Source organism: Varroa jacobsoni, unplaced genomic scaffold (assembly GCF_002532875.2).
Source record: "Varroa jacobsoni isolate VJ856 unplaced genomic scaffold, vjacob_1.0 scaffold_1101, whole genome shotgun sequence".
Taxonomy (NCBI): Eukaryota; Metazoa; Arthropoda; class Arachnida; order Mesostigmata; family Varroidae; genus Varroa; species Varroa jacobsoni.
In genome coordinates this window covers 93,818-156,924 of record NW_019214003.1, presented here as the reverse complement: position 1 = coordinate 156,924, position 63,107 = coordinate 93,818, and the positions used below count along the sequence as shown (strand labels likewise).

The 63,107-nt window shown below is 40.8% G+C and overlaps 3 protein-coding genes across 5 annotated transcripts in view; all 3 read right to left on the bottom strand.

Moving 5' to 3' along the window:
- Window positions 1-2,933: 2,933 nt before the first annotated feature.
- LOC111266586 (insulin-degrading enzyme) lies at window positions 2,934-30,248 on the bottom strand. 2 transcript variants are annotated; one of them, XM_022844180.2, is made up of 6 exons: window positions 26,247-30,248; window positions 23,921-24,193; window positions 20,057-20,243; window positions 14,010-14,413; window positions 4,235-5,467; window positions 2,934-3,658 (listed from the first exon to the last, which is right to left on the bottom strand). In XM_022844180.2, the coding sequence occupies exons 1-4, from the start codon at window positions 28,555-28,557 to the stop codon at window positions 14,137-14,139; spliced, it is 3,048 nt and encodes a 1,015-aa protein (XP_022699915.1). In that variant the 5' UTR covers window positions 28,558-30,248; the 3' UTR covers window positions 2,934-3,658; window positions 4,235-5,467; window positions 14,010-14,136. The 2 variants fall into 2 exon arrangements, with proteins under 2 accessions (XP_022699915.1, XP_022699914.1); XM_022844179.2 differs by having other exon boundaries at window positions 2,934-5,467.
- Window positions 30,249-52,217: 21,969 nt separating this feature from the next.
- LOC111266603 (anaphase promoting complex subunit 1) overlaps window positions 52,218-63,107 on the bottom strand; it is a 12,933-nt gene continuing 2,043 nt past the window's right edge. Inside the window, exons 2-3 of one of the 2 annotated variants that reach the window (XM_022844219.2) lie at window positions 61,393-61,667; window positions 52,218-52,374 (exon numbers count right to left, since the gene is read on the bottom strand). In XM_022844219.2, the coding sequence (XP_022699954.2) occupies window positions 52,286-52,374; window positions 61,393-61,667 (364 nt within the window). In that variant the 3' untranslated portion in view covers window positions 52,218-52,285. Of the gene's footprint in view, window positions 52,375-54,208; window positions 54,356-61,392; window positions 61,668-63,107 lie in introns of those variants that run through there. The other variant, XM_086970956.1, reaches the window with a different exon arrangement.
- Window positions 56,135-61,387, bottom strand: shtd (anaphase promoting complex subunit 1; the record flags this gene model as incomplete). The annotated part of the gene is made up of 1 exon (XM_086970960.1): window positions 56,135-61,387. A coding segment is annotated over one exon (4,875 nt), but the record flags the coding sequence as incomplete, so codon positions are not given.

Genomic DNA, 63,107 nt, shown 5'->3' with positions numbered 1-63,107 from the left:
CCTATTTTTTTTTTGCATTATGCAATGTTGTTACGTATTGCAAGTATACAGGGGCTGTCTTTTAATAGCAGGGTTCTATGTGTTTAGAAGAAGTGGGTCCAAAAAATAGCAGATGCGACTGTAATTACCGGTGACAGAAAATAAAGAGAACCTCGTTCCTCTTAGGTAATCGCATTCATATTGTTAGATCTTTTCTACCTAGGCCTAAGCCCCTATAAAAATTAACCTCAGGAGCATAATAGTTGTTTATTTTTTAATAAAGCATTTGCCACGAGATTCTTGAGACCCAGTTGTTCAGTGCTTTGCGTCTGTAAATCGTCCCCGTTTTTCATGAATGACTTTGTCGGTTTTAGTGTATTTCGGTTTACCGATGCTTGAGAAGAAAGGATGTTTAATAAGATATTTGTGAAGAATTGCTATTTAACATGTAATTAATGTCGGACGTAATGATTAACTCTAAACATTTTTAACTGCGTGGCGTTAACATCAAGACAACCCTGTAAGTTGCTGCAGTAACGCCGAATCTATGACAAATGTGAAATACTGTGAACTTTCCTAAATTGCCTCAGCGGTTTATACAGTAATGTTATCGAAAAATTACTCAATGCTTCAAGGGCATTAAGTTATCCATTACCGCTATATTATTTAGGACCAAATAATATAAAATTAGGTCATACTACATGATAGCTTGTGGAAGTTGAGCTAAGACATTATTAACATAAATTAGAATCAACTTTATAAGATATATAATACAGTTAATAAGAACAATGTGCCTATTATGTAGTTAACCTGTTTATAACGTTAGTCGCAAACATCTACTTGGATGCTTATTGCTGACTTTTGGACAACGTCGGCATGTCTATAAGACCCGCTTTACATCTATTCCCCATTTGCATTAGTTAAATCGCCATCCAAAACAGCTACTTCGATGACTGACCGTGTCTAACGAAGCTCTAAGATGGAACTGACGTTAAAATCACTTTTCGGAACAATTTAATTGTCCAGAACAACAGCGTTCTACATGTATTCTGCGCCCTGATACTCTACTTCTCATGGTCTTGGGGTGGATCAAAGGCGCACTTCGCAGTATTCGCTGAAATACGCGACAGATAATGACGATCCTATACTGCATATACTTACGTATGTACGTACTTATAGGTATACATATTATTTTTGCGAGTATTTTATGTGAGCTCCGGAAAAGTATGACAGACCGACACCAAAAGTGTTATTACTACGATCGTTGCTTGAGGCATCTACTACGTTAATCATTAGTGATATTGCCATTGCTATCATTATTGAAAGATGGCTGACGTCACGGATTCGATGATTTGGACATATAATAGTGGTGCTGGCACATGGAAAACACTCATCATAAGGCGCCCGCCAAACTCTGATGACTCCTTTGCGCCATCTATGGCAGCAGTGATATGAGGGCGCAAAACAATGGCAGCCAAAATTGTAGCCTGAGGTTGACCGTGTGTTTCCTGATGGCCAACTTGATCGCTTAAACCAACGGTATTATAGCTTTGAGTCGGCCGCTGGATTGCTTCTGTCGCGTCAGCTCAATGTTGTAATAATTGCTATCATCATCACCATTGTAAAAAATTTAACTAGATAATAATAAGAGGTAAATAAATGTATTCGTTCTGTCTCTGTTTCCAATTTAACCTTGTTTATTTCGTGTGCTTGATCAAGTTGGCCATAAGCGAACGTTGTCGTTCCAGTGACATCCATACGGCCTATATTTTACGTGAATGGTTATCAGACGACAATACCGAAGTTTATGCATGACATTCAGTATGGTAATCGTTTGGTGTTTGTGCCCGTACGCAAGCTTTTCTTCTAAATCAGTTGACAGTAATTACAAAAGGTTAATAAATCGTAACAGTGTCTTGTCTATGTTGCAAGTAGATTGGGTAAATCTTTAATTTTGGAAAAAGGCTATATATATATGTATTTCTTATCTTTGCTCAGCCGATAAATGAGATTTACCAGTTTTTGATGAAATATACCTTCTAGCCAATTGCTTTTTCTAGGACGTGCGTGAACATGATAAGAATAAGTGCTTCTAATTTATCGTTCTCTTCCGTACATAAAGTGACCTGTTATAGTTTGCCAAGGACGTTACGCAGAAAAGAAGCTACGTATTTTTGTTGCAGATCGAGGATTAGTGACATATTTTCGCATCTAATCTGATAACGTATAGCGAACGGCGACGTCGAGGCGGCCATACAACGCCGCTTCAACACTTTTATCCAAAGGGACACTCTGCGTCGCCAACTTTACTTTGTTTACGGCCATAAACAAAAAGCTTTTCTTTCGCTACTCTAAAAATGGCTCCATGTTTTTCAATAATTTTTACGGATATACCTATGAATTACAGTAATTTATAGCCATGACCACCGATAGGCTTCGTACTAGTGCCATCGAAGTAGTGAAGCTATAATGGGAAAAGCACTCCACTGGTTTAACTCGATTCGTTTGTGAGCGGTTCGATTTTAATCAGAGATCAACACGAGGCGCTTGAAAGGGAACTGAACGAGTTCAGTTTCTACCTGGCGAGCACGCGTAGCTAAGCGAATTATTATCACTCAGTGTTTGCATTTGTATATGATCGAAAGTATCGAGGTTCAACATTTAACGACAAAAAGTTGTGTTTTAAATAGGACTAAGACACTAAACACTAACACGCATTAGAAAGTGCTCACGAAAAGTCCTTTACCTGGCAGTTTACGAATTTCGAATTACGATGCTGAGATTTTGAACAATAATTCTTCGGATATGAAGTGACGTATTTTTCAAGCACGCCTTATGACCATCCAAAAAATTGTTGAAATCAGTTGTTTATGTACGCTTTTGATACTCTTGTGTTTTCAATAGGATATGTCTGCTACTAGGCATAGAAACCTTGAAATAACAACAAACGTAAGTCACCATTCTCAAATCATTTATTTATTTCCATCCTAACTTCGCACCTATTGCACCCACAGTTTTAACCCTGTTCTTTTTAATATGCATAATTACACAACATTACCGCTTCAATTCATATTTAACAATGTATTCAGTGGTCCACATTTTGACAGCAGGGTTAAAAGAAGGCAGATGTTATACGTTTTTGTTGCATGGTTGGATACTTAGAATCATACGACTAATTACATATTGTCATACAAATCTAGTGTGCCAAAAAATATGTTCTACATGAATATGCGCTTTTCTTCGGTGTGTAGTTTGTGTAGACGATTTTGTATATATATATATATAATGATGCAAAGAAACCTACGTATGTGGAGACAAGTGTAGCTGTCGTTGTCGTTTTACAGAAAAGGTCCGTGTACTAGCGATGTGGTACTACCTCATATTCGTTAGGCCTAGAGCGTCTGTTCAAGTGAAAATATTTTCAGCACACTGAGAAAAAGCTAACTGAAAAATCATAAAACTGCCATTCTTATAGCAATGTGGCTTTCTTGACCAGCTTCCGCCTCGTTTGTAGGTAGCTTCTTGTTCCTATTGCGTGCGTTGCTGCTTCAATCAAAAGCGACGTTTGAGCTCTAGTACACCAAGCTACGTTCAATACGTTGGTCACAAATCCAGTTGTAGCATTTCGTTTCCCGTTCGTTCATTCAGCCGTTTTCATTCTACGAAGAGGTTTCCTTACCTAATAAACATTTATAAATTTTCGCTTTCTGCCTTTGTGATATGTCACAGTGAATTGTCTCAATACCACCAGTGTTCCTTTATCTTCCTCTGAATGGCAAAATACCTAAACTGATCGTACACCCCCATCACTATCCAAAGCTACTGATAACATGGCGATTCCTGGACCAGTGGCCATTGCACGTAGATGTGCGGTGTATCTTATCTGATTATTTCATCGATCTATAACGTATTGGTTAACCTATTATAAATTTATGATTGGTACACAGACCATGCGGCTGTAACAGTATGGTCCACAACAACAGACAGATAGAGTCCACGTACAAAATACTGCAGCTTGTTATTATATGCTATGTTACTTGATCAAATACAGAACCTGCAATTAATTCTCATATCTACATTAATAATATTATAACATATAGTATAACGACAACAGTCGCGATATAGATTATCTTGATGAGGATTAAACAATAATTTTTCAAGTCGGTTGCGTATATATAAGTAGTAAAAATCATTGTAGGCATCAAAACTCAGATGTCAAATGTAGGTGAAATAATGATATAGATGTAATTCTTACCCGTATGCAAAATGGCCGATCTCCTCTCTTTCTCTCTCTCTTTTTCTCTTCAGTCGATCTATTTTTCACAAACGTTCGTCATTCGAGGTTGTTCGTGGTTATCGAATCCATGCGTTCCTTTTACCTACGACCACCTCTATAGGAAACACTTACCATCGATGGTTACTTTGACGACATGCTGATATCGATCAAACTTCTAGAATAGAGTTGCAATTTGCCTGGCAACGCGTGTTGTCATGGCGAGTTGAACGAGAATAACAAACAAGCAATCTATAGATTTTTTTTGTATAATTCACTTCAATGTATTATTAATACGAAAATTAAAAAAAATGTAATCGAACAAGTTCTAGCTTCTCTGCCTAATCTTCAACGTAATTATAATCATAATCACCGTTACGATAAAGGCCGGTCCTGTGTAGCGTTGCTATATAGCCAATGTTGTCTGTTATCACGAATGTTCTTTTATCTGTTTGCGTCAACAGCCGCCCACCTAGACCGGATAATATATTGCAGGCGGGTAAAAGCTGTATACTTGACAACATATAAAGAGAAATAGGTGCTTATTCGCTTCCGAGATGTGGCGTCTGACTGACTTGCCTCTTCCATCCAAGCAAACTTGCCATCGACCGGCTAGAAAAAAGAATACTAGAAGCGTCACGAGCTGTAAACGAGAAAAAACTCACCCAAACATTACAGGCTAAACGTTTGTCGAATACTAGAACTGGTAGCTAAGCCACAACAGCCTTTTCCGATACGTTTCAGAATTTTAGCCGAAGTATATTTGTGTTCATTGACGCAGTTACCACATATAATGAATAATCTCCAGAAGTGGAAAGTTAATCTAATCCAACCTGAACAGGTCAACTACAATAATTTATTCGACAAATTCACGATCCACTTCCAGCTGATTAGTTGATCCGTAGTTGTACTGAAAAACTTTTTGCCAGTATGTCTTTCTTGTCAACTTTTATTACAACAAAATCAATTTAAATATGATGTTGCTGTTAAGGTTATGAGAAGATAGCAGGTTTTGTCGATCAACAATACCTAACAATTGGTGAGGCTTTTATCTGAGACTTTATAGATGAAGTTTGTGTGACCCAATCGTATGACTAACATTGGATTAATGTGATTCATGTATACATGCAGGTAAGCCTGGGCGCCCTCTCTTGCCGAGTACTTCATTCTTGCTAGTTCCATTAAAACCATCACAGCTATATTCGATGAGCTGACCTGAAAAACGGAAAGTGAATGATACAGGTGCTTATAGGTTACGTATCTCTCATTTAGGCTTGCCTTTTTTTCGATCAGCTAAGGTCTTGCAGAGGATGTCTGACCTACTTCTTTGTTCCGTACCGGCAGCGTTGATACCAAAGAAATAACAACACATTTTAAAAATGTCCTCTTTTCTCCCAAAGATTTTTATTCTATTTTTCATCGACAATTGCCCGACATGACCTATCAAAAGAATAGCAAAGTCCAGTATGTTTACTGCTCGCTTTCAAGAATCAAGCCTTAACATTTTAGTTGGAGAGCGCTTATGTTGTATGAAATATCAAGGCTGCCGTCTCTTTATATTATCTCTTGCGAGAATTGCATGTAAGCTTTTAGATTTTAAAGGTATACAGTCATATAATAAAACTATTACCAGTTAGTTCTGAACATTTTTTTTTTACTATTTATAGACTGCAGATTTGTTTGAAGCTTGAAGAAGTCTAAATAGGCAGATAGCGTTTCCTCGATGCTATAATAAAAACAAATAAATGCGCGACCCTTACGTTTATTTGCATATATGTATAATGTATTAACATTTCACTTTTGTCTTCATTATAGCCTTTGAAGTATCCAAAGCGGGGAACGGATTGAAAAGAAAAACCTAAATCTTTCAGTACGATCGGTCCCGTTTCACTGCTAATTTCATTTCGTTGTACCTTACCTGTCCGCTTCAGCAGCGATAGTATCGAAACGGTCACCAAGGGTCTTAATGACAAGCAGTGACGTTTCACAGACCAAAGTGCAAGATTTTTCAACATTCGAACCCTGTTTCTTCTACCTATTCCAGTTTATGGCTTGCTCTCTCTTTTCGTTGCAGGGATACTGATAGCCGCACAGCAATCATCGCATTAGCAGCCGAAGCGCCTGTGTGTGCTTGCCATTATTTATCTATGTGGCCGTGTCCGTTTGGACAGCTGGCCATGCGTGTTCACATATGTGTCCAGTTGGCATTTGGTTTCATGCAATAGCTACATTCGTAAAGCTCGTTTGCCAGTTACGCACGGCGTGCGCGCATCGAATCGCTCACAAGTTCACCTTTGGTTAGTCTGCTGCGTCACAGCCGAGCGCCAACTCTGTGACAAACACCAGGTGGCAGCAGCAGCAGCAGCAGTAGCGACAACAACCACAACAATAACAACACAGTGTCATCGTCTGTCTGTATCCATTTGCAGTTTTTGTTGCTGCTGCCGCTGTTGTTTTGGCCGCTGCAGGTGGCCAACAACGATAACTATCGTTGTTGACTCGTCACATCATTGTCTCACATGGCATTGTCATTCATTTTGAAGACCGTTACACGCCGTTCTTTTACTTCTTTGCGATCCGAAACATCATGTTCATCACGACCATTAGCATCCCAATTATGATTACTATCCTCAGCTCAAAAACGATACCTGGGTCTGTTAATGCTGCCGCCACCGCCGCCGCGACCGCTACTTTCGCAGTACAAAAATGTACTACGTAATATCTGTAGCTTAAATGGGTTTGTATATGTGCGTGAAGTTGCGCGTGCCTGTCGACGAATGCCTTATGTAGAGCTTACTTTCCTCTTGAACCTATCAGCATGTTTGTGGCAACGACATCTGAGTAGCAATTGAATCGTACAATTGAAATGACAATACTGCCGATTCTCTCACACATTAGTACACAGGCAATACCCACTCAGATCGATAATACGTAGACGTTAGCACGTTAGTACCTGCCTACGTAGTGACTGTTTTCTTTTTAAAAGGATTTGAGTAATACCGTTTACAACCAGAGCAGAGCCCATTTTACGGTAGCCGAACGTGAAATTTTGCCCAAACGGCTGGGCTCCATCGAGACCACTACGAACCAATTCTCAGCTTCCCCTTTATGTTTCACTCCGGTACCTCGGGTCTTCTTCTAACAGAACTACGGGTTGGTGGGTGAGAAAGGCAAGTGCTTATCAGATTGAATGTCTAGGGGTCAACCATCAGGTTTTCTACCGCAATAAATGCGCTGTGTCCCACACGGAGTGTATCTCCATGTTTCTTGTGAATCAGATATTAATTTCTTCCTGTAGATATTTGGTCCTCCTTAGTCGACCGGAGTGCCCCGGTAGCCGTCATTGCCCCAAACTGCCACCTACTTGTCGTAGCAACAGTAACTATTGTTCAATAGCATGCGCTACGAAGTGCCAGTATATTTTCCCCTCTACCCTCGCACTTACAACTATTGTTGTTAGCGCTTCCGTCGCTGGCAGCGGCGTTGCGTTTGTCGTCGTCATCATTGTTGTGGTCGCTGATCTTACCACTGGCGTTATCACCATTATAGAAAGGAGAAAATGTTCAAAAGTTAGTGATAGGTGTTGAGTCGTCGTTATCGTTGTGGGTTTGGATGGGTAAAATGGCAGGAAGTGGCAGCGCAACAGGGTCGATAGCTGACGGTGACGCCCGCGCGGGCGGCGAACAGGCGGGTGGGCCTACCGTTGTTTGCTGATTTCGCATAGGAGAAGAAATGCGAGAAAGAAGAACAGGGGGCTGTGGACGGGGAGGCGGGGGAACTAATACAAATCGCCATGACGACGACGACATTTACGTCGTCGCTGCCGCGGACGCCGCCGCTGCCGAAAAGAGACTGGGGCGCCAGCAACCTATCGACATAACAGTTGTTCAAACAGTCGACGAGCCAACGAAAAAACCACAAACGAATACATCTATTATACAACCGCCGAAAGTTGGTTCCCCAACAAACGCTGCCCGATGAAAGTCGCTATTACGACTATGCAATTGACATCACAAATGTCCGTAAACTTTTATTTAAAGAGATGAGTGAAAAGGAGGTAGTTCGGCAGAGCCGTCCATTAGAGGTGAAATCGTGCCGTCGCGTCGAAGATGCCTGAAACGGATACGCGATTACAGCAGCAGCAGCAGCAGCAACAGCACATGACGCGAAGACACGCTTCTAGGACTTTTTCCTTTAGACAGTATAAACATCAAGCACAATACCGACGGCGGTACATGGTATGAACAGCTTAATCTCGAACAGTTAGAAGCGCATATCTATCTGCGGTAAATAACTAGTCTACACGTAGTGGGTTCAACTCCATTGCTACCTAAATACTACTTCGTCTTTCCTTGTGACCACCACAACCGTTACCGTATTCCTCGCCGAAAGGATCATCGTTATAAAACGTCCTGTCCATGCAAGGCCCGACACCTCTTCAAAACAAAATAAGACTGGCATTTCCAAATATTATTTTCATCAATTTATATTTGTTGACCTTCATTATTTGCTTGTTTCGAGATCGTGGCTTCAGTCAGGTTCACTTTTTCTTAGTTGCCAAACCAGTGATGCGATAAAACGTGCGATCTTTGTGTTTCATTTTTAATCACTACCTAAGTGCTTGTTATCATCACTAGGCACAGCAGCCCGTTAGGGATCATGACCGCCTGTTATTTTTCACCAAACTAGTTGTAAAGATAACAGTTAACTATTAATATCTCTAATGGCACTGGTGTATGATTAGTCGCTTTCTTTTACAGTGTTGCTACATAGGACAGACCTGTCAAACCGCCTCAGGTATCGCATATCGCGAAGCGGCACTTATATACACATACGGCGTATACATTTATGTATATGAAGCCGCGGGAGGAAGATGTATGGTTCGTTCGTTGCCCCTCGTATTCCCATTCGATTGTTGCAGCGGCGGCGGCGGCGGCTATAGCTGCACTGAGGCAAACTGTTATACTACAGTATGAGGGTAACGACGACCCTCGACCCTTCGGTAACGTACTGTTACCCATGAAATGCCATGACTTTTAGCAAATCCATACAGCATTCAGATCAAGCGTTTATTGGCCATCGCTTCACTGCGTAAGTGCTGTTGCGGACGTTAGCTAGCGTCAAACGAATCAGCGATTGGCCGTACTATATATACACAAATATATAGTTTTCCAGGTGGTGATATATATAGCAGTGCTTGTATGTACTACGTAGCTAGAATTCCCGACAGTAGCAATTAAAATCAAATCAAATACTGTCGTATTTGATACAACAACGCATTACTGACAACCACCGTTACTAGGTGCATCTTATGATCGTAGTGATGAACCACTGATGCCTCTATCAAGGGCTTATATGTATAGATGCGAGAATGTTTAAGCTAAATTTTTCATGTCCAAATCCGCTGCATAACTAAAAATGCTGTCGGACGATATTTGCCCAAAGCGGCTTTTCGCTACAAACGCACGCCGCGATAGATAAATAATCAACCAATTCAATTTTCGTAATTTATATTAACTAACTTGTCTAAATGCATTCTGCGGCGCCGAATCACTGAAATACGATTGTGTTATTGACTCTTAATAAAACTTGCATCTTATAAGCTAAACATATATGAGGTAAACAAGAAAGGTAGTTAGCGATTTTTAATCACTATATCTGATCGTTGTAGCAGATTTTTATTGATGTCGATAGGCAGTACTTGCCATAAACTCAGGATTTTTGGCTTCTCAACCCCGAGCAGCGCTCAAAGTAAAACCAACGAAGCTATCTTCGTTAACATCGTCAGCTATCTTACAACGGCTGCACGTTAGCTAGTATTGTAATTTTAGGGCTCGATGTTTCTCCAGTGTGAACCAGAAAGATTGCGTTAATTTTGACCAAAGCGTCTTCTGAAATGGGGCATGCATTTTATCTCAGTTATCGTACTGCAAAGTTGCACGTCAACACGCGATCAAAAAAAATGTACAAGTATTTTTAATGCCAAAATGTATTTCTTGGTCAAGTGGATCGTAATTGGTTCCTTGTTGACACGCCTCATGGTATAAGATAGCAGCGAATATCTTTTAGCCCAATCGAATCCATTACAGAGGTGGGGCTACGTATCTAGAGAAAGACTCTGCACTAAAAATTTGCCATTTCGGGGCTTACCCAGGGCTAGAGTTAAAAGACCTTTTGAAATGCCTGTAGTGAAGTGAATTGCGGGTCAGTTAAAATGTCTATGTATGGAAATGTTTGCCCATTGAGACCTACCTGCAATAAGGCCTGTATATAATGATTTCTTCTGTTTCATTCGTCTTTTTGTTTCTGTCAGATAACCTAATTACGATTTATATCACAAAACGGTATTCGGCAGACAAAATTATCACACGGTCTGATTTATTTGAAAAAAACAGACACCATTTCCACTAGGTCAACGCAAGACCAATAAATGTCAAGTTAAGTGTCACGTTTATCCATGACTTAATATTTCAAGACATAGGATTGTACCATTGTGTTGTTCGCTGCTGCCACTGTAAGAGGAAAGCCATACAATGCTATATTGTTTACGTATGCCGTTCACGCTTCGTGTGCTAGATAACCCGTGATGAATAAGCAAACAGCCTACCATAATCAAGTCATAACGTCTAGCGAGGTTACATTCTGTCATCAAATAAACTGTGCCTACCCAAAAAAGCAAAACCTTACTTCTGTTAATGCTATCCCCTCAAGGTCTAACGGAGATGGAGCTATTGCTTGTTACCCAATCGTTTGTATTCGATATCTTGATATGAATAACATCCAGCTCTCGTACAGTAATCCTCTGATTCCTATTCACTCTTTGCTGTAGGCGGCGTTCGTCCGCCAGGGTTACCTGATCACATTAATCTACGCGGTCCCGGATGGCGTGGAGTGGCTTGACAGGATACTGACCTGCATCATGTCAGCGAGTCTGTGTAGATCATTTCTACATTAGAGTAAGCTCCTAAGTGGAATAAAAGTGTTCAATAGTCTCGATAGTTTTATAGTGCTACAGTTAGATAAGTGCAGCCTCTACTTTCGACATAGCAAACTTGCAATTTTATGGTTTATAATCATTGCACTGCCTAAGTGATTCATCTGATGGTAAACGGTTGCGATGGACCGCAGTAAATTGTGCGACGATGCGACGCAGTTTTATTAATATATATATATATATATATATATATATGAGAATTTGTTAACTTTGAACTATGGCAGACTCTTTTTCACAGGGAAGAGTGTACATAATAGGAAGGACAAGCGCACAAGCAGGTGGCAACTAGCCTCCTATCAATTATAATTATAAAGTTTACTCTACAAACGTTTTCTTGTGCAGTGCATAATAAGTTTACCGCACCTCAGTTATGATGCTGTTAACAACTACTTATCAAGTGCTTTCCCTTGTTTTGGAAAATACGACATGTATTAATGCTCTATTTTTTGAAAACGTATCTGGTTCACGAAGATAGCTCGTCAGGAGAGGTCAAAAAAGTCTGCCTTTCTAGAAATGTCCGACATTTTGCGCTAATTCGTAATACTCACAGTAACTGCACTGTTAACTAGGCTGTTCAAAATTCATAGTTGCGCCAATATTTGTGGCTCAACGTGCAGTAGAACCATGCGAACTATGAACTACCGAATGACGTTAATTAGAAGCGGTGTTACGATATCGCGGCCCTTGTTGTTTATCAGCGTAACAACAAAATTGTAACATAATCACTAGAAATCAAGTATTAAAACAGAATTCGCGCGTGCTTTTCCAGCCCAGTTTTTACTTTTCTTTCTGATGGTTGTTCTCGGTGGCTGTACCTAATCTATATAGTTTTTAGCGCTATTTTCATTAAAAAACTGAATCGCTTAACTTCTTTATTTGTTAACAATAACAAAGTGCATAGCAACAATTTAGCTGACGCTGGGGTCGCTGTTTTGAAAAGAAACCAGTCACCGACCAGCACTAAACCCCTAGAATACAGTGTTGAGCAGTCAGCGTTAGTTGGTAGCCGCTTGATAGTCAGCAGTTAGCGACAGTTGCCGGTCGACATTTGTTGGTTTGTCGTTGATAAAAAGTCAAGTAGCAACAAACATCGCCACTGCCGGGGCCTCTGAAGTTGTCAGTCAGCCACGGAAACGCACACAGAGACAGGCACGCATTAGCAGGCAACCAAAAGGCCGTACAGAAAATACAATGAAGAACTTCGCGCCTGAGGCTTTTACCAGGACGACAACAACACACGTCTTGAGCGCCACCAATACGACGAGCAGTAGCAAAAAGATAACGATAGCGGACGTTATCAGCTTGACAAGCAGTGAATAAACAACAGTTGCTTACAGCTGTTTTTTGGTTAGCAAAATAGGTGGGGGGACAGCGTAAACCAGTTCTACAATGAGGCCACAGGCTTCAGCATTGGTAGCGGGCCAGTCAGCAGTTGCTGTTGGGGCAAAGGAGGCTCCTGCGGTTTCTTTAGGAGGATGGAGTGGGGGTAGGGTAACCATGATAGCCTCGATGATGGTAAAAGTTGACAACATGCAGCAATCGCTGTCACCAGTCATCACAACGAAAGGCTGTACAGGCAATAACAGCGTCCACAGATATTTACAGCGGTTCTATAACATTTTAACAACATTACGTTAACTGCAATAACACGATATTCGATCATGGCCGTAGGGATTATCAGGTATATAATATAGGGATAATGTTTTGCGCTAGGTTGATGATCGCGCATCAGCCAAATATGGATGATATGTACTAGACAATCTGTCTGAATGGAGAAGATTACTTTCTAATAAGTAGCACGCAGCATATAGCCCCAGCATTTAAACAAATCTAATTCATCTCTGTGTTCTGGTTTGTTTGCAACTGCTGAAGAAAATTTGTTTTGAAGGCATTAATGATAGAAGCCCCACACAGGGTGGCAGTAGAAATAGCGACCAGCGGTTGCGTCTCGCAATTACACATAGGGCACATATGAGTGACGACATTTTGAAATAGCATTTTCTCGTTCAGTAGTTCATCATATAAAATTTCTTATTGGGGCTGTCAAAAACACAGACGACCGATGCAAATAGATTATTTTTGTGCCGAATATGTAAAAGCTTGGAGTACTACTTTGGTTGAATTGGTGACATGAGAAAGTACGTTTAAATTTATGGATACGTTGATTTGCATGACGGGCCAATACGACGAATAGATTGGTAATCCTTCTGGATAACTATGTTTTGCAATGATGAAGGTTCGTGCACGTGAGGGAGAAGACGTGTCGTTATCAGAAGTGGTCAGTTTTAGATAATGTTCTTCTTAGAAAGAAAATAGAATTCTTCTTCGAAAATAATAAAAAAATTCTTAGAAATAGGCGATTGGTAAAAAACCTGTACAAAGGCTCCATACGTCAATTGTCAGACGCATTCGGCTGCCTGTTATGCCTAACGAAGCAAATTAAATACAAGTTTGACATAACGCACGTATATTTCCACAGCGATGGAACTCATAAATTATAAGTATTACCCTATACGGTTCTCAACATTAGCTGTGCCTATCATACGTACACATACAGGTGTCTGATCATTAATTCGAGTAGCGATCTGAACGAAGGTCGTTTTCTTACACATTTTTTACACTCGCAATGATTATTCTGATCCTGCACTACTCTGTTGTAGCTCTTGAATGGCGTTTCAACGTTATCTACATAATTAGTTCAAAACTGTTTCACCAAATAATTCGGGCTTTCAAACTATAGTTCAGCTTAGTGCATGTCCATACCTGTATCACACTATACGCAAACGCGGCGCGCACGGCGGCCATTGCGCGTCTGCCAGGGTTGCAACCGCAGAGATTTTTACATTTGCTCCATTCCATCCGTGCCCCACCGACTCTTTCGTTCTTGTCCTTAAAACTCGATGAGCGATAACCTCTTTTTGTATTCATCAATGCTCGCGTACGTTATTCGCTCGCCGCTGCTACTGTGCACTGCCTCAACAGTTCCGTCTGATTCATGTTCCGGTCCACTGCCTACGAGCGTGATTAGCATCTTTGCTCTATTTGGGCTTGCGATATATCGCCGGTGCATGGTTATCAGGTCTGTTTTAGTTAGAACACTCGCGGCAATGGCTTCCATCTCCGTTCGATTGAATAGCAAGCTGCCCTCAAAGATCTCGTTGGTATACCTGTAAAGATAAGAATCGAAATAGCTTATCAGAATTACTTTGTCCTCCTATCGCAATTTAAAATTCATTGTGATATTGGTTAGATGTCATGGATTTCAGTCAACCCAAGATATAAAGGTTACTCGTATATAACTTAGCGCCCCTGTAAACTATTTCTATTAGCTTGCAGCAATGTAACCCAACTGAACGATCTGCACACCTGTAGATCTGCGTGGGCCTGTAGTAACATTTATGCATCATCCTATTGCTAGCTAGCAGCGTTTGGATTTTCCGTGGGGCTGTTTAACTTGAAACAATGAGTTACTTCAACATAACTTAGCTTCGTAAAGGTCTTCGCCTCGTAAGACGTATACTGTACTTTAACAATGGGATATTTATTGTGCAATATACGAACTAAAGTTTTATTGCACAAGCAGAATGAACTCAATCGTTTGGAATTGTACCGAAGAGAGTATCTTTCAATGCAGAGAACAGCTACCGATTGTACGCTCAGGTACAATAATACAGCCCCACGTTTAGACTGTAGACCTGCATGGGCAGACTAATGATCACTTATAGGCATAGTTAGGGTATTGAGTTAACATCAGTTGAATCGATAAAAAAGTACGGACGGGAATGAAAGTCATACAAATTACATAAAAACTACACTGATTTTCGAATAAAACAGTATTAATCCTGTTGCATTGATGTTTAACAGCGCTCGCATTGTGCGGTATCAACTGCTAAGTAATAAATACGAGTATTCACCTTGATAAAGCAATGCAGCCTAAGTTAGGTTCAATACGAGTTACGAAAACGACGAGATAAGACTTTCATTAAGTATTTAATGAAGATAACACGGTTATCATTTAATGATTTCAATGAAACAGGCATGCTGTTTTAAAAATTCAGCTGATATGCAGAGAGGCCGCAGTCTAAGAAAGTGTAACCATAACGACTGTGAGATAACTGCAACTTGTATCGCACATAAGAAGTTTCTATGTGTTGCAAGAAAAGTCCAGCCTACTCAAATAGCTAAGTCCGAGGCCAACTTTGAGCTGATGCGCCCATCCCAAATTTAGTTAACTTTCTACTTTTGCTATCGACATTTCACCGACGACTTTATTCGAATAGAGATATATGTCTTATTCGATCGTCATGTCTGTAACGCTATATCTTCAATGTATATCTGGAGCAACGAAATGTTACAGGCCACATGCTCTACAGCATACCTTGTATGTCCTAGTAAACGTAAGTCCTCGTCAACAAAAGCGGAAAGTAATAAAAACATTTTATGAAAGCGAATGTTTATGCAGAAACGACGATCTACATACATATATATATGGCATACAGGCGTGTTGCTAAGCATCTTTGATATAATTCATTAGGTAGAACTTCCGAAAGAATTAGCCAAATACTTTGTATCGCAAGTGAATAAGTTTGTTGATATTATGTTTTCATTTTAAATGTCAGACGCTTAAGCGTGAATTTCAGTGGCCTGTTGAAGCCGGCGCTCTCGGCGTTTGCGGCTTCACTCGTATCAAATGCCAGAAAGGATCAATGACGAGCGCACGTAATTTTCATATTGACGCATATTAAACTAGTTTAACTAAACCTTAAAATCTATTCTGCCTGTCTGTAAACACTGTTTTCTGCTCTACAAGCAGCATTTATTTCGGAGTTCTCTCATCAGCTGCCGAATCATTATCTACCGCAATGTAACTTCAATATCTGCAATATGCGTCACGATGAAGATAATTCAAACACAATATTCATAAGATTATTTTACAGCACTACCGTTCAACGCCGCGACGTCACCCATTTGTTGGAATATTTAGATATGCAATATTTAGTTTAAATAGGTAGGCGCTTGCCGAGAGCATATGAAATTCTGGCTAATTATGAGAACATCATGAAGCAAACGTGTCAAACGAATTTGGTTCAATAGATGCCTAAACAGATAGTTTCAGGCCTATAGAAGCAGGCAGTAATATGTTGAATTGAAGATTGTGTTTTAATGGCACATCTTCCAATTGGAATAGGCAGAAATTTATCCTACATGCGTTTAGGAGAGCGTTGAGAAGATTGCGTTCAATGCGGGATCGAAATCGGCTACGAGCCGCAAAACGATAGCTGCCAATTAGTTTTACATGAGTGTAAGAAATGAAGTAGGAAATCTTCATCAGGGCAGGTTAGTAGATAAAGTTAATTGCTTTACTTTTAACAGTTAAAGGAAAAAAAACATCACCTTGTGCATAATTCATCACAGTTCATCCATGAGTATACAGCAGACAGATGTCTTGTCTCTCCTAAATTTCTCTTAAAGAAACCAATATAAAACTAACAAACATATGAAAGATATGCAGAAGAGCGAGCGATATGTAATTTGTAATTCTCGAAGGCGTCAAGAACTGTAATATGTACGAAGAATAAACATTGACTTGTGCTAAAGGTCGTCATTCACGTGCTATGTAGGACGTCGCAAATGTCTCCTCTGAGAAACTGCGAACGTTACGACGTTGGCCCGATTTCAAGTTCGCCGACACTTCGACCTTGGCATTTCGATTGTCATTTGCTTCGAAGTATACACACAATAGTCTCTTCGTGGATTTCTTGTTTTTACTGCTCACATCCCCTGTTATTCGCTAAAACAGCAGCTTCGAATATGTACGAAAGTGAGCATAGCAGAAAAAATTGCCCATCTTTAAAAATGGCCATGTAGGAATACGACAAGTCATTAAACACATACAGATCCGAGTTCTTCGAAGCGAGTTACATTTGCCGTAATTGTATTGTACGATGCTTTTGAGACTGAAAAGGTACCAGACCACCGGAGTAGACAAGCGTCAATACGACAGTAGCGTTAGCTGACACCCCCTGTATTCACCTAATCCGCTAGAACTGTTTGGTTTTTATCAAATCGTCTATGTTCGTGTATTGCATAATGCAAATAGGTGAGTGAGATTATTTTCCTTCGATGCAAGCGTACACGTTTGCAATACCAGGCGTTTCTTCCCTTTTGTTTCAAAACAATGTCTTTCAAGTTTCTTAATTCTATCGATCAATAACGTTTAAGTAACACGCTAATCTATCAACACAAAATTTGATGTAACATCATAAAGAATCAATCAGTTATTGTTTAGCGATTCGTACATAGATGCTATGAAGATCTCCCACCAGAGGTAACGACCATGGCAACGAAAAACTCGTTTGTCCAGTGCAAGCCTAGAATTCGTCGAAGAAATACATCACCAGTACAGACACTTATATTTTATACTAGATTATAATTCACTCTATCGAACCGAAATGTTAAATGAAATAATATAGACATTTTGGCCTAATGTTTAAAACTACTTCAAGCAGATAATAAAATGGCGTAAGCAGGTACAACTTGAGTTTATCCGAAGCTAAAAAACCTTCCCTGTAAAACTTCAAGTCTATTAAAAGCAATTTAATTACTCAAACGGATAATAGTAATTTACCTTTAAGGGTTTCATAGGATTTGCTTTCAAACCCAGATCGAATGAATAAGAAAGAGATTTTGTTACGAATGTAAACACATGGATGAACATATTGTGACTGCGCAATGCAGATGTAGATTGATTCATGAAAATGGCGGGCTGTTCGTAAGTGGTAGTGTCTCATTGTTTGAGTTAATATGCATTTTTATAAACGTTCGTTAGATCTGAAGTTTCTGTTTAAGTAATAACTTGAAGACCCTTCTTGGGGCCTTTCTTTGTTGTGTCCTGTTCAAATCTACAAGCGCGAGATTGCAGCGTTTACTTTTATCACTGTTGCTCAATTTTTTGCTTTCATCATTTAGTTAAGTACCGCCATTTTTGTTGTTGGCCATCTTACTGGTTTTCTGTTGCTTAGATTGTCTAGCGCAAGATTAATGGAGGCTACAGCCTTCAAATATTTTTTTCAGTTGCGAGTTTGCCCTTTTTCTTATGATTTCTCTGGAAAATGGCGAAGAAAAACAAGCTACAGAGTCGTTAAAACACGGTCACTACTTATTGATTTCGCTTTTTGTTCAATGCCAGCGAGAACTTTTTCCACCAATAATATCCATAATAGCATACACAAGTTTCCTGTCTCTGCTAATTGCACGTTACGAGTACTTGCTTCGTGTATTCCGACAATGGCCATTACATCGACGCGATTGTTGATATCGCTGACGCCGCCATCTTAGAATGTCGGACGTGTTTAAGTAACTGTTTCGATCGGCTACTTCGGCATTTCCTGCTCGTTGTCTACACACTGACGCGCACTTACTGTACATAAGTACACGGTACTGTATTGGCATAAAAAGGAATTTTCCATTCGTTTCCTATATATATATACACACATATATATATACATCTTCGTACGCGTTCGCCCGCTGTCCCCATGCAATGCTTGCCCGCTCGTTGCAGCACCTTGTTGCTAGCATCATAATCATCACAATCACGCTAATCGAACCACTATCTCGAGTCAATCCTCTGAAGCTTTTTTATATGCTTTGTGCCTGTTTGTTATATTCGTATTGTTTCGTCGATATGTGAATGTGTCTACCTGCGCTCGAGCGTATGTACCTGAGTGCCGCTATTTATGTAATATCTACGAAATGACTGCGGTTGTTCGGTTCGGTCCAGTCGTCGCAAAGCTCACTATAAATTTGCGTATGCTCGCGCGTGCATGTGTATGTCGGCTCAACGGTGTTTTCGGTTTACATTGTCGTACTATACCAACCAATAGACAGTCGCGTCATTGTTTATACACCGTATGAAATTCATCACTACAATAACTGGGAGGTGTCACACAAAAAATGTATTGTAACATAACCACATACAGGCAGGCGGCTAGAGGCGTGAAAAACAGACAGACACTGAGACATACGCACGCCGTTTATAGCTGACAATGAACGCTATTTAATGCCTAAATAACTTCTTTGTCCTAGCGTCCTAACTACTCAAAGCTCTACAACCATAGGAAGAAAGGAGGTCCCGCTAATTTCATCTCTGTCAATTTGTAAGTGTTGAGGTTTGTTACGGCATTTTTTGCATTGGAATATGGCCGAAATGATTCAATGTGACTGTATAGACAGCGAACTGGCAAAACTTCATTACCCTATTGCCCATATATGCAGGTTAGCGTAGGGAAACTTCGTTCTTCGAGTGTATAGTTAGCTAGAGCTCAATGTATACTATATATATATATATATATATATATATATTACATCCATCGACAGTAAAATCAAGACGTCATTTTGCGATGCGCAACTGACCAATACGCGTTAATGGAATATTATTAGTCGTCATTTTTGGCGGCAAGCCATCGTTAATGAGCGTTCAACTTGACTATCTGCTAGTGAGTAAACCTTACCTCTCGCTTCTTTTTATTATAGCGGATAGATTTTGTTATCGTCTCTAATGTTCCTGATCGCGTATGTCTTGATATTGCACGAATGTTTGAAATACAAACATCTACATAACAACTAATGAAAATAATAGCATTGGCATGCAAATACTTTGTAATGTATATGTCGAACTTGTAGCTTTATCTGATCTAGCCTGAATTCACCTACTTTATCAGCCTATATTGGCTGAGTTGACACGCAATGGTGAGGAAATTATTTTCATTTAGGGTTCCTGCACGAGGAAAACGAGTAAACCTGCAACTTACCTATCTCCTGACTCGTAGACGCTCTTCGGCTTTGTCCGCTTTTTGGTGATTAACGCAGTGAGATGTTGTCTGAATGTCTCCTCTGTCATGTTCTTTAGGAACGTACTGACATGGGTTGTCATGAAATCTCGAATGCGAGTTTCAATCAGAGAGGTATTGTACGCCGATTCGACGAACACCGTAACACCTGAACGATATGAAAACAAACGAATTAGTGATAGCGACGATGAACCATTAGCAAATGACGAAAACGAGATTTGGAAAAATGTTTTTCGAGAAAAAGACGAGGCCACATTGGTAGCGCATGCAGTTGTTATCATCGACATTAGCAACAACTGTAGCTGCCGTTTGATAAGCGCCTTTAAATCGTACATCTTTTAGAACTGCGGTCGATGTACAGAGGATCGAGGGGCATCGGGGGTACTTGTTGTTGCTGTTGTGCCAAAAACCATCACCATCATCGTCCTCTCTTGGTTCATTACGGGGGACATCTGGTCGACATCGGTTATAGTTCTGTGCCTGTAGAAGGGGACGCGTGGCTTGACCAATTTCGTGGCAGCTGCAGCGGCGCTGGCGACAGGACCAGCAGCCGTCAGCCGACATCATCAAGGAAAACGACGGCCGCGTGACAACATACCCATCTGTATCATCATTATCATCAGTGACAACAACATTTTTATCAGCCTCGTCGCCGTCGGCATTAAGATCAACACGATCGTAGTCGCTGCTGCCGCATGTGCAGAGCTTCTACGTATCACCGTTTGTTCTCGTACATCGGCGCCGGCGTGACGAGTAGTTATGATACTACTACTGATGCTGCTACTGCAGCTGATAACGTATTACTTCGTCGCCTCAACGTTGTAAGTCTATGTATTTATGTGCTGTTTCCGCACTGGTGACTTATACAACGGTAGTTAGCATTGCAGAAGGTGGCTGCTTGTTCTATACCTTCGACATTAGCGCATCTAAATAGCCACCCGACTGCTGTTACTACTGTGTAGCAAAGTTCTCCACTATACGTCGTCTCATGGGATTTGTATCGAGCATCTTACCAACGTTCCCTTTGAGGACCATCCTCCCGCTCAGAATAGATGCAAACAAACACAAACTCGCCTAGACACTTTTACCAACTTATAAATCTATATCATCACAATAGTCGTTTTGATATATTAGCTGAAGTATTAAACAGTTAGTTATAGGATTTTTTCTAATTGTTCCTAAAAATTACTTTTGCTCAAAACCCCTTCTCGTCCATCTACCATGAGTCAGTCAGTCATCTTGCCCATTATGATTCTATAGCTTTTTAATAGATATTACTATGACAATGACCAGTATTAGAAGACGTTACTGTATTTGCAATTGCAATAATGATATCGTTGTCTTTACGCGCATATAGCATCGTTCTTTATAATTAGTAGACGCCAGGATCTGGTAATTAGTATGGGATGAATAGGCAGAAAACACGGGGGTGGATATGTAAACTTAGAATAGTATTAGGGGTCACGTATATTCATCTTCATTCAGTCACTCACAACCGCCTATGCAATACCCACATTGGCGGCCGTGTAGCTCGGCCAATTCGTCGTGTCCATGACACGTCCTAACGGACAAATGCAGATAGGTCGCCATTCATAAATTGTCCCACCAAGAAACACAACAAGAAAGTAGTACGGCTATTACTTTCGCTTTTAGCGGCCGCCAATCACGCAAAAACACGCGCATATTTAGCGATCGATTTTACTTCGTTTGCTTGTCGTTCTAAGACGCTATAATAAAACAAATGTGTATTTACCAAGAGAATACGAGGCATCTTGATAGTGAGAGCAATATATTTATTCAGACGAGCGGCTCACACTAATGTAACTATCTATCATGGTCTCCTCCCAGTTTGATAAAAATATATACTTTCATAAATCGTTCTGCATCAAGGCACTTGTTCTTCTGTGTGAGACGCTCGTTAATTGAGTGTCAGAAAAAAAAAAACAAGACGCAACACCATAGGGTAGCGGTCCGGTTCATATTTGCAGAAAAGCTGATAAAAAGCAAAACTTCTTTTAGCCTTATAGGCCTCGATCAGCCAGGCCTAGCACTAACACTGATATAGGGACGAGAAAAGTATCATCTTTTCCTGGCTATCGATAGCATTACAAGGACGGGGCCTGAAAATTTAGCCGCTGTGGTTGTATATCAGCGGTGTAACACTGGCACTCGATACAATGTAACTGTATAACGGAGTGAAGTGAGGCGGATAACATCGATGAGGACTACAACCCAGCTACCAGAACGATCCGTTCGAAGGCGATGCGGCAAAGAAATAATTTAGTCATACAAGACTACGATTGTCCTTATATTGCACTTGTTGCCACAGAGCCAGCATATACCTCTCATTCCGCCTATTTTCCTCATAGGCGTATTCGAAAACCGCTACAATTATTGCACGGGCAAGGTACTGGCTCAAAGAGATTTTAGCTTTTGCAACAAAGTTAGCTCCATAGCAAATCAATAAATGTTACGTTTGGTACATATTATATAACTTGTTTCATGGCGAAGTAGGATGCGGGTCCCTTTCTTCGCAATACGAACAATGTACAGTACCTATAGTGTTGCTATACTCTAGCCTCAACTGACTGACTGAATTATTGATGCCCCTGGCCAATGTGAACAATGCGTTCTCATTTGGCTTGTCTTGACAGGACTTCGTTCACATCTGCAATCTACTATCAAAGTTATTGGGTCTGTCATTTGCCCGCCGCATGTTTGACTCCAAAATATATGAGATTGCCAAAACTTTTCCTTAGCCCGTAAGATAATACGTTTATTAAAGTGAACGGCCCCTAGAAGTATGAATAAATGCCACACAAGAAAATGCCTAGGTCAAATGTGTGTCCATTGTTCAAAGGACGCGCGCCCAATAAAGGCTCAAACAATGCGACTCGAATACTCCGGTACCTCGAATACTATCAGTAGATTTTATATCTCCTGAATATCGATAGCGTATGATAATCTATGTCGCTTGCTAATTTGAAAAGTTCCTCCTAATGGTGCAAGGCTGTCTTGTGGCACGAAGCGTTTTATACAGGAAGATTCGTTCAGGCGACATTTGGCATCATAGGTTGAAACATATTTGTCTAAGCAATCGAAATCGAATTAGTTATTTCCACAATGCTTGGCTTTCTTTTTACGTTGTTGTACATAAAAGATGGCGGCCTACTATAAACCTAAACCCAGTCTACGGTCTCCAAGTGGACTATAGTTATGCCAATAGTTATAGTCAGCGTTGAGGCGCAGAACAGATCCTCCGTATGCTTAAGAATAATTGAGCAACTTAAGTTGCAGCGAATACAGATAGCGCTTGCTTAGAATAAAATGACTTTTTCAATAATACCTTTTTTAATATAATAAAATAATAACACATTTTAATGTCATGCTGCTCGTTTGTCATGCGAACGCCTAATTAGAGATCATCATTACGTAAAAAGCGTCTCATAGAGACTCGGACATGAGAATTCGGCCCCCTGACCGGCCTGTGCTGACTGTAGAAAAATAATTCACTGTACAGTTTACCTTGAACTTATATCTAACTTGCACACGCGTTTAGCTTGATCTAATTCCATTTAGCTGCTTTGCGTGCAATGCGAGCCTCTTCATCATTCCTCAAAGGGGAATTGGATTCAGTATACGCACTACCCTACGCACACAAATGCGTATACCTAGCGATACCACGTGTCAAAATGGACTTCCCAACATTAAATCTGCTCACATAAAGCACACCGTTACACCAATCCTTCAAATGGATGTCCTTTCATTTCTAATCACAATAAGTAACAGAAACAGTTAGCATTGACTGTTATCTTGCCTTCTTACCATGCGTTTTGCTCCTACGTTCGTGTTGTACGCCAACGGAGTAACCCAGCTGCTGTGCGGTCCGAAGTACATTCGAGGTCTCTGCTGCAATCGCGTGCACGAAAAGCTCCGTGAGCACGAGATCGCGAGTCCTTTCCCGGCGGCCCATCTCGTAGTAAATGTATACAGAATTGAGCGTTTGCTCCTCGAAGTGTTCTTGGAAACGGTACAGCACTCCTCGTTCGAGCGAGTGTTCGCCGAGGGTCTTAATATCATCAAGTCGGGTTTGACTTTCTGATGGTAGAAAATAGATCATCACGTGGATACATTAGATAGATAATTTTATATTCGACAAACAAAACAGAATGTGTATACATCATCAACAGACACGTTAATTATCTCCAATTAATGCTAATTAACGGATTCATTATTGTTGTCTTAGCCGCGTTATAATAACGATATCATCGAGAGAACATTTTTTTTTGCCCCAGCCCCTATTGCCTCGTGTGATCGTCAAATAGCGACAATAATATATATAGAGTTGGTTGATACGTGCACGCATCCACTGTGTCATTATTTTAACCGTATCGGCGACCTGATTATAGTTAGGTCAGCAGCTTTTGTTTTCGGCTTTATTTACTGATTATGAAAGATACGCAAGAACAAGAGGCAGTCGCTATTAGTGGATTAAAACAACTCCTTAGCGAATTTTGATGCTAGGAATATTGTATACATCTGTCCCCCTTGAAGAACAGTTACTGACTGACAAGCAATCAGAACGGATAGAATTTATCAGGTCTTCACAGGATTGTTCCTCGATTAATCCATATAGTTGTGCTGCTCGGATAAGACGAAGCAGGTGGCCGGGCATGGTAATGTGCATCTTCAAATGTATAGTTTTTATAGCATGTGAAATCATCGCTGATGCGTGAATGACGAGAAACCGATGCAAAATCAGCATCAATCAAAGTTCTACATACATCGTTATGCACGGTCATGCCCGAACTGATTACTCTGTTCAGTACAGAAGCGTGTAGCGTATAAGTAAAAATTTCGCTTACAGCTGAGTTCCACATTTGAGTAATGAAGTTATTCTATAAACTCAACAAAGTATGAAACAAAATATCTTTTGCTGTTACTCCTAAAACCTTACCTAAACGACAGTCTGCCTAAACGACCTTCTTATCCTTACTCGTATAGGGTGTGTGTGTGCTTTGAAATCTGAATTGCTTATGGCTTAACTGGGGAGGGCATTGCAAGTTATAGATAGCATTGCAGTAATTCTCCTCATATAACTTCAAAATGGATTCAAAATACTGTGTACTAGATTACACAGGCCGCAAGATGAGCTCACATTTGTTGTGAATAGTAACGAAGAATTAGCCAACAGTCCGCCTCGTATAGGGGCATTAATAACATAAATGAGATACGATTTGACATATATTTTCTCGTGAAGCGTATTGGTAAAAAAATGCATAAAAATTATTCAATATACGTGCCCTGCTGAAGATACTTTTCCACCGACTGAGCTAAATTTAACTAGTTAAATTTTAAACAGTCTATTAATATACCAAGTTTCCGGGATCGTATACGTAAAAAGGTGCTTTGTGTTATAATGAAATGCGAATTGACGTTAACTTGAAGAAACCAAGAGGAAGTTCTATAACATATTGTTACGACCACCATCGTGGGTTAGTTATTGGCGAATAAGCATTCTATATTAAAGATATTCTGCACAAACCAGTAGATAGATATCACGAGGTGCTGCGATTCATCCAATCTGAGGTCTTATGAAGAAGTTGTTTAAGTAGTTACTTAAATGCACTGCGAAGCTCATGTTGATGCTTTGCGTTGGGCAGAATTTTTTTTGTTTAATATTATACGCCCTGCTTCGATTTGCTGCGTTATTTCTGCTGAGCACAAAACATACCCTGGCACAATGATTTATTTGTTAAATGAAAAATCTATCGGGAATATAATGATAGTGATAATATTAACTGAGAATCGCGATTTGTGGCCTGTTGTCGCTTGCCCTTCCCTCACTGCTCTTGGTGCGTGTTGCACTGGAATGTAAAGTTTTCATACAGAATTAGGGCTGCTTAAGGATCTGAGATATTTTCTTTTAATTTTCTAGGAGATGCTACCTTTGAGAAAATCGTTGTTCTTACTATTGTTTTCATCAAGTTCGCGAACCGCATTCTAGACTTGAAACATGGCTATGGTAGGCCTAAGCTCTGGCGTCACGATATCAGTATATCCATCAAGAGCATTGGTTTTTACTGACACCAGCAATTTGTTGCTGAGACAACACATGAACTTTTAATGCGGCGGGTAGGTCGGCACTCACCTATAACTAGTTCCTTTGTCGAGTTGAGGACCCTATAAGCGTCTGCGCTCACAATATTCCCGTAGACATAAACTTCGGCAGCAAGATTCTGCTGAATCTTCTTCAGAAGGTTTTTAGCGTCCTCTAAGGTACAGTGAATCATAGCAGTTTCCCTTTCGCGCCATCTTCTGCTTAGACCTTGATAGATGAGACGCCCTCGAATAAAGCTATGTACACTGGAACTTGTGCGCTCTGATACCTTGAGGTTTTTCAGCCAAGACTTTTTCGACAGCGCAAAGCACTCTTCGGTGAGGTTAAATGACATGAAATTGTTTAGTACGAGATGAGCCAACTCTGGCAGACGTTCATTATATCCTTGCACGGTAACCCGGAAGCCGCCTATGTCACTCTGGAAGTACGCCGCGAGACCACCAACGGCGGGTCCATACGCGGCCTCCTCAATACTTCGCTTGAAACAGTCTTCGATCAGAGCGACCCCGGTCCGAATTTTGTCCTCACGTATGGCGTTGGTGCGTAAATAGACTTCAGCCTTGGAACGCGGCGAATTAAATGTTGTGTCTTGGTAATACCAAAGTCGGAAATGATCTTCATCGACCAATAAGGTGGGTGTGGAGTGCCAGTTGACGTCTTGATTGTGGATACTGAAGTTGCTTGGAATCCAGCGATTTTGTTCTGGATAGTGGAAGTCAGCATGGCCGTCCTTCGCTCTCTTCCAGTAGCTAATATTCTCAGATGGGATAGCGGAGATCGAAAATGCAGTGTTATAGAGTGGTTCCACCCTGTCGGTTGTACCGTTGAAGCGTGACGACGTCAGAAGAATTCGTAAATTATCTGGGGTTAACTTTTTGAGTATGACGCCCATCCACTCAGGCTCATAGTCGATTAGCAGGTAAGGCGCCGAAGCGATATCGGACAGGTTGTACTTTTCGATTAATTGTACCTGTGTAATCAGAGAAAACGAGGAGGTGAAACGATAATCAATTCTGAGAATCTGCTCCAACTCAGGTAAATAGTAATCCGGCAGAGGATTTGAACTAATAAAATCAATATACGAAAAGAAATGGCTAACAACGTCCTCCCAATGGTTGAAGCCTTTATCAGTCAGATCGAACCATGTGTAGAAAACACAGAAGCCTCGAATGCACTTCGTCCATGAGCCACTGCTTCGCATCCAGCCTTCCTTAATAAGTAGACGATGCAGTCCGCCTTTATCCTTGTGCTCGAGCAACGATTTCAGTGGGTAGAGCTGTTTGCTGACGTCGTGCAGGGCGAAGGATAAACTGAGACTGTGAGCCTCCGGCGTATCGGACACTCGTTTGATAATCATTCGATTGCTGTGCTTGAAGGGATGTTGGTGCCACGCTGCAGGTGGAACGCCCTTATCTGGAATATCGATGAACTTTGAGACGGCCATCTTCTTGAGCTGCGACAATGACTCCTTACCCTGAATGCCTATGTGCATGATACCGGCAGAGTAATATTTGTCAAAGAATTTTCTCGCCTCATGAGCTAAGGTCGAGTTCATTCTCGTGGCTCCTTTGTGAAGGGTCTGCTGGTTGCCTACGCTGAATTTGTGGTAATCGTGCGATTGATCCGAAGTCACTTTGTCTAACTGAAGATTACGCCAGTGATCGCTCTTCAGTTCTCGTCTGTATTCCGTGTCGACAGCGTGCACTTCGCGGTTTGAGGATGACTGATGTATAAGTGGACTTTTGAACATATTACTGAGAATATCCATTGCGCCCTCTAGATAATCAGCCTCAACAGTGAAGTAATAGCATGTCGTGTCATCCTTTGTAAAGCCGTTATATGAACCTCCATGAGCGTACACGAACGTCTTAAGGGCGCCCTCCATAGGGTATTTCTTGCTGCCCATGAACAACATGTGTTCAGTGAAGTGTGCTAATCCTTGAATTTCCTCGGGATCGCTCATTGAGCCTACAAGGACGCAAACCATAGCCACTCCAGTTGGGGAATCAGGCTTTGATGCCAAAAGTACTCGCATTCCGTTTCGTAGATGCAATCCCATATAGTCACTTCGGTCAGCGATTGATTTTCGGGTGATGGGAATAGTCAGGACAACGTCGTTGCTTTGAAGCACAGTCAGTGCAGCGTAGACAATGATAGGTAATAGAGCGCATGCTGCAGCTAGCGCCAGCCAGTGAAAGGGGCGAAGGGTTCGGCCTCCGGTGGCAGTCATCGCTTTGTGCGCGAGCCTACTGGCGGCCTCGCACTCCGGCAGTTGGCCCGCGACCGTAGATCGTCCACTGGTACCAGTTCTTTTATTGTTGTTCGTGTTGTTCTCGTCCATCTTGGCTGTCTCTTGTGGTCAAATCAATGACGGTGACAGTGATCACCGCAGTCGACTAGTGCGCCAGCACGGCAGGAACGGTTTGTTCAGTTTACTGCGCGGACTAACTAGTCTGCCGCCAGATACAGATTAGTATTCTGTTGTTGTTCGTATCACTCTAGCAGAGCCGCTGCGGCTGCAAGAACCACGGATGCGGGCCACGAGCGGATGCCTGCCACACCAAAACCCCGGGTCGGCCACTTAGTTGCTTGGTGCTGCGCAACTACTGCTCGAACCAAAGTCGCGAAAGCACTTGTGGTAAAAAAGAAGTCACGACAACAACGCTATGTTGTTTTTGTAGAGCAGCTAGTCTCGCTCCAATGGTAGCAGCAGCAGCAGCAGTAATAATGCTTGAAATAGTTCGTTTTTTGCTACGTTCGCTATTCAACTTGTCAACTCTTCGACCCACAGTAGGTTCAGTATAATATATCACGGCACAGACAGTCCGGCGCAGTTCCACTCTCTGTTACGTTACGGTGTCGTTAATGTTGAAATGACACCATGCATTTGAGCATCCCACCGGCTGCGCAATCTACGTACGAAGTATTTTATTGAGGCTATTATACGGGGGGTTTTCGTCTTACGTTTATCGATCTCGAAGTCCACAGACGTTGTTGAAAACGGCTCAGCTAAAGGCAATATGAGCATCACTCGGAAATAGTCGATGCGCTATTTGACGCGGGATGAACTTTTCCGGAGAGTGCTTAGTGGTGGTGTGTCGGAGTGAGGAGCAACGCTGACACACGCCCCTTTAGGGGAGGAGAGCGCACTGCTTCGCCGCAGACGCAAGTCGATGTAGTCGTCGACGCCGTCTACCAGTCACTGTACGAGTCAGAGAGCAGAGACAGCACTGAGTGACAGTACTGTCGATTGTCGCAATGCACGGATTAGCAAATGCGTTTGACTTACCACTTCTTGCCGTAACCTTTATCCGTAACGTTCACACCTTCGCATGTTCCACAGACGACCTGACAGCGAGCAGACCGCATTTAATCGTGTACTATGCGATAATAATTGAAGTCGCCACACGCTCAAGTTCTTTCGTGAATGCGGGGTTCGTGTATGCATGCGTCACTCTGCACCTCGCCTCCGAATACACAGACCTCTGGGCGATAACGATAGCAAATTGTGAGCTAAACACACAAAGCACTTTTTGATGCCTAGGTGCAATAATAATCGTTGCAGATTTGGTGTTGTTCTTTCACCCTTATTCCCCTCTCTCAGCGCCACCCCCGTGGACTCTTTGTTTTGATCCGTGGTTTCTTTTCCGTTCGTATATTGGTCGAGCTGCGCGTGCCTGTAGACCCCGTTTGACTCTGACGTGAGGTTGACGAGGAGTAGAATACAGGCAGGTGCCGGAAACTTGGTGCTTTCTCGCAGACAGCGTATATATACGTATAAAATAAGCTTAGGAATACAGATTACTATGGCGGTTATAGGAATAAAGGATATATGGGCTGTAGCTGCATTTCAAGCTGGATGACACGGCATCGTACGTACGACCTAGCTGCTGTGTTCATTGGGTCTGGGTGTAGTAAGAGCTGGATCGCCAGTCGATGACTGCCACAGTCACGTCCACAGTAGTGCCGTATTAGTTTCACGGCAGAGGTTTCAGCGGAGGCTCCGCGTGCTCGGGGCCTGTAGGTCAAGCGGTGTCGCAAGTGTTCCCCACGAACGACAGCCGCCGACTGAACGCAGCTAAGCTGAAATGAGCTGGATTGAACTGCTGAACACAGCAGAAGAGGTACGTCACGCTTCGCCAACGCGATGATACTTCATGATTCTTCAGCATGGCCGCTGATGCTGCTTCCGCCGCTGCGATTGCTGCTGCTACCACCGCCGCCGCTGTTTCTACTACAACTACTGATGTTACCAGTAGCACAACGACGACTTCGCCACTTCGCCTTCACTCTAGCAGCTGCTACTTGTGCCGCAGCAGAGGCAGCGGTTACTTTACTTCTCACTGCGGTGGCAGACGAGCCGCGATGATACGCGCAGGCAGAAGCGACGTCCGCAATGGCTGTAGCGGATCTGATGGTGACTGCGTGTTCTAGACGAGGGGGAGAAGGAGAAAACGGCAGAAGAATAGTAGCGACGGCAGCACCACCGCCAGGAATTGCTATTAAGAATCCGATGGACGCACTGGTTGTCTGGGGGACTGATCGACGTCTTTTGGCTTGCGGCCGCTGGCAAATCAATGCTCAAGTGGGTAAACCCCGGTCTTGGTTACCAGAGGCTGAAACGATGAGTCTCCGCGAATCTGAACCTTGCAGGTGGTACCCGTAGTATATGATCATCGCTGGATGATCGTCATCTAGAGTGAAGACTGTCCATGACGTAGAGATTTACCTCAGCTGTATTTGTAGCGAACAGTTTCGAAAGCGTGACAGAGCCTGTTTTCAGTAGGTTCTCAGAACACACCTCATTTTTTCGAGCGTATTGGCTTGCCGAATGCGTATTTTACGTGGGAGAAAATAAAGAAAAAAAAAAAAAAAACGTTGCAGAGTAAGCTGAAACGAATGAATCTATGATATGCATGATATTTACGAACTGCCTATCGTCGTTTTTCATCTGTCTCCGTTTTCGCGCCCGTTGTCAAACGTCTTATTCCGCACTCATTTGAACCGAACGAATTATCCCAGCAGAGGTAACGCGTAATCTTTGACATCATATTGCGACATGACAGTTGTATGAGTAGAAATGATTGATGACAATCCACCGCATGGATGCGCATTAGATGGCTGCAAACGTCAGATTGCCGATAACGCGGGTTTCTGAAGCAGCAGCGGCGGTAACTGCAACACTTGGTCTAGTAGCAGCTGACTTCGTCGGCAGCGGCGGCGCACTGTCTCTGAGCACAGCTGATCCCGGCCCACAATAAAATACAATGCAATAAAAAACCAGAAAGACAGTTTAGTTAACGTCTAAATATTATTGACGGTAAACGTTCATTACAGAACTTTCACACTCAACAGTGACCGGCCATTAACATTCACAGCAGATTAACCCATTCGGGAAAAGCTATCGGTGTGCGATCCCCATGACGCTTCTTTGCGAAAGGGCCGAAATGCACTTTCTTCTCACAGCGATGAGATGAGATGTTTGCGAGATTTTGCATTTACTGGGCTTTTGCTATGGGCAGCTGGGCTTTTTTTTGCTCATTGTGACAACATGGAAAAAGAAGAAGAACAGGAAAATAAGGGGAGCTCATCAACTAGCTACATTCCGCTCTACTTATTTTACGAATTTCAACCTTTGCAGTACATACATATATATATAAGCAATTATCATAATTAGTCAGCATAAGTGGAGGATGAAACAGGCAAATGCTAATAACGCTTATAGCAGCGATGCTTACCTAATTATGTAGAAATAAAGTCGATCGACAGATTGTATTCTCGCAAAACATAGTTCTAGGGTAGTGGAACTATTCGTTGGCCATACACAGTGACGAAGTTGAGTGGATTTGGTTAAAAAAAATGATAGCAGTTTACTGTTCTTTTTTGGATAGAGACAGTAATCGCGCGAACACATTTTCCTTTAAGGAGTGTATATTTGAACCTTACAAAAAAAATCGTATGTGTTTATCGAATCATGTGCAGATCCGGGTGCTGTTGCTCTTCGGCTTCAAAAACGTACGTTGCATGATTGATAAGAACCGCATTTATAATAAACTTCGGCAGATTGATTGCAGAAGTACGATTCGGTGTAAATTTTTCCTCGTATCGCCTCTGAAGCGCGCTGTTTTTAATTAATACTGCGATATGACAAAAAACATCAGTAGTCCATCACGTCTCATTTTACACTGTCGCGCAAAGGATCTTCAGCACATTTTCGATCCGGTATAACTCATGCATCTTTACTCAAACTAGCATCATCACCAACATAAGCCTCTAATTGAAATAAACACTGTGGATAGGGATATTCTGTGAATGAGATCCACGATGAGAATATTTGAAGTCACAATAATTACCACCTCAGACACAAAGCATGGGATGTAAAGATCGATTCTGCCGGTCTTTCCAAGCATTCACCAGTAAATGTGCTTTTTCGTCCGTTTCCTAGGCTTTTTTCTAGATCGGCGAAAGTGGCGCAAGTTGAATGCTTTTAGGCAATAAAAGCCCGGGCTTATATCAGAAGCATCAGGTGTTCGAAGAGGTCGAGGTAGGTCATGAACTGTTCTGGGCCAACCATAAATCATTAGACCAAAACGAAATAAATCAGGTCGAATTCTCCCCTTTAATCAAATAGGATTTCCGCGTCTATTTTAGCTTTCATGGCAAGTTAAATATAAGAGGATATTAACGATAGTATGTAAATGTAATTTCTTGATCACAGTTAATGGTGGCTTTCCCCCCAAAAGTACGAGTCTGTACATTATTCATTTGCAAAACACGACGTCCATAATATCACCGAAATGTTAAAAAAAACGATCAATGAACGTTCAGAATCAAAATTGTTCATAGAGTAGACAGAGTTCTTAAGATTAGAGTCGATGTTTATAACAATTGTTCGCGTTTGTAATTAACTAAACACACGGGTTTTTCTATAGTTTCCAGACGTTTGTGTTTATGAATTCATGAAATGGCGCGACGGTCATGACTTGGATTACGTGCATCTGCTGTTCGCTTGCTTGAAACATACTTATCGAGAACATACAGTTTCCTACGCTCGAAAATGGTTCCATTTAGGTTTTTCGCTAGACCGAAATCATAATACTTAGAAGCTACCAGCGGGGTAGAATACAACTAGAAATTCAAGTACAGAAAACTAACTGCGTCTCCGTAAATTTTGCATTACTACAACCAGGTGTCTCGAGAGTCGCATTGTCGTCCTTTGAACAGAATAGATAAATATCGGAGAGGTTTTTCTGTACATTTGTGGTTTATGTTACGGACTGACCAACTGTGATACAGTCGCTTGCATTTAATCTTATATAATCGTAATGCGCGCCGATCGCCTGCTGGTTTGGCGGAGAAGAATCTACCATGATGACTTTTTAAAGCTGTGATAAAAACGATATGATATAAAATCTGCTGTAGTTTTTACACGTAATGTATTCTTGCAGTAAACGAGTGATATCACGTTGCTCGTGAATTTTTTCAACAAAAGAAAGATATATTCGAAAGACACGTATCATAGATGCGTAGTCGTGCACTTTCATGCACACCAGCAGGGCGTACCGATTAATTACCAGCACGACAAGATCGATGGCTCCTCGTGATGGAACGATCCAGTTCGTGTTGTTGCTTTTAAAGCGGTTTTAGGTTGACACGAAAACGTCGCTTCAACGTCGTCCGACGAACGCATACATGCAAATATATAGCCGCCCAACTTGAACACATAGCGTTGCAGTTATTAAGTTAACTAACATAATAATATTAACTCCACTCATTACAATTAGACTACGTATGGCAATTTATTCGATGAAAAATTTAAAAAAAAAAACACTACAAACCTTAAAATGTGAGCCAATCTGGTTGCAAGACAAATCTTTACCATATTTGAATGATTGGTACCCTATATTTTCTATAGTTGCCCTCATTATTATTTAGAATTCTATAATGAAAAAAAAAACTTCCTCTTCCTCGCTACCAACAGCGAGAAAGGAAGACCATTTATCATAAAACCTACATAAACGTTCTTTGGCGGACTTGATTTGAATAGCGATTGAAAAATGGCGATACTAGATGATCTTGACTATGGAAACCACTGATTTCCCACTGAACTCCATTAACTGGCAATAAGCATCATAGAGGGCGAAGAAGGGAGACACTTTATCCTGCTGCCGCCGTTGTTGACGCTGACGGAGCGATTCGTTCAACGCGTTTCAATATGTTGACATAGACCGCATTAGCCTATGACAACAGTGGCAATAACAACAACAGCAGCAGCAAGAGCAACAATAATCGTAACAATTATGCCCATAACAACTACAGAAAGAAGCATTTTACGGCATGTTATAATACCATTATATAATTAAACAGGTAAACAGCGGGTAAACTTAAAGGCGTGAAAGCAGCAACGATAGTAAAATTAACAAAAGCCCCTCACGTAAATTCGAAGACCATGTCGCAAATAAAATGGACACATACCTGCAATTAAATAATCAACACAAGTAGGGCCCCTCTCCGCTCAAACAGCGAGAAATAGCTTCGTCGACCCCTCGGCAAATCAGATAAATCTGTAACATAGGTAAAGGCCGGATCTCGGCTGTCTTGAAGACCCGCCTTTTTCTGTAGTGAATATCCATATTTGCTAACGTGTCGGAGAATTGTATACAGCCTAGAGCAAAATCATTGCTGATTATCAGTTGCTCATGCGTAGGCCAAATGGCGAAAATTTTTACCCTTATTCAAACAATTATTACTCCCTTCGCCAACTCTGCATTACTTTGCTATTATTATTATTATTATTATTTTGATTTTTGCTCTGGTAATCAAAAAGATTGTTATAATAAAAAAGTTTTATGTATCGATCAAATAAAGTAGGTGAACATTGCTACCGATACAGCGGCGCTAAAGGAATTAGCTAGTTTTTATTTACTTAGATAGAAGATAGCAGATTTTCAAACGTGATAAACTCTTAAAAATACGACAATTGCTTCATTTCCAAAATACTCTTTAATCATACAATACACTTCACGATAATTTGATAGAGACATTTGACCTTTAGCCTAAAAATATCTAAAAATGGTGAACATTTGGGGGGAACAAGGTGATATTTATCAAAAATAGCCGTATTAATCAAGGAACCGTTTGGACACAAAGGAGAAGTTGACTCAAGGAATTACCTTCAGTCATTTTGTACAATTTCTAAGGCACACACAGTTAGCCTATTAGGACTCTTATTGAAACGAAAATAGATCAGATCTAGTCGGCTGCACAATGATTAATTTTAATGGATCTAACAGAGCCAAACCGAAGAAAAAATAGGACAATTGTGAAACGGAAGAATTGCTACTTGGAGTAGTTCCATTAATTATGCGACTTAAGTATGTTATAATCGGCAAACAAAGGGTTACAAGATGGCTTGCGATGAAATTTTTGCTAGGGCTTTTCTTAGGATTCGTTTCACATAGAAATCTGAAAATGTTAAACAATTATGAGCAGGCTGAAAATGAAATTAAAAAAAAAAAAAAAAAAAACTAATTAAAAAAAGTGAATAATGGGGGAATTGGTTAGAGGCTTCAAAATTATATGCCACCGTATTGAATGCGTGAATTAACAATTTTTTGCTTCCTGACAGGGAAGAATTCTCAAAGGCATCCCCACAATATCAAACAAAGTAATTACATATAACGGTTTTCTGTTGATGATAGCCTTATCTGATGTATGTTATTAATAGTTGAAGGCGAACGTCTATTTGTCTTCAATTATAAACATAAAACAGATGCATTTGCCCTAAATAGAAGAGTTTTGGACAAATCGGAAATAAGATAATTATCATTACTGTCTGAAGCCAGACAGAAGACTGATGCATAGCTAAATTCTACAAAATATATACATAGGACAATCATTGTTATACCTGAAGCTTTGAATTATTCCTTGAAATCTATTTGACGTATTACTTTAAGGCTACAGTAAACTAAATACAAAGTAGACCGCGTTCGGCACTCTCGTAGGTTATACAATTTATGGCCATCGGAAACAGAACAAAAGCAGAACGCGATAGAATAAGACCAAAGCCATGGAGACCACGATCGAGATGCTTTGGGCCAACTTCACGATGCGTAAGTATGTACAGGGCACTTATAGAGGAAACACACGATCTCGTTTATACACAATGGAATGTATATCAAAGTAGTCTGTGTTACTAACCGTACTCTACGGACACCGACAATAATATCCTTAGTTCAATATTTTCTAATACATGTCACCGCCGTAACCAGTACCTAGCCGGTTTCAATTTGATGTGTTTACTTCGTCATCGATGACAGGACACCTCAATGTCAGTGCTCCGCAGTCAACTTGCCCGTCTCCTGGTTGTATTAGCTAGCTTGGTTGGGTAGCACAAAGTGAATGAACGAGCCACCAACGACACATCATCGGCTCAAGCGTTCTTTTTTCTGCCTATTTGGCGGCCTGTCGCACTGTTACAGCTGTTGCTTTACACTACTGCTATTATCGGCGTTGGGCCAAAATTATCAATATGGGTGATTATTGTATTCAGGAGCACAAATTGGTTGTTGAAAGAGAACGCTACGATGTGCGGCGCAAGCATATGACACACAGATACATGTCCGATAGAAGTAACTATAGCAGAGCAAAGGAAATCCGAACGGGTAGGGGCAAAAAGGCACAGAAATTTATAGATCGAGACACAAAAGTTCTCGAGTGAAATAATGATGATAATAATTATGATGGTTTTGGCAAAGAAGCAGCTGCTCTAGCTATCAGCAGCGGCGACGACGACTACGAAGTTTAACACAGGATATGTGCGTATGTGTGTATATCTTTTGGTGGAAGCTCTGGATCAGTGTTTTGAGATATTAATGGCTGTGGTGGTCGTTAATTGATATAGCTGATCAATTGGTAGAAGAGGGGGGCAAACGGGCCAGACAAATGATAACTGTTGGTGATGAGCATCAAAATCCATTTCGAGAGATAGAGCAGAATTAATAATAGAATGATACAAACATCAACAATGACCGCAAAAGCAATAATGAGGACATGGCTTCTATTCTTTGTCGCCCTTGTTTACGACAACGGGTCTGTGTTTAATGATGATAACAATGGCCAGGATCGTTAGACTTTTGTTGGTGTACAGAAAGGAGTCGATCACGTTCATCTGACGTGACACGGTAAATGAGCACGTGACGGGCCCAATTATAAGAATCAATCCAAGTAGAATTGTCATAGTAAGAAAAAAAAAAGCACAGAAAGTACCTAAGGGCATCGTTATACTTACGTGCGAACCCCGTTTCTTGTCACATTGTGGCTTTCGGAAGTTAGGCACCTTGAACTTCTCCTGATATTTTTTAATAATGCTCATGTAAATATGACGTGAGCGGAAGCCATTCATATTTATTTTTCTAATCATAATTTTCCAAGCATAGTTTAATGAAAGGTGTGATCTTTGTGTGTGAACGTGTGCTTATTTTCGCTCAATATAATTCCAGAACAAGGTCGAGCTTTGTTCGCGAGAGAACTATATGACTATCTTTTAAAGTTGAACTATAACAATTCTCTATTAATTGTAAAAAAATAACTCCAGTTGTTGACCGCCCCAGCAATAGACAATTTCAGCTCGTGAACGAGATATCGTTCGTACATAATTCTGTACGGTGTCATCAACTAGCAATGATTCGAGCAGAAAATCTTTTTCATTACGTCAAGTTACTTCCGCTATTGCACAAGTGTTGTATAATATTATTGTCGTGTTAGACTTTATTCAGCGATTTCCTGTACCTGTAGCCCGTAGTACACTTATTGTTAAGGCCTGAAATGAATATATCCATCGGCTATTCAAGTAACGGACCAGTAAACAGGTGAGAAGGCCATAAGCATGACCTTTCGTTCTGAACTGTTACGCTTTCGCTCACTGGATAAGGCGTCATAGTGTTTAGGTTAAGCAACCTAGTTGCCGCCCGCCATAATATATATATATATCTTGTTACCTAGCTATATTGATATATTGGCTATTTAATCTATTATAGCATGTATAATGACATGAAAAATCTGTTTTATTAACTTTTTGGAGTTTAATAATGATTCTCAGAAAGATATGTTTAGTCAAGCCTGCATCTTTTTTATCAGTAGTCCTTGTTGAAGTCTGGGCCTACTTGAATTTTCATTTTCTCCTACTATTCCTTACGTCGATCCATTGAAACATGCAACTGTTTTTTTTTTTTGATTCTATTGTGCAGGCGTTCTAGCTACTGTGCCTACGTAAAGATCTAAAACCCGTGGTACTCTTGTTACTTTTCCCGTACATAACCGGATAGCAGTCCGATTAATTTATGGATTTTATACCTTCACCCACCCTCTCGGTATTAACATCCTCTACCTACTTGAGCGTAATTTAATTCGTCCTTCTTCTCATCTGCTCTATGAACCAACCGATCAAGCAACAAAAGAGACGTCTTCAAACACCCGTTTCTGTAATTATTCATTGGCGGTTCGATTGTCTATTGAACAATGCGACAAAAACAACATCGACAGCGACATGCATTTAACTAGCGTCTATCAGGATGCCAACAAAGACGAGTACCAGCCATTTCTATAAGATGATAAAGAATTTTATCGCTTGAGAGCGCTGTCAATAAAATCGTTTGTGAGCGAAAACGATGAACGTCGACAAACGTTTGACGTGTGTTTCCCTTAAAGCGATGGCCGATCTGTAGTCAAATCGTTACGTTATGTAACCGAATTACGAACGTCTCCTTTTCGTTCTCATAAATCCCTGACTTTATTACGACTACTAGTTGACCACAACACATATAACTTTTTATTATAATAGTAGACGTATACATATTACTGAAGATTGAAACCGTTGGTTAATGGTAAAGGTCAACCATGTCAATGTGTCATTGTGCATCTGACGTTGCATTGCTACGCTCGCTGTCGTAATGAAGAAAAGAATGTTTTTCATCATTCCAACTTTGTGCAAAAAGAGGCAGTTCTGTAGGTTTTATCGATGTTTGTTTTGCAGGGCTCATATTTGGGGAGGCAGGCCTAGAGAAAGGCCATAAGCCACAGCCAAATAGAACATCATTCATGATGATACGGGCCCTATTGTCAAAAACATCTATGTTCCTCGTTCAAACACAACAAAAGTTTACAGTTGTCAGTCGGCCACGCATACAGGACCGCCCACAACTTGCTTCATAGACAAAAACCATTGTTACTACAACTGAACTGGATGAGACGACAGCTTTTATCTTTACCGATGCGCTTCAAAACTCAACGTTTCGAACCTTCCAATAGAAGCATAAAAAACTTGAAGTTTTCATAGTCAGGTTTCGATGAAATGACAAACGTATACTTTTGTACTGACTTGTAATGCTTTGTGTAATATGTTTGCTTGCGAAAAAGCCATAGATGCGATTCATAGCCGTCCACTGCGACATGTTTACCCGAGGTGCCGAGGACTGAGGTCAAAGCGCAGACACCTCATACCATAGACAGGCAAGATATAGCGCAGAACAACACAAGACAATATGAAAATTCTTCGCACGGGTTTGCGGCTGCTGTGATAATCCTCCTGTATCATTCGTAGTTCTATTAACTCAGACATGAACTCGCCCTGAATGAGCTTACCAAAATTTGATTTGAGGGGTATCGCTCATGGCCTATGTGGTTAAACCATTTGAATACAAGGACAGATGCGAAGATCCCCTAGGAATGCCATCCCTTGATTGCTATAATGAAAATTCGTAACAATGTACGTCTAGCCCTAATCATCGTCTGGCCCTAAATGACCATGCCGTAAGCGAAATGTTAAACGGTATTGCTCACCTGGAAGTTTTTAAACTATTACTAAACAAATTTAGCTAATAAATTGATGAACAAATACAGTGACCGAGTTACCTAAGCCAAGTGAAATTACTATGTTTACCTTGATGGAGTTGCAGTTCCGCTAATTTTATTTTTATAGGACAAAGCTACCGCGACCAATAAACCGCATGCATTTTGCGTAAGCTCTATCGATAATGTACTGTCATCCGTTTATCGACTATGAAAATGTGTGTTGTTGTTGTTATTCTGTCGTTCTTGTTGTCGCGGTGACTGTGATTGTTAGCTTCGTAGCCTGTCTACAGTTCGATAACAATGATAATGCGACGTGAAATAAACAAACAGAGAGAGCGCTCCTGACCCCCGGCGGTTTCTCGTTGTTTTAATCTGAAATCTCTTGAACATTATCGTTATCGTCATAACTGGCCTTGATTTGGTGCGAACACTTGATGAGTTTGAAAATGACGGCACTGCTGTCAATCATGTCATGCTATCCCGTTCAATCAAAGATTTAAATAAACTCAATCAAGCAGAGAAAAAAACTAAAGTTTTTTTCTCTGCTTGATTGCATATCTATCGATTGTAGAACAAGGAACAGTTAACAGGATATATGTAAACCGAGCTGTCGACGTCTCAACTAGACATCTAACTTATACTGGGGAGACTTGTAACGTTGCTATTTAAAAGTTACTCTATTCTAGAAAAGACTAAATTGACGAACTGCTATTGGAAGAAAAACTAGCCTAACAGAATAAGTGGTTTGACTGTTAGGTTTAAATGTCTATAGATCAAAGGAAGCGTTAAAATGTTTTTGCCTTGCTTGACCCCGATATTTCGCAACCCGAAAGTGAGTGCTCAATCAGTAAAAGTGAGCAGGGTTAAGAAGTTTGTTAGGAAAAGTGTCATTTCACCCCGGGGTCACTTCAAAGCACCCTACTGGGCCATGGCAACAATACTGGCGACTACCGCATAGGTTGAACAGATATAACAACAGACACAACAATAAGTTTCCCTTGATAATTTTTTTTCGTCACTAACCTCTATGGATAAGTCAAGTCGTAATGTTGACGAAAACAAAGAACGTGTACTAGACGATGAACAACCCTGTGAGCTCATAACGACAGCACGAACGTGCTGTGAACAGATAGATATTCGCTGCATGTTTTTGTAAATGCACCCGTTGATGGCGCCGTCTCAGGATCGAGTCCTCTATGCGGGGAACAGCCATTCAATCTGATCTGCGTGTATCGGCTGCTTAAGGTTTGTCTTATAACAGAAACTATTGTAAAAAATTAAGGATCGCACAGTGAGTAATATTGCGGATAACCTTTATCCGTAAAGACGTGCTTATGATACACAAAGCTCGCGACAGAAGACGCTTAAGACTGCAGACGCCGATGAGGAACAACTAATCAATCCAGTTGGTGTATCGGATTCCCATATAGCATAACGTTATTCGGCAACTGTTCTATTTAAACGGGGCTATAAGGCCCAGTAGGCATGAGCTCAATGGATCTCTTAGAGACAAACCAGCTTTATCTGTGGCATGTCACAAGGATTTTTAACGATAGCTTTTTGGTTAATAGGTAAAAGTAATGCATTGGAACGCCTTCTCCCAAACGGATCGGTCTTGGTAAATTTGCTTTGGCTCGGAAAATTCGAGGAACTACAACAACGGTAATTCCCGTTCATTTGTGTACGAGTCTCAGGCGCACCAACAGGTGGTCTGAAAACTCCAGCTACACCTGGTGGCTATTATATTATATATATATATATAAACGACGACAGAATTTCGTATCGAATCTACTTGAAGCTGCAAGGAAATCCTCGTACAGATTATTCGATTTACCCTAATTGCCTCTGAGGAGTTGTTACCAATTAGTTTAGTACGTAAGCGTAGGGTAGCTTGAATAAGCTTTGCTCGATTGTCAACGCTTGGAAACCGTTATACGTGAATCGTTAGCCAGTAGGATAAGGCGTCCTTAAAAACCGTTATTACCCGCCTGTAATTATTTACCTTTATCCTTATTTGTTTGAATTTATTTGAACTATGACGTTGGCCACAGTGGCAAGTTGCGGCATAGAAATCGTGTAAAACAAGCGTCAGCAAAGCCAAGTTCGACTGAATCTTCCTCACCGGCTTTGGAGTTTTTGATATGCCAGAGGATACGACCCCTTGCTATGCTATCACAGTTTAAGCCAGCTAGTCGGCTGAGCTGCCACATGTCCTAACGGGACATCTATAGGCATGTTCGGCACATGAAACTGTTTCAAATATATACGCCAAATATATTCTTTGAGTTGAAAATGTCGACACGTTTAATGTACGATACGTTAATACTGAACAGTGTCGTCCTCTTTCTAGAAGTCGAATTTTGAAAACGAGCATTTCTCTGTGCTTCGCTATATCTTTGATTCGACATTTGTTATATATAAAGCCACAATCGTACATAGGCTAAACACTTGTAGCATGAAGCAGTCTATCCATTGCTGTCAGATAGTTTTTGCCCTTTGATTTTTAACCAATATTTTTACGTTAGCTATCGCCACCGTCAGACCGCTGGTAATTGTGCAAACAGCGACGATAATTTGATCTCAACAAATGCACAAGTTGCCGACCAGCGAAATCCATGACGAGTGTTAATGGCAATACAAAGTTGACTAAATAAGGGTGGAGCGACCCTGTTCTGCGTAGCCCCGTGCAGATGTGGGCGAACGGTAATCAGACCTGTCATCTTGCTGACGCATCTTCGCCGAAAAATTTAAACGCATGCCTAGACAAATTTAATCATTGATTAATTACATATAATAAATTATATAATCATAATAAAAACTGCTTCATGTCAGCATTGCGCCGTGTAAGTGGTTAGCGATTGTTAAATATTCGGTGCGCCTTTAGTTACTTTCTAACCGGTTCCCGCGTAAAATCGGCAGGCGTCATCTCGTAGCAAGCAAATCCGTCAGTCTCATTGCGTTCCAGTATAGGCGTACCCTATACTGAAAGGGCTAGTATTGCTCAGAGATCAATTGTCTCTCACCCATTTATCCACGCCAACCGATAGGTATATATCAAAATGACCTCTGCGTGCAAGACCGACAATATCTATCAATGCTGCATTTGCATTGACGAATCATGATAGTTAGCGCGAAGCTGGCTAAAAATTCTTCATTTACTTGTTTGCACAACGTAACGGGCTAGTTGTGATGATGATCCGGAAACGGTGTACCGCCAAATTCAAATAAGACTAACAAATGATCTTAATGATACAAGGGTTTGATGAGGGCTGGCCAGCGTGCGCCGTAGTAGATAAACATTCCGCAAAATGGATTAGAACGACCAGACAGTTTATCCGCGAATTGTGCCAAGAATTATATTGAACTAAACGATATTTGCGAGCATCAGAATTCGAGATTCTCGACGACAAAGCCTCGTGTACAGTTCAATGTTTAATCAACCCAACGAAAGCTGCTTTGTGAATGCAGCTCGATATGATCGTGCATCGAATAGCTTCACTCCAAAATGCTCATTCCCATGCGTCTGATCTGGGTCGGCACTGCACGGGGAAGTTGACCTAACGTTGCTGGGAAAATAATTCATCGTAGCTTAACGTCAAGGGCAATGCTGGCGTAATTTATAGAACAAGAAAAAATAATACTTTCTTTATCGCCCAAAGCAATCAGTAAGTGTTCGAGTATACATTGAAATATATGGTAGATTACAGTGAAATACTTTGTCCGGAGTTTAGGTCTGCTACTTACAGAACAGATGTGGTTTTAATATGATTGGTACATAGATTGTGATACGGATTGGTACATGAGTACTGCCCGTTAACTTCAAATGTTATTTTTCTCTTTTACGTACATCACATTCATTCACTTCGATTCATGGTTCAAAGGCAGTGTATTCTTCCGGCTAGCTTTTGAGAGTAAACTTTCCGGCAAACAACTTACGAATGGACGGAGAAGATGAGACTTTTAAATCCAATATATTCTATAAAAAAGATCAAAGTATTTCCCAAGCTGAACGAAAAGCATTAGTAAACGGTATCTTATTGTCTCTCAACGTAACGATCTGTAATGAAAAGCCACGATAACACATCATGTCACCGAATTTTTATTTGTGTCAGGAAGTGATGTCTCCACAAGAAATAATGGCTGGCCCCAAAGCATACGCCTAAATACAGAGTCGAACCAAATCTCTATTCGACAAATAGCATAATGCGTGTTTTGTGAAGCTGGAAAAATCTCGTACACTGGGAAATGGTCCGGCAGAACGAAATGACCTATAATGCTCTGTATGTCTCATTTGCAGCAAACAAACGAGGTTATGCAGTCGAAAAGATCGATGCACAAAACCGAATCGACCCTCTCCACGAGGATAATAAAAGAAGTCGACTTCGCGTCAAAGTCTCCCCATTTTTATGATCACTGGCAAATAAAATTTGTAGCATTACACTTGGCAGTGAAGAGGGTCTCAAAAGATAGCTGAACGACTTCTGCGGTACGAAATTTGAAACTTTCCTGAGAGACGAAAAAATGGTGGGAGACATAAGCGATGGTCGTAGAAAATGAGGCTTAACGCATGATGAATGATTTTATTGTTCTAATAAGCGTATAATTCTGTACTTTTTATTAGCCGAAAACTGCTCGTCTGCTAACCTACACGAATCTTTAGGCGCAAATCTTTATGATCTATCGGAACGAGCCACTGTCCAGTTTAATACGGTTTACAGCTTCGTATCAGATGGTCCCTGGTTCGACTTCGTCTTGTTCTGATCTTGTGACATCAACAAGGTCGGATCAAACGATAGCTTGGATTAATGCTAGATCTCAGATTATGCGATTGTGCCTGTGATTGGAAGGACCATCAATATTATATATAGAAGGTTATTAACTCAGAGGTGCGTCGTAATTAAGTGGCTCCAATAACCAAATATTTGCCTACTCATCTGAGGGACACGTTGTTGTCTAGGCTCGAACCCGGGTATAGAGAAACAGGTTTCGTTCGTGCTTGGAGCCAACCGTCTAATGGAATGCCTAACGCCGATGCCGCAGGTAAAATTCAAAACATAAAGGCTAAATCTAGACCATCCGTAATATGTTTCTTAAGCAAATGTTTTACACATAGGTTAGAGCTAGGAAAATGTAGCTAGATAATATATTTGGGAGGCCACTGGGCTATCGATTAATAGTATACTCCTTTTAGTCAGGAAAATAACTCTTATTTCACTTTTAAATTATTGCGCTAGTTTAAATGCGGGGTTCACATCAATTTATCGGAGTCATCTAGATGAACACTGGCACCGGCATAGAAACAGGACTCCATGCCAGTTTAGCATGGATATTGAGCAGCTGGTATGGCTTAAAATTTCAAATGTCGCAAGTCCATGCTCTACGGCTGTTCTTGATATCTGAATATACACGCGTGAACGTCTTTTGAGGAGATTTGTGAAAAATATCATTTTAATTTTAAATTCGCTTTATTTAATAAACATATGCTTGGTTAGAAATAAAGACCTATCAGCAGCTCATTACTATGTAATGCACAACGTATGTTATTAAATAAAAGTAAAGTAAAATTTTTCTTTATCACTTGTATGGCAGATGTGGTACGCGGTATCGTGCGGTGCTCGCAACCCGTCTGCGGTATAAGCGTAGTCGGACACGTTCGTGCAGCAAACAAAACCCGGCTTACAGGCAGACAAGTGTTGGACTACATCAAAATCAGACACGCATGATTCACGTTGCCACATTGCATCAGCATCATCGTTAGTGCTGCCCCTTCTATCATTCGTACCTTCATTATAACCGATAATACTATAATTAAGTTAAGATACGCACACACAGACATACGATCATATGGAAAAGTTCAGATACGCCAAAATTGAATGGGAATGACAACAACCACGATCTTACAACCGCAACCCCCATTTGCTTCCACTTGAAATCAAATAGCGGACGGTAACTAGCGCCTGTAGTTGATAAAGAAGTCAACTTAAAACCGACTCGTAAGCGATGAGCCGTTAACAGCACCAATACAACACAAGCCGCAACAAAGCAAAACAAAAACGAAGATCAATACATCATATCATCTATTGTTCGCGTATTGAAGAAGATAAAGAACTTCCTCTTGCTCACTCGATCGCTGGCTGGCCCGCCTGGCTGTCTGCTTGTGCATAGTTTTTCATCTCATGTTCTGCGGTTCAGCTGCTGCTGCTGTTGTTGCACTTGGCTCGCTCTTGTTGACGGTGGGTCAAAGGTCACGTCCAATCCTCCCTTTCACCCATAGTCAGTCAGTCAGTCAGTCCGTCCGTCCGTCCGTCCGTCGCAATACATTGCGTTGCGATACGACGTAATGCAATGCAATGGGGACAACAACAGGTCTGCCGACGACAGCATCAGCAGCACAAGCGAAATCCATTTTGACGTTCGGCCTCGCTGCTGCGGCGGCAGTTATCGCTAATTCTGCAAATGCTCTCTCTGCGGTTATAATGAATATCGAGACAAACAGATGTATATGTATCGACGCCCATATATACGACAATATATAAATACGACCACTGCGCAACCGTACAACAACATGTACACACACACGGCATGGCGGTACAGGCGGGTATAAATCCTGCTGCAGCGACAGTACGCTAGAAATTTGCCAAATGGAGACTAAACAGACGAATAGAAACCGCGAGTAGAATTGCGCCCCCACGAGTTGTTCTTCCCTATACAGCGCTGTACTCTTTCAATCGCTCGGCTTAGCGCGACGCCTTAATAGCTTCTATCGTCGATGACCAAGAAAAAGGGCGACCGAAGCAAGGCGATCAACGGGGAGAGGATATTAGAGAGCCTGTTACAAACCACGTCATCACGATCATCATCCGAATTGGCAGCGACGGGAACAGGAACACGCATCAGATGATGATGCTGACGTTGTTCCAGTCGTATTTCCACTGGCATTTTAGGGACGACGATAATGAAGTGACTTCTCCTATAGCGTGGCTTTTCATGGGCTTGTACGTAGGGACGACGCGCGCCTGTTTGAACAGTCTGTGACTACAGGGTTCGCAAAGAACGCTCTACCACCACTGCCACCACAACAACTATAAGGCAATGTCGACAACAACAGCAGCAGCGATGACTCTCCTAGAAATAGTCACTGTGAATTGACATTCCCGTAGTTGTCGTCATCAGAGACACTGCGCGGTTCGCGCTTAGACAGAAGCGTCAGCCGTGTCGGCAACACTGGCGCAGTACAGGACCGGCATCGTCCTACCGGTTTCTTGGCGCCACGGCGACTCTAGATACCGTTGTTGAAACGACGGCCAGAGCAGCAGCAGCAACAGCAAAATCCAGAGATAGGAACATCGCGTTCGGCTAACGCAGAGCTTCGAACGAGCTACGACAGGAAGCAATGTATAAAATAATCGTCCTGATACAGTTCATAATCGCATTTACTTAAAAAAAGCAAAGGGCAAAAATGTAACTTTGATAAATGGTCATCCGACTGATGTCAATGGATGCAGCAACGACGGATAATGGAAATGGTGAAACCACACCTATGTAAGCTAGTACAAGTACAACTAAATGCCGTTTACAGGCATGTTCTAATTGATCTTCAGGTCTGTGCGTTGACATTCGTGTTTTGTATTCGCTTAATAAAAACCTTTATGGATATATAAGCGTGGCCCATGGTTTAAATAATAAATATTAGGTTGATAGACAAGTTATGCATATTTTATCTATTGCCCTAATACCACTATAGAAATGGTGTTAAAGAGCTCTTCGTGTTTTGTTATGAGGCTGTTTTTATCGCTATCGTTCAGTGTCTTCACTTTAGTCTTTAGTAACTCTCAAGTTGGGTAACAAAGTGTATTTCGAACTTTTCTAGCACTTTTTCCAATGTCCGAAGCCGTCAGACAACCCAGGATATTTGTCCCGAGTGTGGTGAATATCACATAGTTGGAAGATCTGGTCTTACCTGAAAATTATGCTCTTTGAACAGTGGTTCAAGGCGACCCTTAGCAGATTCAGGAGGCTAAGTGGGTTGCTCGGGCCTTAAAAGCTATCTTTTCTAACTTAGCAGGCCACTTTTGAGCCGTCGCATCGGCTATAGAGCTCTCGTCGTATAGGTCAAATCTTTCCCGGGTTCCTGTAGTCCTTTGACATTGGTAAAAAACGAACGAGACGTGTCAAGGATGCTACTTTTAGCACCCGAGATAGCTATTCTTAGAGCCCTGAATGATCAGGATAAGCAAATGAACTATGAGAAAACGGCAAGCACGAACAAAAAATTGACATTATTGGGGTACTAATATGACACCGGTGCATATTTTTTTCGGCATATACTATCATATTTTTTTGACAGATCGATGTTAAACGCCATTGAATAGATCCGGAAAAGTACTTAAATAAAAAGAAATTTAAAATACGTACATATGATATTCCAGATTATTATGATACCTGCGGTGAATATATAGGGAAAGTTTTTAGAATTAAGGGGTATTTCATTAACCTGTTTGTCAGCACCATCGAATAAACTTAATCGAATATTATTTCTGCATAAACGACATGACAAAGCTAATCAACATACCCCTGTTTCCCTCGCTACCCCTCTTTCCGCATTTGCTCTGCTAATTTTGAATTGACCGCTGTAATAAGTGTATCACTTAAAACCACTACTATGAAAAGCCATATTACACTATAACAATGCTATCCAGTAACATGCTGATATTTAGTTTATTTTTAACCTAATATCAGCATGTTAATTGTTAATTAATTTATTTCTAATTAATTCAAGGTAGTTGAATTCAGTTAAACTAGCCAACATAACCGGTAGGTCAAAATAGGCTCAATCATTGAAAACTAGACTTCACAATTACTGCTCGGCAACCATATAACTATGGTTGACTAGACAACGTACGGGGACACAGCGTTTCATTACGCCGTAGCCACTAATGATATTATACAATGCACTGAACATGAAGGAACATTGAAAAATGGAAAAAAAATACGTAGTAATTAATATGTAGTAATTCATTTTCTAGTAGCAAAACGATTTTTTTTAATCATTTCTGTGACGCCATCTAGTCTTACGATAATTACCATTTGTTCTAATGGTACAAAAGTGTCGAGCCAGTAAAATAAATTTTTCTTTCTGGCTCAGCTTTGAAGCTCTACCGTATGTTGTGTCTGCTATGACACGCGTTTCTGTTAAGCATTCCTATCACAATGGATACTTTTAGTAAAAACACGTGCGCGCAGTTACAATACAAGGATTAATACACAAGTGTGTGCTTATTCTATGCAGTTTAGTAAGAACGTAATGCTAGACGGAGTTCGTAGTTACAGTTTGACTCTTGGTTGAATGTCAAACCATCATAGCATATTGTAAGCGGCTGAAACGTATCGTTATTTTAAGTGACTACTGCCTAAGCATTTAGGACTACTAAGATGCGAGATTCTGGCTCGGACCATGCATACATGATTTTTTTTGCGCCGAGTCAATGTTTTCGACTCTACTTCGTTTGCCAACTGTTTATTTTTGTTGTGGCGCAAGATCGAAGCATTTTCTCACAGCAAATAGAAGGCGATACTACCGCTATTTACAGCCGTTGTTGTTGTACCAGCAATTGCAATGGCAGAAATTTCAACATAATTCTCTTAACAAAATGCACATGATAATGCTCCGCTCTGCTGCGCACCACCCGAATCTCACCACTTCACATAAACTACTAATATAAGACAGATATGCACCTATAAATATATATGTACGCACTTGCTCCTGCCGAATATCGCTGGTTTCTGTGTTCCCACGTGTGTATTCACATGTATGTGACGTATGTATTATGTAAAAATGTATGTTTTACAAAAACAGATGATGTGACTTGTCAGCAGTGAAAGCGAAACATAATATTACCATATAAAGAAAGTGCAGAAGCAGTGATACAGCCAAAGGAGACCAGGGCCGTTGAAGCAGGCGGTTAGATCGGGCCCCTTAAAATATGAAAGACGCGAGGCATAAAAGTTGCGTTGGAAATTTATAGCTCGCAAGAACCGATGAAGATTCTGAGATACATTGAAGATTCAGTAAAAAATAATAACATGCAATTCTCATGCCAACTAAGGGAGACACTGAGTGGATAAGAAGACAGAGTGGGGAAATAAATAAAAAAGATCAGATGAAACAATCACAGGTGTTCTGCTGCGGCGGACAACGGGCTCAGTTTACCAATATTGAGCATATATCTCTCCTTGTAACATATGTGTAGATTATGTGTCTTTGTATGCCTACATTTATGAACTGAGTGGCAATTCCATTGATGCAACGCCATAGCAGGCATACGTGATGACCCGTATGGATTAACTCGACCATATGGGTTACAAAAGTAAGAAATTAGTAGACCATCAAGCCAGTAAGAAGAAACCAGGATTTTACCTTTCAATAGGCTTTTTTTTTTATATGGATTCATGCAAAAAGATGTTCAGTTTTTAATGCTAACTGACACACATAACACACTATCATAACGCACACGGTAGCTTAGTATATACCGTTAAAGTATTATTGGGTTTAGACTTGAACACTTGAGTCTTCAGCGGATATTTCTGCCGGCTTACCAAGACAAAATAAGTATTGGGTTGGATGTGTTAGCTAACGTCGTATGGAACTGTCCGATTTTAATAAACAAAAAATTCCTTTTACTTCGGATTCACGTGCATCACGCTTGTGTTTTTATCCTGGTTTTTAGTAATTCGTTGATGTCTGGCAATCGTTCAAGAATTGTATAGCTAGTAAACTAGTCTTGCTTAGTTCATACGGGTAGACTAATAACAATTAGATCTATAAAATTTTATAACGAACATGTATGCTTATATTTACAAATAGGTCTCTGACGGTCTTTTGGTGTATATGCCTATGGGCAAGTCAGGAACGGGTTAAACCGTATAATGTAATTCCCTAAGTCATTTAGCGCATGTCTGTTATCCTATCATTCACTTACAGTTGCATGTTTGTTAACTACGATAATTTTGATTTAAAGGCCAGAAAAGGGTAAGATCTATGGCAGTCTACATACAATGATGTTTAGCAGCGCAATAACTAAAAACAGTGGGATAAAAATGTTGTCATTTTCTAGATATTTGATTACCTTCCCAGCAATCAACAAACGACACTTAAATAAAAAAAAAAGCCAAGGTCAGCAATTATCAATACTAAGATTGATTTTCGGTGAAACACAAGCCAAACAACGATAAAAACGAACGGTACAATATTTAATAATGCCATTCGTCGTGTTCATTAACCATGTATCGTTCTTTAAAGCCTAACTGTAAAGCTTATATTTATGCAGAAATTTATGTATCGTTCTACGAGAAATTTGAAGAAAAACTGCTAGGTATCGGGGATAAGTTTTCTAGGATGTTTTACGGTAACTAGTAAGTCCTAACCTTACGTGTTTCTGAGGCAATCAACATGGATGGTTTACATGGAATCAGGAGACTCTATTGGCGTGCTGCTATAAATCAAAAAGAGCAATGTGATTACCCAACACAATACAATGAATATAGAGTTGCCTTAAATTATCGCTGAACTAGTTTCACTCCTATAATCTGTGCCGACACTTAAAAGTTCTTGATTGACCGTTCAGCAGACGCCTGAAATTTATAAGGCTATTTCCTAGAACCGATTAAATCAAAACAGCACAGAAATCGATAAAGCAACGCAGTTGTTAACATGCTGATAATGATAAGACTGAATAGGATTAACAAAAATAGTTCGTATTTTTCGACTGGATCGCTCGGTAACACTCGTGACCAGCTCAATCCGTACGCCACAGACATTCAATTCTGTTTTTGATTCTGAATGGGATTAAAATGCAGGAACCGCGAACGAATATTTTCTACGTAGAATTGCACAAGTGCATAGTTAGTACAGATTTTACCATAAAATTCACACCGAATTCCGTTCGAAATTGAATAGCAATTCCTTGCCTTTGCGAATATTCTGTGTGTTAAAACTGGAGCGTACATCAATATAAGTACTTTGTTTTCATAAGAAGGGTTTGTTTGAACTCGAAAATTTTCTTGGCAATAAAATACCGACTTCCTTATATTTTTTCGATTGTGTTGACTGCTGGTTATTTTTCTCTATAAATTTACAACGACGCATTTGCCTTTGAATTTTCAATAAATACTTTATTGCAGACGAACAGCTGGAGTTCTTCTGTGTTTATTTGATGCTTCTATCTTCCTTGTGTCCTTGCAATTGTAGATGTATTTTCATTATGGCAGGATGTTGCAGATTTCATAACAAACGAAAACGTCAACACGACTAAGACACGAAAAGAAAGAAAACGTCCAATTAGACGACGAATGATAAAGTATAATTTCTTTGGCTCCACCGTTTTTTGCAAGCGAGTTATCCATCTTATCATCGAGTAGAAAAATTGCGGTAAACTTAAATCAGATTGGGAGAAATTAGCTTGTATTAAAGGTTCTCGAATTCTAGCCAAAATTTTGATCGAGGCATGCCGAAATATTGAGCCTCGCTCATATGAATATTCTCAGAGATGGGCAAGATATAATGCAAATAGGCCTGCCGTGGTTTTCACGTGCTACACCCAGAATATCTAGAATTGTACAAAAATTCGCCGACCTATTATCGCCACAACTGTAAACTTTCTTAAAAAGCCTGTCTCAATTTAAAAAAAAAATGTTAAAAATCAAAGTTTAATACAGAATTTTACTATAACTACTTAAAGGCCTCAATAACCTAAAGCAAAGGCATTCTACGTTATGTTAGACTAGAAGCTATGAGTACACTTAAGGAGATACGGATTGTAGGACATACTGCTTATTGTTTCTTTAAGTCATGCAGGTAATCCCAATCACGTGGATCCTGAAGATTATGGGCGCTAAAGCTTTCGTTCGGATCTATTTCTTTTAATTCAGGCCGTGATTGTAGCACAGCAATAAAGTCGTACTGTCGCGTCACACATCCATCAGGCTCTTCACGAATTCAAATTATTTGCCATCTTCAATAGTTTTCTTTTCGGGCACTGTTTCTTAACAACAAATGTCTTAGATGTCAATTGCAAGTTTTAGCATAAACTTACCCTGAACCTAATACTTCTGAACCCATTCAGAAGTATTACCGAAGCAGTTTTGTCTTTTGTTTGAAGCTATACTTTTGCTTGACACTCCTCTAGTAGGTAACACACAACTGACCCATCGCTCGTCTACGTAAATGCTGTGCTTTAGTTAGGCTTCCTGCAGATAATAGATTTGCAAATCGTCTCTAGACTACACCATACGTGTTTCTATTTACCATGAACTCAGTTTAAAAGGTACTCAATTTGTATTTCTTTTTTCATTTTTAGCGTTTTTATCATTACTTTATAGCATGCGCCGACAGGGGCCACCAAGACTATGCTCTGTCTTGCCTAAAGCTGTCCATGACCACACCAGTTTACTCTTTTGTTTGAAGTTCTCAGCAGTAGCCACTTTCTCTACAATTTCCGTTCCTAAAATGATTGCGTTGGTAATGAACTGCGGTGGAAGACATTCGTATTTTGTGTTTTCACAAATCTCCGATGAATTTTACCAGAACAGTTACCCCTGACCAAGACAACCATAATCACTAAGCCCTGATTCTAAACACTGAATTAAATTCTTTCCCATAATTTGATTACTCTTATTTCTTTTTTGTTATTACTGAAAAATAGTCAAAGACTATGTAGATATATACTCAATTCTGTTTATTAATAGTACTTGGGCACCCTGAACAGTTCCGAACAAGCCAATGTTGGCATAAAATGTATATGTCTGTATCTGCTTAAACTGGTACTACCAATAATTTCCATTGTATCTATTAGCTCGGTCAGCCTGTCTACACGATTCATGAAACAGCTCCTAAAAGTTAACTACAAATCTTTGACAGAATGTTATATAAAATTGAAGATCTCACAAACATGTCAACTACATGTGGTCAACAGGACATTCGAACCTACCCCAAAATACTCCACTGTGATATCACATTAATTTAAATTTCCCAAAACAGGTATTTATGAATAATGCGGTGCATGAAAAAACGTGTTAATGCCCTCGGCCATTTTATTCCGTAGTTTCTGAGCATGGTTTGCCTCATATATGAAGAAGTGAGCTCATTCAAATTGACAAACATCTTTACTTCAGTATACAGTCAACGGATGAAGTATGACTACTTATAGCTTAGAACGTTTAATGCTAACATTGTACTAATGGCTGCATAGACGCAGAGTCGAACGCCTTTCTACTGTCGAGTTGTATTAGCCCTGAAAGATAAAATGTACGCTAGAAGCTCGTTACTTTAAAGTTATTTTTTCTTTTGTCTGTACGCTAAAACCATGAGGCTAAGTTAAGAATAATGCTGAAGACTTTTTGTTTTTGTTAAGTCGGACGAATTAGGCAAAAGTTGTAGAGAATAAAAAGAAACGCTGTCGAATAGGATCTTCACAGGACTGGAAATAATTTGTATATCTGCATCACTTCGGATGTTATGAAACTGTCCCACTATATTTAAAGAGCACGCCGTTCGCTCTGCGAAGGTTTCACTCTCGGTGACTCTTCGATAACAGTTTTTGTAGACTGCATATAAGACTCATGAAGATAATGAAACTGGAAAAATTCCATTTACCTAATAATGTATCCGCGAAGATGCTATATTATGCTATTTATGTTAAACATAAGCAATGGCCCATGAATATTACGAATAAAATGAGTAAAATGTTTAATATTTCCATCATACCAATGGTACACAAACAAGTGACTTTTATCAACCTTTACAACACTGAATAAATACCTCGTATGGTGATCCTGAAACATAATATGGACAAATGACGACAATACAGTACTACAATAATAACAACAATAGTATAGGTTTTATATTATTTAGACCGTTTGAGATGTGCAGCCGCCAAACTTCAAGATCTTGGTATATTTGGTATGGAATGTTGAGGAAACTATTTTGTGCACTAGGCTGAAAAATAAGTTCCGCATTTTAAAAAAAACTTTCTGATTTCTCCTGTTTTGCTGTTAAATCAATCGAAAACGCTCTTCCTGCTCTATCATCGTGCTGGAATAATACTATGTTAAGAATCCAATTTCAACTCGAAAGGTCTTCTCAAGGATGGATGTTCCAGGTGAAAAAAGTGTGGGTTTCGGAACTGACACCAAAATACCGACGAAACAGTTAGGGATATTTGCGTTGTGTATGGTGATAATGCCATCACTAAAACAATGCTCAAGAGCAGATTACTAAGTTTGAAAACAGTACCGGAACCTGAAGAATGGACGCCGTTCAGGTCGATCAGCTAAGTTTGATGACCACCATGTGGAGGACCTTTGAAGTAGGACGCACGACAAAAATCTTTATGGAACTGCAAAAGCCTGATTCACTGGTTACTGGTTATTTCCTACGAGTTAGCTAATTGATCGGTGCGTTGATTTGGTCCAGCTGCATCGTGTCAACAAGACTATTCAGTAAAGAAGCCCGATGTACGAAATCAGGCCATCCGGCTGTATACCAAGGCGAAGCCACACGCAGTAAACATCGTCAAAGTTCCTCTCTCCAACTTCGAATGAGAGATTTTATTGCACTCTCATTGTTCGCACCAACAGACTTCTGCCTTTCCTATTCATTGGGCAATTACCTTCGTGGCCCTACCTTCAACACGGATCAAAAACTCAAACCGTGGTTGAAAAGCTTCCCTGAGATGAAACCCGCTGTTTCGTGACAAAGAGGATATATATCATTTGATGGAGAGATGGGAGATATTTATATTTATACATAATTACAGAGAACACTATATATAGTGTTTATAACCGCTCCTCTGTAAGCATTTTTCTACATCGCTTTCAAATTCGGAATCGGTTCCTTCACTAAATATAGCAATAAAGAGGAGTCATCTTTTAATATCTTACGAGTTTTTCTTGGATAAATCAAAATATAAACGTAAACAATTTTGTCACACGAAATCTAGTAATAAATTATAACTATTAATATTATTATTATTTATATATTTCTTCCTATGTAAAGAGAATTACAAAATACATCAGGCAAATACAAATTATTTACACATCTATTTACTGCTACTATTTAACAGGGAGATTCGATATCAACAACAATATTAAGCTCTGCGTTTCCCATATACAGATTTTTTGATTCCATCAAGTCCCACTTGTGCCCACTACAAACTTAGTTTGCCACTGTCAGCATTTGCACTTGCCACCCACAAACACCATGACCAAACTCTTCCCTATGTTCCGCGATTAGACAAAAGCTCTGCTAATTTACATGACATCTTTTACTAGAAAGCTAAAAACCGCCAATTACACCAAGTATGAAATTCCATTCGTGTAACTCCATTTGATTTGGTGACTACAACTGTACAAAATGTATTTGTATGGTATTTTTGTAAACGGATTGAAAATCAGGAATCTGCCAACGAATTGTACAGTTTGACAATTGCGCTAAGCGACATTTCTGAATCCTTAAGCTGCAGGAAGAGTGCCGGAAGCCCTCTAGGGACCTGCTCTGGTCGGCGACCGTACCACACTTCGTATGAGGCATTATTGATTGTAGAGTGGGTAGTGCTGCCCGTCCCCTTGAAACCTTCTAACTGTGATTCTACTTCGGCCACGAGCTCGCGTACAACATTCTCTCCACAGATAGAAATCTGCTTCTGGAACGAATACGCCAAAAATTCGTTAATCATCTTGAACTGCTGCAGGTTAAATGTGCAGTCGGGTTCGAGTCGAAGTGACATTAAGTCGGTGAGAATCGGTAAAAGTTCCATCTGTTCATCAGCTGCACACTCCATAACGATTGTGCAGAGTCTTTCTTGAACCTGGTCTCGCGTCGCGCCAGGCAGAAGCAGGTTTTCCACGAACTTCGCTACCATTGGAGTGTTTGAGAAGCTTTCGAGGTGCTGAAGTCGATTTTCCACGTTACGACCGCGCAGGGCTTCCTTGATATGGCACTGGGCGAGCGTTGTTCGGTATCCTTGTGGGTCCTCAACGTATGAAAGACAGCCGGCCTTTTGTTTCACATAAACAAACGATCGATTCTGGAGGACCTCCTTCAGGAGGTGCATATTTTTTTCACGGAATTCGACCTTCCAATAGCGTTCGTCGTCAACAGTGACAGTGTCTATAAATTCGAATGGAGGTAGATTGCAGGGTGCCAACATTTCTTCACTTTCACCTTTGCCCTTCAGAGAAACCTTGATCTTTGATTTGACCAACTTATTCGACACAACATCATGACATACAAGAAGTCTGGGCTCTACAGCTAATACGTACAGGTGACGCAAAGCCTGGAGGTGGTAACGATTATCCGAAAAGTGGGTCGGAAATTTTGGGTAGAGGGCGCACACAAGTGCGGCAATAGCCTCAGGCTTTGTGGATAGCGTGAGACTTCCGCCTCCTAGAAATAGAAATCCAATAGCCATGTGAATCATCATATGACTGCCGTAGAACACGCAATTGGTGCTCTGGCCGATCCTCTTCCGAAGAACCCGACAGAGTCGAAGCACGTCCAGATCACCCGTTCCTGCCATGACAAGACTGCAGGCAAGCAAGCATACCAATAAACTGGTTTCAATCGTGTTTTTGCCTGCCTGTTCAGCTGCCGGTTGTTTTTGGATGTCGTAAAACATCATTGTATAATGCATCAGTGTTTTAAAAGCATCCTTGTTTCCAGACCCTGCAAACTTTAGCCCAAGGGCGAAGCACGCTCCAGCTAAGGTATTACAGTATGCTTGAGTGGCGCCTTCATAATCAATAGTGTCTAGTGGGCTATTTTCTGAGGGCCTCTTAAAAGCGTTTTCCTTGATAAATTGGGTGAGATGGCTTTCCACCCACTCCTTAGTAGGTGACACCCGAGACCATAAAATAAGACCTTTACTTAGCGTTCTTAGGAGCAGATAGTCTGGCTGCACAGAGTCCAATAGATATTGCGTCTCAGGCACGCTCATTAACGAGGCAATGTTTTGGTTCTCCGTTGCGTGATAGATCAATCCAAGAGCCAAGGTGGCTCCAGGAGAAGTGACACTTATATTTATATGGTCTCCCTCGCGAATCTGATAACTGGGCGAGCGGTGTGTTCGATTCGCATCCCCCTGAATTGGACCGCCTACCATATAGTTGTATAGTGTGTTACTCAATTTGCTTTGCATTACCTGAGAACTATCCGCACCTTTACAGAGCATCACCATCCCCAATGCAATACCAGCACTTAAAGAATGACTCTCTCGATCAATGCAGTGCTCCATTTCTGGTCCAGGAGGACGGCCTATCTCGCTGAGTAACACGTCGCACATATGTTGATGGCCTGACCCTAAATAGAGCAGACCAAGGGCAGAAATGGCGGCAACACGACACTCGGCAGAGACATCAAGCTCCGTCGATGTCGACGGAAGAAGCGCATCGATGTGGATTGCTATTAGATTCGTGGCTTCTTGACTCATCGTCGCCTTTTTCGATGCCCCTAAACCAAGAAGTACGCCTGCACTCATGATTGCGTTACGTTTACGGAGTAGCTCGCATATGAATACGGGGTTTAGTGCAGCAAGGTGTCCGGAAAGGCCTAGGCCTAGCATAAAACCGCCGAATTCTAAAACACCACCATTATTGCTGTTGTTACTATTTCCACTGTTTGTGTCTGCATTCATCTCTTGATACGTCTCGTTTAAAGCTATCCACGCGCTCGTCACGTTTTTGGCGTTTCTAGCCACTCGTAGCCCGGCAGCGACGCCATTATGGAACAAAGGCCACTGTGTCATATTCGGTGGCGTCTCGATGTTCTTCATTTCAATCACAGTATTTTTAGGTGGAACTCGTCCAGTGAGATCACAGTGCGGAATAGCAATAGGTTCACTGATGATGGGGTGGATCGAGTCAAGTGTGAGCATTCCACGGCCTAGAGGCAGCGCCAGTGTTCGAATACACAGACTGTATAAATGGCGTTCTTGCTCCTCGGCGAAATCATGATCGCTCATGTCAGCTCCCTGCTGAATATTGATTGTGACTGGGGTCGATGTCGCAAACATCGAGCACACCTCTTTAATACGATAATCTTCACCGAAACGTAGCGCTAGCATAGGGTGAAACAAATTCTCAAAACCTTCTCCTCCTTTTGTTCCTTCGGTGGGTAATGATACGAACGAGTGTGGTTTAGCTTTCCCCGACAGATGTACTTTTTTGACCTGTTTCGCCAGATCTCTCCGTCCGAGAAGCGAATACAATTCCTCGTTAAAGTCGTGTGTACACCGCTCAGTTAACTTCTGAATAAGATTGCTGAACATAAAGCGGTAACCCAGCCGTACGTTGAGTTTAGACACATCGGGTGATGACAGAGTCTCGACAAGGTTTGCCGGGCTGCTCTTCCACACTCTTATTGCAGGCAAATGCTTATAGGCCATCTCTCCTCCAGCAATAAGTGATCCGAACACCTGGATTGCCCACTGAATGTTACTAGTCACGCCGGCCAGACACGGAAACACCTTTCCTGCAGAGTTGCCCGCTAACGCACTCAAAATGAACTTCATAAAACTGGGCGGTTCAGTCTCGAAAAAGTCTGGCATGCGAATGTTTCTCAGGCCTCTTTCAGGCTGCTTAAGAGCCTTGACATTCTTCATTGTAGGAAAATCGCGGAGATAGTAATCACGGTAAGAGCACAACGCCAGTGACGAAGCAAGTCGGCATAAATACTCTGCCATAACCCTACAATGTTCTCCTAAAACACTGTTAACCTTGAGATCCTCATATACAATGTGTAGAGCAAATAAGATATGATAACAAAGTGGACTGAGCACATTGTTGAACTTGAAGCCGGGCGTACCAACCCGTAGACTATTGAAATTCACTAAGAACTGCCAATCTTCCTCATCGTCCGACTCTGTTCGTTGTCTCTTGTGTTTAGACAAACTGGGTTCTTCAATTTCAAAACCGACAAGTTGAAATAGCATGGACATGAATGTCTGTAGCTCTTTGGCAGGAGTCTTGCTGTCCATAGAGTTCTTGGTAAGAAACCATTTAGATTTTATTAGTAGAACCATCTCTGGCTCTAGTAACTGTTCTAAACCTTCAATACAATTCTTAACTGTTTCGCATGATTTTGCGCGCGGTAAAGTAAGCACATACTCTTTATTTTCTCTAACGTCCTGGATATACACCACATCAGCGCCAGCTGACTTAAACTGGTAAGCAACATTAACGGGCGAACGAAGGAGATCATTTGAGCTGGAGCCCCGAGATCTTCGGGTCTGCATTAGTGGTGAAGACGACATTAAAGGGTTATTGACTGCGCACAGTTGTGTTGTTCCACTGTACAGAAATAGGTGACCCTCAGCGGATGTCATTACAAGCATCATCTTAAGCGACTCAACGTGCTCAAAGTCGTAGGCCACGATCTCACCAGCGGGTGCAAAGTTTCCCGATGACAATTTAAAGAGACGCAGCTTCTTCATCGAAGCCAGGTACAGAACAATATATTGGTTTCCAAGGAGGTCATCAACGATGCGCACTTTTTCTGTTGAATTGGGCACAACCAATTTATCAATAAATATTACATCGAGAGTCAAATCTGAAAGAACTGGTTCTGAGATGACTGTGATGTTTGCATTAAGACGGCTTAACATAGATGATGACATAGAAGTTCGATTGAATCCAGGCACTGAAAATGTGGCACTTAAAAGGTCAGGGTTTTGTGTTGATACTGAAAAGTGGCTGCTTGATCCACTTCGAACAGGCGTTCTAATTGGAGTGCTTCTCAATGGTGTAGACTTTTGCTGTACACGCATTAGTCCTGGGCTGTGATTTGAACGACTTTTTGGAGTGTCTGTAAGGCGACTTCGGAGCGGATATGAAGGAACTGGTGTGGACTGATTAGCGGGCGACACAACTGGCGTCGAAGAAAAAAAGGCGGGGCTGTTTACACGTTGTAAACTCAACGTATCTTTCATTTTGAGCCCGCCATGTAACTCAGCGGAGCTCGCCAGTCGTAATCGACATACGGAATGGACAAGCTCGCGGCTATTGTAGATTACCACATATTCGCTGTTTTCCGAACTGAAGCATATGCTGACACCATCGTGTTGAATGATTTTTCTGTGAGGTGTATAGACGATCTCTACGGGCGCCAATTCATCCAGTGGATGGAACAAAGAGAAGATTTTTGGAGCTTTGCTATCCCTTGAAGCCACTCTCTCCAACAAGACGCCTTTATCCGTTGGCCAAATGCGTTGTACGTCAAATGGTACATGTGTAACAAAGTCTTTACCATCGCTACTGAATGTGTGCAGCAACTTACTGCGAGAATTCAATGCTGATATGCAGTTGATCCGCTTGAGATGTATCGACGCCTGTTCAAGGTTCACCTTGAGAACAGCACGTGACTTGATGTCATTAGTGCAATACTTCGCCCAGAATACCTCATTACGTCCTTCGGATAGTGTAAACGTCTTCAGTGTTCGTTGTATGTCTGCTTTGACTTCTGTGAGTACAAGAACGTTTCCCTGGAGGCATAGCTCCTCCTGCACGGGCTCATCACCCGCGGTGGATCGGTAGCGACGATACACCGTTGTCCTGGGGGTTTAAAATTGTAATTCATCTTGTTAGTAATAATACCGCAGATAGTTCATTTAGAAAATTATTGATTTTGTTTTAAACCTCAGAATATCTGCGACACGCCGTACATACTAAGCATTTTTTAAAGGGTGGTAGGCTACAGAGCAGAAGAGAAAAGTTGCTTAATAGCGTCTCGGAGTCTCGTGGCATAATTTCCCAATTGAGAAAAAAAAACATGTACGTATAAAGGAACCTTGTTGTTTAAGCTAATATGCATTTTATATAAAATGAATACAAACGAACAGTAATTTTTGAATATACGAAGACAAATAGTAAGTCACACAAGAGCCATTCTGCGTTCACTATTCTTGACTTATAGCCTTGAAATTGTTATACGTATCAATTGCAGATAAGCAGCGAAATGTATTTAATTCAACTTAGAACTTTTTTTTATTGACGTTGGTATATATAGGTGAAGCTACCGCATTTACCCTAAAATAATCAAAACTGAGTGTTTTTCGATGACTACTGGTGATGGTGTAGGGGTTTAATAAAGGAATGTATAAAAAAAAACGACAGAACTAAAAGTGGTGTGGATAAGTTTATAAAATGACCCAGTCGTCTCTGTCAGTATGTAGAGATTTAGGGCCTTTAGTTGCAAATATTCTGCAAAAATTCGAAAAAAGGGTAAACAGCTTGTGTCAGATCGCAAAAATATACGAAGTACGGGCAGTTATGACGTGCTTAGTACTAATAAAAAGGAAATAACATTCGTTTTTGAAAATATATTAGCTATTTGAAATTCTTCTGTTTTATAAGGTCTTTAAACCTCGTCTCTGGCTTTTAGCTCATCAATCAATTTTCTGCTCTATGCTGTTAGTTCTTCTTTATAGTAGCAACTAAACTGTCAACCGATCAATCACTGACACAGACGACTGGGTCATTTTATAAACTTATCCACGCCACTTTTAGTTCTGTCGTTTTTTTTTTATACATTCCTTTATTAAACCCCTGCACCATCACCAGTAGTCATCGAAAAACACTCAGTTTTGATTATTTTAGGGTGAATGCGGTAGCTTCACCTATATATACCAACGTCAATAAAAAAAAGTTCTAAGTTGAATTAAATTGAAGTAGATAAATAATGTTGTAGTGAAATGGTTTCTCGCAACTTAATTGTTAAGAGGTCTAACAATGGTTTCGTAGACAGGACTTTTTATAAATCTTTCAAAGATTAAATTTACACTAGAAAGCCCGGACAATCATGTTAGACAAGCAATAGACCGTCCTAAGAAAAATGCAATGACCTCAAATTTAGAAATTTATCAAAAAAGGTACATTACGGTTTTTTGCAGGCAATACGCATTTTAGTATTTAGTTGACTCCACTTGAGTTTGGGTGGTTTACGTCGGAAAAAATGGTTTTTATCGAATTCTAACACTTCCCTGAACTATTCGG

Bases quoted from the DNA above. Each gene is read 5' to 3' on its own strand.
- LOC111266586 (XM_022844179.2), bottom strand. From the start codon at position 28,557: ATGGACGAGAACAACACGAACAACAATAAAAGAACTGGTACCAGTGGA. The intron at 24,194-26,246 runs GTGAGTGCCGAC...TTCTACCATCAG, and splicing joins GACAAAGGAACTAGTTATAG to AAAGTCAAACCCGACTTGAT. The intron at 14,414-20,056 runs GTAAGTTGCAGG...TTATCTTTACAG, and splicing joins GTCTACGAGTCAGGAGATAG to GTATACCAACGAGATCTTTG.